At 36.7% G+C, this 72,089-nt stretch overlaps 1 protein-coding gene and 1 pseudogene across 2 annotated transcripts; both read left to right on the forward strand.

Moving 5' to 3' along the window:
* Window positions 1-9,662: 9,662 nt before the first annotated feature.
* Window positions 9,663-39,307, forward strand: LOC149217972 ((-)-beta-pinene synthase 1, chloroplastic-like; annotated as a pseudogene). The gene is made up of 9 exons (XR_016249122.1): window positions 9,663-9,747; window positions 36,375-36,658; window positions 36,760-36,963; window positions 37,160-37,277; window positions 37,488-37,677; window positions 37,764-37,869; window positions 38,552-38,648; window positions 38,727-38,942; window positions 39,034-39,307. The product of XR_016249122.1 is annotated as a (-)-beta-pinene synthase 1, chloroplastic-like (transcript).
* A 12,082-nt stretch (window positions 39,308-51,389) lies between these two features.
* LOC149217973 (12-oxophytodienoate reductase 7-like) lies at window positions 51,390-52,443 on the forward strand. Its single transcript, XM_089382326.1, has 4 exons — window positions 51,390-51,657; window positions 51,756-51,896; window positions 51,992-52,122; window positions 52,232-52,443. The coding sequence occupies exons 1-4, from the start codon at window positions 51,479-51,481 to the stop codon at window positions 52,426-52,428; spliced, it is 648 nt and encodes a 215-aa protein (XP_089238452.1). The 5' UTR covers window positions 51,390-51,478; the 3' UTR covers window positions 52,429-52,443.
* The last annotated feature ends 19,646 nt before the right edge of the window (window positions 52,444-72,089 follow it).

Here is a 72,089-nt window from a genome sequence, read left to right on the forward strand (position 1 = left end):
CGGGTCCCCTACGACTGCTCCTCCTACAGCTATCTTTGGCAGTTACTCATAGGCAGTTGGCGTTTCCTTGCCATCGAAATCTATGGACATTGATCTTGTAGATTACTCGGAGGACCGCTGACGGATGGATCTGTCTGGACGACCCCACACTCATCTAAGGCCGACTGTGCTCCATTTAGATGTGACCTGAACGAGACCATTGCCGACTTACCTCTGTTTCTAGGGCCTTCATCCTATCTGGTGGTCCTACCGGACGATCCCCCAACCTGGCCGTCCCTCTCCTTCCCCCCTCCATCACCATCCACATTAGGGTTTGTCTCCAGCGGCCTAAACTCTAACCCTATAGAGATCTACGCAGGTCTTTCTCACCTCCCTACTTCCTCCGGTCATATCCCCGTTTTGCCCTGCTCGTCAACCCAGGTAGCCTTGGTACCACCTTCCTTGCTTCGTCCCCCCATCCCTCCCTCGGGAAGCTTTACAATCATACCTCCCTTATCAGAACCCCTCCCATCTGCTACACCCTCTTCAACTGAGGACCCCCCTGTCTCTAAAAGTAACCTTGCTCAAAGGGACGACACATTTGAAGAAGAAAGACCCCACAAGAAAGCTAGGTGATTTAGATCCAAAGCAGATGACATCATACTGCGGCTTAAGGAAAATATCCAACTAGTGGATACCATGGACATTGCTGACAGGGTTTTGGTCAGAAGGATTCTTGGGTGGAACTGTTCTACAGCTCGTCTCAAAGCATGGGCATCAGCAGTCTGGGGGCATCACTTGGCAGAACTACCCATTGTTCAGACTTTTGTGAGGGGCTGGTTCACTTTCAGGTTCGCCAGGCCCGATCACACGAACTGGGTCTTATCATCTTATTGGCATTTTGAACATGCGCCTGTCCTCTTGAAGCGATAATCACCCCTTTTCGATCCAGAAATAAAGCATATAGGGGTAGGTCTGATATGGATCAAACTACCTGGGCTTCCACCACATTTCTGGTCAGAAGACATTTTTCGGTGCATTGGAAACTCTCTCGGCATGTACATGGAGTTTGACAAGTACTACCTCTCTAGTAGGAAGATGGATTATGCCAGAGTTCTGGTACATATGGACACTAGAGGGGGTCTGCAGGAGCATATAACCATTCAATGGTGGAATTACACCAGGAAGCAATTGCTGGATTACAAAGTTCTATCCTATAGATGTTGATGATGCCATAAGGTTGGACATGTGTTCAGGGATTGTCCGCTAAATAACAAAGGGGGGAAAGACTCACGAACATGGCACGAGCAGCGCAGCTCCTCGGGATCTACCCCAGCATGTAGTAGAGGCTGAAGAGCAAACAATGCACGCACTTGCAGCGGAAGGAAGGGAGCTCGAACAAGGCACTAAAAAGAAGCGGGGGAAAGCTCCACTATAACCACCCTCTCCTCCACTGACGAGAGCTCGGGCAGCTTCAGGGGACGCTTTCACTACGGGTATGGAAAACCCTCCTCTCTCTTTTGCTTTCTCTACATCAGATATACATTTACCTTCTTTTTCTCATTCACTTGATAGAGATTATTGCCCCCCGGAAGCTCCCCTATGTTCCTCCCACTCATCTCTGGCTCTTCCCCCCCTCTTGAACCCCTTCGGCAACTCCTCATCAATTAGGCCTGCTCCATTGTGCCTCCTCCCCCCATTTACACCCCTCCTAAGCCCTATATTCCTGAGGCCCCCCTGCTCCTGCCCTCGGCTCAATCCATCTGTCCCGATCATCGATACCCTACACGCTCAAAGTTTTGTTCATAGGGCCTCAATGTGGTAGGGTTTGTTGTCGACACATTCCAATCCTTACCCAAGACCTCTCAAGGTAGTCCCTCCTCTCTAACCAGAGCTAGAAACAAGGCAAGGGAGGAGATCGCCTCGAGGGAACAAAGCATACTAGACTGGGTTCTTAGAGCAGAGAAAACCCTAAATCCCCCCCCCCCCCCCCCCCCCCCCCCCTCCATGAAGGTGCTCTCCTTTAAGTATTATGGGATGGCTAGTCCCAGGAAAAACCTAGCCTTAAGACATTTGATCTCATCGGATGCTGTTGATATCATTTTTTTACAAGAAACCCTAAGACCTTCCTGCACTATCTGTCCTCTCCTTGAATCTTGGCTCCTGGGCTGGTCCTTTCACTCGCTTGATGCAACAGGCCAATCTGGATGGGTAGCCCTAGGCGTTTGTACCAGCTCCATCAAATTGATTAGTGTTTGGGGAGGCATTGGATATATGGGAGCTGACATATTCTCATCTTCCCTAGAATCCAGTTTCAGAATCATCAACATATACGGCCCCTGCCAAGACAAGGCCAAATACTGGTGGAAGCTACCAAATTCATCTACCTTTCAACAAGATAACATCATCCTGGGAGGGGACCTGAACTTCTCCATAGGCTATGCTGAATCATGGGGTCATCAATCTCAAGTGGACACCTTGTCATTATTTTTTGAGAATCTATTGGAGGAGCACAACTTGATCGATATCCCCTCTGCTAAAATTCAACCCACCTGGAGGAACAATCAAATAGGTGAGGCCAGCCTAGCCAGGAGGCTTGGCAGATTCCTCATGAAAGAAGCTCTAGCCAGAAGTGGACCACACATCAGACAATGGGTTGGCATGGGTGGCTTATCAGATCATAGACCCATCTCCCTAGAGATACAAGATGCCAGCCAAAAACCCAAGGCACCTTTTAAATTCAATGCCACATGGCTAAAAGATGCAGACTATACAAGGATGGTGGGTGATTTCTAGAAGTCCCATCCAGTTGGCACCGAGGGAAACATAGCAAAGGGGTTTACACATAACATGAAGGAATTGAAATCCCTCTTAATAGAATGGGCTCGAAGGAAACGAGAACAAGACAAGCAAGTGCTAAGGGCAGCAGAGGAGGCAATCCTTACTTTGGAAGAGGGCACTGGAGGAATCATTGACTCTCAGGAACAAAAAGACAAAATGGCCTCTCTCCTACAAAGAAGGACTCAAATCCTGAAGGACAGAGAGGAGAGCTGGAGACTTTGAAGCCGAGCTATATGGCTCAAGGAGGGGGATGACAACACAAAATTTTACCATAAATATGCAAATGGGAGGAAGGTGATCAACACTATATGGGAACTTAAAAATGGATAAGGACACTTAGTGCAATCCTTCCGTTAATTGGCAGCTTTGGTGACTTCTCATTTCAAAGACATTTTCAAGGAACCCCCCATAGCTACACTAATCGAAGTAATGTGTATAGCAGAGTCCTTCCCCAATTTTGTAGATCAGGAGGCTGCACAGGAACTTAATAAAGAAGTATCCCTAGACAAGCTCAAAGCTACTCTTAAGTGGCTTACGCAGGATAAGATCCCAGGACCAGATGGTTGGACATTAGAATTCTACATTGCCTTCTATGAAATCTTAGGATCGGATCTCCTAAGACTCATAGAAGAATGCCGCAAAAAGGGAAGGATGTGGGAAGGTCTCAACTCTACTTTCATTGCTCTCATTCCTAAAGTTGATAATCCTCGACCTATGATGACTTTAGACCTATCTCACTTTGCAACTGCATTTATAAAATCATTGCAAAAATCATTACGAACTACCTCAAGCCTATCCTGTCATCACACATCTCCCCTGAGTAGTTTTCTTTCTTGCAAAACAGACAGATACATGAGGCTGTCGGCACTGTATAGGAGCTCCTCCACTCTGTCCAAACTAGGAAACTTAAAGGAATGATCTTGAAAATCAACCTCTCCAAAGCTTTTGATAGAGTTAATTGTCTTTACATCTGAATCATGTTAACCCACCTAGGCTTTCCTTACCCCTTCATTAAATGGGTCATGGGTTGCATCACCAATGTATCTTATAGTGTACTAGTAAATGGTTTGGCTTCCCCATTTTTTCACGCAGAGTGAGGGTTGAGGCAGGGGAATCAAAATCACAGACAAGGAAGAGTCAGGGGAATCAAAATCACCGATGCATGCAAACTAACCCACTTACTGTTTGTTGACGACGTGCTTGTTTTCCTTAATGGAGGTATAGGTGACCTCACATCCTTCAATCATGCCCTGGGGACTTTTCTAACAGCCATAGGAATGACGCTAAATGAGGAAAAATCCACTCTCACTGCCACTAGATGCAACCAATTGGAATTTCAATTTGCACTCAGACGATTCCCCTTCATTGTGCTGCAACTTGAAGAAGGATTGAAGTATCTAGGCTACAGGTTAAAACCCCTCGGATACAAAATTGCAGACTGGTTATGGCTTATAATCAAGGTAGAAAAGTGACTAAACATCTAGTATCACAAATATCTGTCTAGAGCAGGGAAACTAGTTTTAATTAAGGCAGTTCTGGAAGCAACGCCGGTATATTGGATGTCGTTGGCATGGATACCTCAAGGCATTCTGGGTCGTCTGCAAAAAATATGCTGACGTTTCCTGTGGAAAGGAAAGTAGCCTAGGAGGACTTTTTCATGGACAAACTGGGAATCTCTTGCTCTACCAAAGCGATGGGGAGGATGGGGGATCAAGAGGCTAGAAATTTTCTCCAAAGCCTTGGCAGCTAAACTAGGATGGCAGTTACTCAACAAACACAGTTTATGGACGAGGGTGGTCATCTCCAAGTACATATCCCCCTTCAACATCATCAATTGGATAAGGCAAAACCATAGGAACACAAATAACATATCCATCATTTGGAAGGCGGTACTAAACACCAAGGAGCTCATACGAAATGGATTAACATGGAGAATCCGGTCTGGGGCACAGGTGCATTTAGGCATGGACCCCTGGGTTGGATGTGGCAACGCCCATAGAATAACCGAGGAGCTGAGAGCTTTCCTAGCCGACCAGGGCATTGCGCACATTTGTCATATAGCTGACAACGCTCAATCTACTCTTCTTCAACAGGCCTGGAAAATAGGAACCTGGCTTAACATACTGCTATGGTGGCAATAGGAATGGCAGGACTTCACAAAAGCTTTAATTGAAGCTCACATAATAATCATAGAGGGGGACAATGAACTTATTTGGGAATTTTCCAAACACGGCGTATACACCCTCAAAATAGGATATCAAGTGTTGACAGAACCCTACAAGCCTCCCACTATTGAGCCATGGTGGAATCTTATGTGGAAATTGAAGGCAGCCCCCAGAACGAGGCTTCTCATGTGGTCCATACAATGTAATAAGGTCCCGACCGGTGCTAATATGATGAAACGATCTTTCTTTGACCCTTTTTGGTGTTGCCTCTACAAGAATAGTTGTGAAGATATGGATCATCTCTTCCTAAGATGCCCTTGTGCACAAGAGCTTTGGAACAGTATACTTACTTCGCTCCCTATCACTCCATGATGGCAGGGAAATAGCATCATAGAAGCTTGGAAATAATGGTGGACAAAAGCTTCTACAAAAGAAAGGAACATTCCTCTTCTCACATGTTGGGCTATCTAGATAGCCAGAAACCGTATCATTTTTCAGCAGAAGACCCCATATTGGCCCTCCATTTTGACCAAAATCTTAGCCAATTACCACTACATTCCTGATGAAGGCTCTCAGCTGCCCCAAAGAAGCATACATATGGAATCCATCAACACTACCAAGCCATGGGCTTATTTTGATGGCTCAGCTCAGGAGACTAGATGTGGAGGGGGTGCTATACTACACTTATCTGAATCTCACTCTTACAAAATTCAAATGGGACTTGGCAGAGGGACAAATAACTTTGCTGAGCTTTTAACAGCCAAAAACCTCATACACTTTGCATTGAACAAATAGTGTTTAAATTTACAACATTTTGGTGATTCTAAAATAGTATGCAACTGGTTAAACAAAAAATCTCAATGTAATGCATTTTCACTAAGGCATATTTTGGATGAAGCTCTTAGACTCATCACAAATTTTGACTCCTTTTCCTATCAACACATTTACTGGGAGTGCAACACTGCTGCCAACCATCTATCCAAGGAAGCCATGCTCAGGGATGATGCTACTTGGTTGATACAGGAGGATCGAGAGGGAAACACATATCAGTACTACCATAGGCCATTCATAGATCCTGGTTTTTCAGACAACCACAATTTTGATCAGTTTTCATTTAAATGATCATATGTAAATATTTATTATAACCTCTTGTTTTTATCAGAACTAGTCTCTCTACGAAGAGAACATCGACATATAAATGCTTATTTTTGAATAGTTCCTGCACTGGATGAAGTATTCCAGCATTAGCTTCGTTTTTGTTAGGCACGGCCTCACCATATGTATATGCTCTGCATCTACGAAATGTAATTTCTTATTAATAAAGGCTATTACGAATTTTTCCACAGGAAAAGAAAAACCCATTAGAAGATGGCTCAATTTAAATATTATATATTTTGGGATTTTTTTTAAAAGTTGGTCATATAATTTTTTACCAAATCTTGATATTTTGTTGTTTAAAACCTATGAGGCACTAGAATTATACACATTCACAACTCAAACTTATGATTCCAACAAAATTTAGAAAAAATTAAATGTAATAGCTAATTACTTGTTGCATAAGAGGCAGTTACTAATCAGGTATGTTGCATATTACACTTGTTTCTAAAAAGTACCTTTTTTTTTAAATTAAGAAATTTTTAATATTAAAAAAAATAAAATATTTATATCAATATAGCATCAAGAATTAGCTCAATTGGTCGAGTTCTCATCATTAAAGCATGGGGGATTCACTTAATGAAGCTCTAACATATCACATGCATTCGTGGAGTATTAAACAATACCCTTAATTTGACTACATATTGGAAAATCTCTCTAAGAATCACATTATTTAACCCCCTACCAATATGAACCCAATACAACTTCCCAATTTAAAAAACTCCTACTTTCACTAGATATTGTAGGTATCCATTGTTTCATTAACATTTTTTATACCCCTTTATATTTTTTCATTAACTTTCACTATATATCCCCCATTATATTATTTCCATTTTTTCCTCAATATATACCCCCCCAATGTGAACCCACGTGTTATGATATTGCTCCCCTAGTGAAGCCCTCATGCATTAAAGCACCTCACTAATAGGAGGTCACGAGGTTAATTCTTACCAATGCCCTCAGGGTTAGACCCTACTAATAAGCTGGTGGGATGTGATCCCTTCTAGTGGATCTGCCTCAATATTTCATCAAAAAAAAAAAAACAACAACAAAACAAAAACAAAAACAACAAAAAAAAATCATCCCCTTTCATATAAATATAAATTCTTAATCTAAATTTAATTAAAATTTATATATTAAAATTTTTAAAAATATTTTTAAAATATGACTTTCTAAGAATTAATAATTATGTCATAAAATACATTAGTGATTATGCTGAGAGGTGCATTTTTTATTTTATTTTATTTATTTATTCATTTGCAATTAGACTAAGCCTACGTCGGGGCCAACCTGCTAATTAGAAGAAAGAAGAATGATTAACCCATTGTGGGATGTTTATCACCATGATTGTGCAAATCTTGGTCAAGTTGCGAAAGACACATTTTATAACCCAGTATGGTAAAGAAGTGTAATTCCTTTTGTGCTCAACCTAGTGTTTGGCATGTGTCCCTTTAAAAATAAAAATAAAATATTCACTAAATAAAAAAAAAAATATCGGACTAATTCTTACATTACTAGAATTGGTTTTTAGATTCGGATTGGGTTCTTGGAGATTGTTGAGATATTTTCTCAACCACAATCTCCTAATTTAGAATTAGTTGGATTTGGTTCCAACTTATGTATCATATTTTTAATTGAATGAGTAAATAGTTTTTGGTGTGAAATCATTTTTTGTGTCATGCCACCAAAGCTAGTTCAGTGTTCACTCTCTCAAGAGATTGCTTGTGATCATGCCAATTCTACAAGTTCAAATGATTGTACATAGATCAGCATAGCATGTAAGATCATATTAGTTTAGTGTGTGAGATTTAGGTGTGCCCATATATTTCTCTATAGTTGAAGAAGGAATTGTTGTCATATCGTGAGCTGCATGAAGATGAAGACAATGTCGTAAGGAGCTTAATAGTAATGGCAGGATCAATGCATTGTTCATGATGCAATTACAAAGTGTAAGGGGCAAGCCCATGGAATATGGGCACCATGAATAATGCATTACGTGATGATGATTTGAGACTATGAAGTGAAATTTAGGAGTTGTTATTACAACATAGCCAAATAGCTTTGTCAATTGGTTGACAATCATAATTGCAAGTTCTATTTTTTGTGATAGTCTACTTCTTATCTACTAATATAAACCAATTGATATACAAACATGCTAGAATTTGTGGACTTATACATATTTATTATCATGGAAGTTTTTGTCACTGGAATGATCTTCTTTGTTTTGTTTGTGGTCGATTTCCATTGGCACAAAGTTATATTTATGGCATGCATATGAATAACATACGGTGAGAAAATTGGGTTTTTCCATGGAAAGACCATCACTAGTGTTAGTGTGCAATTCGCAACCTCCCCTTGGTGCTTTTGGGTCTGGCCTTCGGGGCCCTGCCAGCCATAGCGGATCCGCAATAGCATCCTGTCACCCGCTCCTTCAAGGATATGGTCTCTGGTTGGTCGGTAGACCAGGCTTCATTTTTCACAAAGTTTGCCTCCAACTTTTCCTTCTGTACGCCACCAGGAGGAAGCTCTGATAAAGAAGAAACTACTCATCCACAGAAAAATGAGCTGCCAAAAAGGAACGAAGACACAGTGAAAAGGTTAACCAATGATACTTGGGCAGACAAGGGCAAGGCCACAGACTTGCCCTTCCCTGCTAACGTCAATCCTTCACAATCTCAGGAGCAGCCGTAGGATCATGGGAAAAGACTAAGAATAATTGTAACCCCAAAGCCAAGAAAATCCCAAAATTAGAAATCCAGGACCTCGGGGTAGTTGAATATAGAGAATACATGCACGAACACGAAGTTATATGCAATTTCATGGGAATATGGCCAACTGAAAAAGCCATGAATTGGTGGATTCAGAGAAAATGGACACCCAAAGGGGAGATCAAACTTCAGTTGGGCTCCAAAGGATTTTTCATAGTCATCTTTGACCTCCTAGAAGATAGAGACGGAATTTTTGAAGGAGGACCCTATTTCTACAATTTAGCAGGTTTATACATGAGATTCCGGAGGGAGAAATTCACATCGAAAAAAAGAGGATTTTACTAGGGTTTCAGTTTGGGTATGCCTCTACTCCTTACCAACTGATTATTGGGCTCCTTTAGTCTTAAAAGGAATAGGAGACCAGTTGGGGTAGTACATCAAAATGTATGAAGGCACCAGAATGGGTCATTATGTTTCCTATGCCTGAATCTGTGTATATATAGATGTCTCTAGTGCCTTGCTAGAAGTAATCAAATTTATCTTTAGGGATGAAGTCTGGCTGCAAAGTATAGACTATGAGCATATTCCCTTCCGATGCAGAAAGTTTCATGAGCATGGGCAGCTTTTCTGAGACTATCCCATGAATAAAACCCCTCGAACGCAAGAGCAAGCAAATAAACAAAATTATAGTGAAGGATTCACAAAATTCATCTCCAGGAACAAGAATAACAGGAAAAAAGCTATCCCCAAGAAGAACCTATATAAAGGAGCAAGCAAGAATTAGTTCAAGGTATTGAATAATACCCAAGAGAAAATGGATCCTAACGAATTGATAGCAGATGAAGCAGGAGGGGAAGAAATGAACCCAGTAGACAGCGAACATGATGAAAGGGATACAGGTAATACCAACAGAGGAAAGGAGCAAGTGCGAGAGGATACAGAAATGCAGCAAGTAGAAACAAAGGAAACACAAGAGGAAAACACAATAAAGGAAGCTCAGTAGGGGGTATACCTTGCAACAATTGCAGAGGAATGGAAACAAAAAGGAATAAATGCCATATCAGAACAATAGTTACAAAAAATCAAAGGAGATTATCTCCTCCAGGAAGAATTAAAACTCAAAGCTCACTATCCAATACAAAAAATAACGGTTTCAAAAGGAATATTAGCCAATATTTCAGTAGAAGGACTCAACCTCAAAGGCTCAAGTAGAAAGCGAGGACAAAAGACCACTAGTCAAATCCTTCAAGAACTGGGTGCCAAGCTAATCAATGAATGAAAGGTAAAGGATCTGGCTCTATACCCATCTCCATGTCAATGAATTGCATCTCTTGGAATATTAGGGGAATTAATAGTCCTAGGAAGAAACGCATCTTAAAAAGCAGAATCATACCTGATCATCCTGACATCCTGCTAATTCAAGAAACTAAACTTGATTCGACTCACCCTCCCTTCCTTCTCAACTCATGCTTCAAGAATTACAACTCCTTGGCTAATACAGCTAGAGGTACGGTGGGGGGCATAGTGACATTTTGGAAAAACTTTAAATTCGACCTTATTTCCTCTCTAGCCACTCACCATTCCATAACAATGATCCTGAGAATCATAGGCACCAACGAGACCATTTTCATAACTAATATTTATGCCCCGCACAAGGTGACAGACCGTATCAAAATGCTCCAAATCATATCCAATCTCCTTGACCCTTTGCACCACCCTCTCAAAATCATAGCTGGTGATTTTAATATGATAACTAACTTATCTGAAAAGAAAGGAGGAATCTAAAAGTTAGATAAGGACTCTGAGGCTTTCCTCACCACCATTGAAAACCTCAACCTCATTGACATTCCCACTAGCAATGGCTTATTCACCTGGAATAACAGAAGAGGAGGAGATCGTCAAATAGCCTCTCGTTTAGACCGCTTCCTTCTATCCGAGGCAACTTATCGTACCACTTGGGAAATGGAGGCGAGAATCCTTCTGCAAGTAGGCTCTCATCACTGGCCTATCTCTCTGAAGATTAAAATTTCCATTGGTCCGAAAAATAAGCCTTTTAGATTCGAGTCCTTCTGGTTGGATCACCAGGATTTCATGGAAAAAATGAAACAATGGTGGACTTACTCTCCCATCAGAACTAGAAACAAAATGTATACTTTCCAACGGAAGTTAAAACACATCAAAGAGGAAATAAAAAAATGGAACAAAGAAACATTTTCCAACATCATCACGGATAAAAAAACTTGGAACAATAATTGTAACTTCTCCAACAAAATATAATTGAAGAAGGGCTAACGGAGAACAGTAAGAAAGAGGAACAATGACTACAACAAAGCTCAGATGAAAGAGCCATTCAAGAAGAAAAGTTGTGGCAACAAAAATCTAGAATAAATTAGCTAAAATGTGGGGAAAGGAACACTACCTTTTCCATAAAAAAATGATACAGCACAAGAGGAACAATAGAATTCTGGCTCTAAAGAATCAAGAGGGTCATCTCATTCACTCTCAAGAGGAGTTGGAAACAGAGCTCAACCACTATTTCAGCTCTCTTCTCAAATATCCAAGGAATGATCAGGATTAGGACATTAAAAATATCCCCAAAAATACTCACAGAGGACCATAACAAAATTCTCCTATGGAAATTCTCTCTACACGAAGTGGAAGATGTGGTCATGGGAATGCCCAATGGCAAAGCTCTAAGTCCGGATGGGTTCACCATTGAATTCAAAAGTTTGTCCTTAAAGCCCTTAACTCTACTTTCTTGACTCTAATACCCAAGGGTATCTCTGCGGATTCCCTGAACAAATTTAGGCCCATAGCCCTCTGCAATGTCATATACAAAATACTCTCCAAAGTTCTTGCCAGTCGAATTAAAGTCATCCTCCCTCTCCTCATCTCCCACCAACAGTTTGGCTATGTGGAAGGAAGACAAATCATGGATAGTATCATCCTCTCCCATGAGCTTATTCATTCTCTTAGATCCCAAAAAAATCCTGGTATGATGATTCAACTAGACATGTCAAAAGCCTTTGACAAAATTAGTTGGAACTATATGAGATAGGTCTTGGATGCGTTTGGGTTCCACAAAGAAAGCATCAAGTGGATCATGGCTATGGTGTCGGGAGATGTCTTCTCCATCCTCTTGAATGGATCACCTTCGCAACCCTTCAACCTTTCAAGGGGTATCAGGAAAGGGGATCCATTCTCTCCCTTCCTCTTTGTTATAATAGCGGAAGGGCTAAGTCTCTCTATCTCTGCTACCCTGCATGAAAATAATCTCTCTGGTCTCTAGCCCCATGTCGCGGTCCCTCCTACAACTCACCAGCAACTTGTGGATGATACCCTTCTCATGGGCCTTCCATCTATCAAAGAGGCCACCTCTTTCATGTCCATCTTGATGGACTTCTTTGCCGCTCTTGGTTCCTCCATCAACCCCCTGAAATCCAAATTGTTCTTCTTTAACACTTCGCTGCCCATCTATAGGAACATCACCAGACTCCTGGTTATTCTCATTAGTACTCTCCCCTCCACTTACCTTGGTGTTCCCCTTACAGATAGGCCTCTCTCCCGAGCCACTTGGGAGAACCTAATTAATAAAATGGAGAAAATAATTTCCAACTAGACCTTCAGATCTCTCAATTTTGTTGGTCATCTTATCCTGGTTAAATATGTCCTACAGGCCATCCCGCTTTACTTGTACTCAGCTCTAGAAGCCCCAAAAGTGATTTCAAACAAAATTAAAAACCTTCAGAGGAACTTCTTATGGAGAGGTGCAAAGGTCAAATAGAAATGGGCTTTGGTAGAATGGGAAAAAATATGCAAGCCCAAAAAAGACGATGACCTCGGGCTTAGAGACATAGACCTCCTAGGAAAGGCCTTGGGAGCCAAAAAGTTATTGAGATGGATTGCAAACCCCAACTCCCCTTGGGGAACATTTGGAAAGAAAAGTACACCCTCTCCTTAACGCAAGAGAAAATCATCAGGCTCAATGGAAACATCAAAGGTTCAGTCATTTGGAATCAAGCTTGGGAGAACAGGGACATCATTCAAAGACATAGTTTCTAGGAAATAGGCAGTGGGAAAAAGGCTCTTTTTTGGGAGGATGTCTGGAAACAAAGGTCAGAACTTGATCAAGATCATTATCACGAAATCAGCTCTGAAATAAAAAACAGAGGGAAGATCAAAGTCAACCAGTACTGGGGAAAAATTGAAGAAAATGACAAACAGAGAAATTGGTTTAAACAAGAGGAATGGACTCACCATATGAACCCCCAGACCTGGTCGGAACTCTCTTCAGAATTACAAAAAATACAAATCCTCCTTGACTTTGTTGAGGATAAACTCAGATGGTGGAAATACTCAGTTGGACACTTCATATTAAGATAAGCCTACATATACATAGCAAATCACGATCAACTCCAACTAGATTCAAAGTGGAATGCGATTTGGGACAGGAAGCATTGCCTAAAAATTTCAATCTTTCTATGGTTATTCATGCACATAAAAGTTTTAACGTGGGACAATCTAAGAAGAAAAGGCTTTATTGGCCCTTCGAGATGCCCCCTCTACCAACAAGAAGAAGAAAACCCCAATCATTTGTTAAATGTATCCCCTTTCACATCCAATTTATGGAATTGGATTTGATCTTTAAAAGCTCTGATAAGGACCCCTCTTCTATTCAAAGTACAATCGTGAAATGGAGAACAGTCTTCTCCCCAAATCCTCTGGCTAACCACGCATGGAATTTAATTCCTGGTTTGATCTGATGGGCTTTATGGAAGGAACGCAACACAAGAATCTTCAGTGGCCTCTCCATCCAGGAGGAATTCATTATCTCAAAGATCAAAAGCGTGCTCTGAGAAATAGTGACCTCTCTACCCACTCAGACTATCAAAGGCCCTCCCACCGTCTTCAAAGTGAGAATTCTCTCAATGTTGGATCTCCTTCAAATCAAGGTCCGCGAAGTCACTCCTCTCCCCAGACATGAAAATAAAAATAACACTTAGCGGTCGCCAGAGCAGGGGACCTTCAAGCTCAACTACGATGGCGCAACTAAAGGGAATTCAGGCCCAGACGGTTTTGGAGGAGTCTTTAGAAACTCTAAAGGAGAGATAATCTAGATTTATGAGGCAATATAGGTTCAGCCAGAAACAATGTTGCAGAACTTCACGCCCTAGAACATGGCATCACCATAGTGCATGACCTAAACCTCAGTCCTCTGATAGTTGAAGGAGATTCCACACTGGCCACCCAAATCGGAAAAAAACTTCAGCAGAGTATCGAGGTGGACAATATCTCGAAAAAATGTTGCCTAAACAAAATAATACAATGGATCAAGTAGGGAATTGACAGCATGGCAGGCCTCCGCTTTCAAGCAATCATAAGGAAGGGAAATAAACTCGCGGATAGACTAGCAAGTGAGAGTACAGCTGGTACCCTATGCCTGAAGTCCTGAGCATGGCAATAATTGGAGGAAGGGGAACTCCGTCAGGAATGCGCATCAATCAATGATGAAGATAACTACTCTACCGAACAATAATTGTTTATGTACCTTTCATCATTTCAAGGTTGATCCTCTGCTTAGTTGGAAGGACAGGTAGATGACACTTGAGTATGGACTCATTCTTGGCTCGCCTGATTCTAGAGCTCGTGATGCCACCTCCCCTCTCCCTTGTGTGACTGCCACCTCTCAGTCACATACTCTCTGCTCTGTCATTCCTCCACTGCCCCTCATTAGATCTTCGCATGCTTCCCCTTCCCACATCCTCTCCCTCGTTCTGGCCTCCCTCCTTCTCCCGGCTTTTATAAATTGACCCCTCCCCCTTCTCCCCCTCATTCTTCTCTCTACCTTTTCCCCTCTCATTTGGTCCCTCACTCTCTGTTTCCCCCCACTCTCCTATCCTTCTTCTTCTCTCATGGCCTCGAGCAATTGCTCCACCCCTCATTCAATTCGAGGAGGTGCACGCAATCGTGCAGCCTCCCGTTGATAGTCCCTGGGCCCGGCCCCTACCACTCGCGCAGAGACATCTGCTAGGCACACAGGTCTATGCTACGCGGTGGAGGTTAATCCAGAACTCAGCAACGAATTTCAAATTTAGAAGCCCAAGCAAATGTTCTCCATAGAGAGGTCACCACTAAGGATGTTGACGTCAAATTTTCTTGGATTTCGAACCCTTCTTTCACCTGGTCACCTGAAAACCTCTACACGCATACTATCAAAACATGGTGGAAAATTAAGACGGTAATTGGGTTTTCAATTCAGGAACAAGAGTAGCGCACCAAGGCTCTGGAAACAAAGATTGATCGGCTCACTGATAATTTTGTAATGTATGTAGAAGTCATCCACCACTGCAGATTCATCACTCAGGATGCTCCGAATTATACTATCATCAAGAAGAAGTTTACATCGAAGGTCCATTCAACTACTGAAGGTTCCCCGAGCATCAGGAAAGAGGATGTTGGGGCCTCCACAAGTTGATAGATCACCACTGCGCGGCAAGAGGGAAGCTCTCAGGAGACTCCCATTCATCTGGATGAGGATCGAGTCACCACTAACCAGGAGTGATGTCGTCGGTTTCCTTTCCTGTTTTCTTCCTTTTTTTATGTTCTTCTTCCTTCGTGAAAGGCTTTCTGTCGTGGAGGAAAACAAAATTTGCGTGGTCGGTTGCGATAAGGCTTTCTTCTCATTTCTCGACTTCTATACTCTCAATTTTGAAAATGTTGTAAAGAGAGCACCTCTCGGTTTCCACATTTGTACTCAGATCCCTCTTTTTTCATGGTCGTACTATAAAAAAGACAATGCTATGACCATCACTAGTATTTCGTTTGGGTCTTGTGTCGGGTTCTCTTTCCCACACAACTTGAATTTTGTAATCTGTTAGTTCACCAAGTAATATATTTTATCTTATTTACAAAAAAAACATATAGTGAGCGAATTGCATTAGGTTTTTGGTCTAATTTGTGCATTTCCATCAGTTTGGATTGTCCTTTAGGGCTCTTGGGAAACAAGCTAGTTGAACTCAATTGGTGAGACTACATAATAGTTGGGTGTGGTCAATTGTATAAAGGAATGAACCCAATACCTTTTGTTTGTGGAAGGAATGAACACTACCATATCCCGTTTTAAGAGCTTTTTCATTTGGAAGGAGAGGCTCTTCGTGCTCTCCAATGTCTAGAAGGACGTTTTCGTTCTCAATGATGGAAATGATAAAGTGGATTTGTTGCAGTTGTTCATATTCGACAAGCTCCACTTCATCACCTCACTCAAATCTCAATGGTGAGTGATCAACAGAAGCCAAAGTGTTCCCATGCGCCCTTTCTTTGTATATAATCTTGATCTAATTTTGCCATTTGTACACCCAATCACAAGTTGTTCATAGTGGTGTGGAGATATTGGTGGTGCCAATTCTAGTGGATTCAAAATACAACATGTGTCCCAAAATGTGGGCTTTCAATCGAATTGTGGAGAAGCATATTTTCCATCCCATTGATCTGGATAAGCATTTGCAATGTTTTCTTTCATTAAATTCTCGTCAAGGCCTTTATAGATATTTGGGGAGCCATCTTCCATGGCACTGGAAATCCCTCGGGGCGTGATTTCTTACCCATGTGATTAGATTTAGCTCAAAAAAAATTGGAGATTCTCAAGTAGAACGCACAGAAAATCGAATCTAAGCCAACGAAAAGAGCTTATATTTGGAGGAGAGCAATTGATTGGTTTTACTGCCATGGGATTTGTTCCCTTCTTTGTTAAGAATTTTGTTTTCTCACTTTTTAGCTTGGTTATGAAATATGAAGAACCAATCATATAGACTAGATTAACTTAATTTGAATTAGTTTTTCTCGATATTATTATGTGCCAAGAGAACATATAGATAATTTGATTATGTCTACAGTTTGTTATATGTTGATGGACCTTGTTGTTCTTTAGTGCTTCAATATCAACAGTTAGAAGTTATCTTTGTGTGTATGTAAGTTTGTGTATATCAAAAAGTGTTGAGCTGTATCATTAAATTTTGAATACACTTAGTATCTAGATCACTTACCTATATAACCGGAAGTATTTATTTCGATGCATACAGTTGGGATGCAAGTATGTCCATAGAGTGATTCAGTATCAAGACTATTTCTTGGGGTAGTTAAGAATTGCTAGTCTTACAAATACATCAACGATGGTCAGAAGCAGTTGTGTCTTAAATGGATCAAGTGGTAGCTCAAATTTGGTGGTTAAAGAAAGAGCGAAGTTTATGAGATTCGAGAATGGATAGAAGTAATAATGAAGATTAGTCTAGACAAAAAGATCAATGTGAAATATGTTATTGTGACTTCAATATTGTTCTTTGTAATGAAAGCTTTGGAATGTAAGCATTAAGGTAGGGTGTTAGGCTTAATGCTTACATTATTAGAATTAGTGTTGGGTGGGATTGGGTTGTTAGAGATTGTTGAGATATTCTCTTAACCATAATATCCTAATTTATAATTAGTTGGATCTAGTTCCAAGTATATGTATGTATCATACTTGTTATTAAATGAGTGAAAAAAAAAATTATGGTGTGAAATTAATTTTTATGTCAATATCAAATATAATAAAAAAACAAATATATATCACTCTGAGGGTTAGCTCAATTGAATGAGCCCATGTAGTTAAAGAACCTTTGTTATTAAGAGGTTAAGGGTAAAATATTCATGTTAACTAATATATTTCATATCAACTTCATATATATAGAGATAAAATTAAAGAAAAAAACAAATCTAAATTTAATATAATCAAATATTTCAATGTGCAAAGAAAAAAAATTAATTGAAAATATTTCAATGTCAACTATGTATATATTATATAAAGTGATTGAAGAAAGGAAAAAAATCTTATCATTAAAACCTTTCACTTAGAACAATTATTCTAAGTTTGTATATATTATGTAGAGTGATTGAAGAAAGAAAAAATCTTATGATTAAAACCAAAATTCACTTATGATAATTATTCTATGTCTTGGTCCTTTTTTTTGCCGGGATATATTTTGATCAACTTTGTTCAACATCCAACAAAAAATTGTTAGAAATATAAATTTAAGTTATGCAGTTTACAATCATAGTGTTTAGGAGTCGATTCCTTTTGTGCATTATAAAATATAATTTAAAAATGAAAAATTACAATTTCACCATTCTGTATTCCTAATATTTTGTTATTGTGTTGCTTAGAATAAAGAAGATATGTAATTTTCCCATGTTCAACATAGAGTATATATATATATATATATATATATATATATATATATATATATATATATATATATATATATATATATATATATATATATATATATAGATATATATATATATCACTTAAAATTTTAGAGGATCAAATTTTTCGAAATGCAAACATTTCTTCAAATTTTACATTTACACTTCAAAGAATTTGATTTTTTGAATACTTTATAAATTTGAAATTAAAATAAATCTATGCTAATTCTTAAAAAAATATAAAAAAGAAATACACAATTTAAACAGATAGAAATAAACCCACACTCACCAAAGTGCTTGGTACTTGGACAACATGATATTTAGACGAAAATATTAGATATTCAAATCCAAACAAAATTAGTGAAAATTTTCTCTAGAAAGCCATGTTTGACCTAGTACATGCTTGAAAGGGAAATTGGCAATTATTTTTTCGTTGATTCAATGGATACAGAACATATTTTTAAAGTATATGTAGAATTGGTTTGTTCATTTGGATTAGGTTGTTGGAGATTGTCGATATATTCTCTCAATCATAATCTCCTAATTTATAATTAGTTGGATCTAGTTCCAATCATGTGTGTGTGTAATATTTGTAATTGAATGAGTGAAAAATAATAATAATAATTGTGTGGAATTTAAAAAACAAAAAGTGGTGTGGAATTACTTTTTCTATCATGGTACGGGAGTTAGTTCAGCATCGACTCTCTCAAGAGAGTGGTTGTGATCATTCCAATTCTGCAAGTTTAAATCGTTGTACATAGATTACCATAGCATGTAAGATCAGATTAGTTTAGTGCATGAGATTTATGTGTGTCTGTGTATTGTTTCGTAGTTGCAGAAGGAATCATTATCTTATTGTGACCTACATGAAGATGAAGACAATGTTGTAGGGAGCTTAATAGAAATGACAGGATCAATGCATTTCTCACGATGCAATTACAAAGTGCAAGGGGAAAGCTCATGGAAGATGGGCACCATGACTTGTGCCTTACGAGATGATGATTTGAGACTATGATGTGACTTTCAAGAGTTGTTGTTATAGCATAGCCATTTAGCTCTATCAATTGATCGACAATCATAATTACAGGTTCCATTTGTTGTGCTAGTCAACTTCTTTTTTGCTAATATAAATCAATTGGTCTACAAACATGTTAGAATTTGTCGAAAAATACATATGTATTGTTACTGAAGATGTAGTTAATAGAATGGCATTCTCTATTTTGTTTATGGTTGATTTCCATTAGACTAGAGCTATATTTGTCACGCATAAGAATAACATCTGGTGAGCTAATTGCAATAGTCTTCTGGTCTTATTTGTTCATTTCATGTTAGTTTCGATTGTCCTTTAGGGCTCTCGAGAAACAAGCTAGTTGAATTCAATTGTTGAGACTACGTAATAGTTGGGCGTGGTAAATTTTTTAAAGGAATGAACCCAATACCTCTTTTTCATGGAAGGAATGAACACTACCATCTCCCGTTTCAAGATCTTTTTCATGGGGGAGGAGAAGCTCTTCATGCTCTCCAACGTCTAGTAGGATGTTTTTGTTCTCAACGATGAGAATCGAAAAGTGGATTTGTTGTTGTTTCTCTAGTTCGACAAGCTTCAATTCGTCACCTCTCTGAAATCTTTGTGGTGAGTGATCAATAGAAGCCTTAACAAAAAAGTGTTCATGTGTGCCCTTACTTTGATGTTGTTTAGTTCATTTCTATTTCCAATCACAAGTTGTTCATAATTGTGTGGGGAGATTGACAGTGCCAAGTCCAGTGGATTCAACATACAGCATGTGTCCCAAAGTGTGGACTCTCGATCACATTATGGAGAAACAAATTTTCTAGCCCATTGATCTAGAGAAGCTTTTGTAGTGTTTTCTCTCAATAAATTATTATCAAGGCCTTTACAGATATTTGGGAAACCATCCTCCATGGTATGGAAAACACCTTGAGGCTTGATTTCCTACCCATGTGATCAGATTTAGCCAGAGAAAATTTGGAGATTCTCAAGTAAAATGCACAGAGAATCAAACCTGAGCCAACGGAAAGAGCTTCTATTTGGAGGAGAGAAGTTGATTGGTTTTATTGTCTTTGGATTTGTTGCCTTCTTTGTTAAGAAGTTTTTTTTATCACTTTTTAGTTAAGGTTTTTTTGAAATATGAAGAACCAATCATATAGAACAGAGTAACATAATTTGAATTAGTTGTTCTCGATGTTCTTTGGTGTCAAGAGAATGTATCAGTAATTTGATTATGTCTACAGTGTATTATATGTTGATGGGCCTTGTTGTTCTTTGGTGCTTAAAGATCAATAATTATAGGTTACCTTTGTGTGTATGTAAGTTTGTGTATGTCAAAAAGGGTCAAATTGTATGACTGGATTCGGAATACACTTAGGACCTAGATTACATACCTATATAATTAAAATTATGTATTTCGATGCATACTGCTAGGATGTAAGTATGTCCATAGAGTGATTCGGTATCGAGACTATTTATCATAGTAGTTAAGAATCGTCGATCTTACAAATAAATCAACGATGGTCAGAAGTAGTTGTGTCTTAAATGAATCGAGTGGTAGCTCAAATTTGGTGGTTAAAGAAAGAGAGAAAGCTATGAGATTCGTGAATGGATGGAAGTGCTAATGAAGACAAATATAGACAAAAATATCAATGTGAAATATGTTAATGTGACTTCAATATTGTTCTTTGTAATGTAAGCATTAAGGTAGGGTGTTAGGATTAATGTTTACATTATTAGAAATGGTTTGTTGGTTTGGATTAGGTTGTTAGAGATTGTTGAGACATTCTCTCAACCATAATCTCTTAGTTTACAATTAGTTAGATCTAGTTCCAAGGATATATATGTATCATACTTGTAACCAAATGAGTGAAAACAATAGCTTACGGTGTGAAATTAATTTTTATTTCAATATCAAATATAATAAAAATATATATACATCACCATGAGGGCTAGCTTAATTGGTTGAGTCACTATAGTAAAAGCACCTTTGTTGTTGAGGGGCAAGGGTTCATTTCTCTCAACATTCTTGGGGTCAGGCTCTATCGTTGAGTCCACTGCCTTGTACAAATCACGGATGAACTACATAGGATATATATATATATATATATATATATATATATATATATATATATATATATATATATATATATTATTTGAATATTCATGTTAACTAATACATAAACAAATATTTCATTGTGAAAAGAAAAAAGTGATTTAAAATATTTCAATGTCAACTATGTAGTGATTGAAGAAAGAAAAATACTTATGATTAGAACCTTACCTTTCACTTAGAACAATTATTCTAAGTTTTGGTCTCTTTTTTTAGGTATATATTTTGGATAATTTTATTCAAAATCTAACAACAACAACAACAAAAATTTGTTAGAAATATAAATTTAAGTTTTGATGTTTACACAATGTGATTTTTAAAATTGGATTCCATTTGTGCATTAAAAACTATAAATTATAAATGAAAAATTGCTATTTCTCCATTGTGTAGTCTTAATATTTTGTTATTGTGTTTCTTACAATAAAAAAGATAGTAATTCTTCCATATATATATATATATATATATATATATATATATATATGTATATATATATATATATATATATATATATATATATATATATGTATATATATATATATATACATATATATCTATATATACATATATATGTATATATACATATATATGTATATATATATATATATATGTATATATATATATATACACATATATATATATATATATATATATACATATATATATATATATATATATATATATATATATATATAATCCATTAAAATGTTAAAAAGTGATGTTTGAATTAATGAAAAACATCCATTGGTCAACTCTACAACAGAGAGTCTGAACCAGGAGAGTCTGGCTCTACAGAACGCTCTGCATTGTCCATGTACATCACACATTAAATAGCACACACGGTTTTAGGAAAGTTAAAACCATACCCTAAGAAATAGAAACTAATTCCTATTGTGAGGTATCGTGAACCAATTCACTATTCTAGGATATTCTCCATTATCTCTAACACTCCCCCTTAATGGAGAAGGGGTTCACAAATATTCCTAACATCTCCCTAAACATTTCAAACTTAATTTTGACAAGAGGCTTAGTGAAAATGTCTGCAACATTATCACATGTATTACAATATACAAGATGGATTTTTTTTATTGCACTTTCTCCCTGACAAACTGGAATTGTGTATCAATGTGTTTAGTGTTCTTGTGAAACACGAGATTATTAACAAGTTCGATTGAACTCTGATTATCGCATTTGATTTTGCTTGAATCTTTCTGTTCTTCCCCAACATCCTGGAGAAGTCTCCACAACCAAATTGCCTCACATGTCCTTGTGCACATGGCTTGATACTTTGCTTCCACTGAAGACAAGGAAACTATGCTATGTTTCTTGTTGCTCCATGTAATTGTTGAACCTCAGAATTACCTTCCCCTTGACATTTGTTCTCACCTTTTTCTCTTGATTTCTCACAAGACTACAGGTCCAATCAATGATAAATGCTAGATTTTGTCTTAAGAAAGCATTAAAATGATCACCATATTATATTTTCATGTTCTTGCTATTTTAATAGATTTTTGCAAATTAGCTACAGAACGTAGCCTATTCTGCAACTAACTGTGGGTTCTGTAGCTACTCTCATGGTTTGGTAGGTTACAGGTGTCAAATGAAGAATTGGGCCACTTGGGCATCTCTAGAATCATCTCTACATGGATTCTATCCTACTCACTTGGTCCAAATCGACAGAAAATCATGCCTAAAGTCATGGTCAAAGATGGAGTCAAATACGTTATCTAGTAGCAGTAGGACTCTTGATATTTCGTAGTTAATTAGGAGTCTAACAATTCTGTTGAAGAGTTAATGCGGATTAAGCCACTTGTAGCTGATCAGAAGTTGAGGAGTTAATGCAGATCAGGCCACCTGTAGCTGTTCAAAAGTTTAACAGTCTCATTACAATTTGAATTAAGCCATTTGTAGCATGTCTTTCTATAAACAGTCATGATAGATTCGGATCAAGCCACCTGTAACAAGATTTTCTCTTAGACAGTTATGTTGTTTTTCTATAAATATCGGTTAAATGAGACCGAGAAGTAGTTAGAAGCTAGAAGGGATTACAGGCTTTTTGTTAAAAACTCTGTTCAGACTTCGTTTTGTTGATAATACAAACTCTATTTTGTCAATGATGGTTTAAAAGTGCATCTTTAATTAGTTGTCCTCTAGCCACATCAGTTGCAGAGGCTCCCTGCACTGAAGGAGGTTTTTCACTTGTTGTTTTCATTTTAATTTCTACTACTCTGTTTTTCTGCAAGTCCATTTTCTCTAGTTTTGTTTCATTTCAGTTTGTAACTAATAGTGTAAGGATAAAAATCACAACTGTGCAAGTCTTATTCTTCTGGGATATTGTATGAGAAATGACTGAATGAAAAATGAAGGAATGAGAATACACAGTTGCTTAACTACTTACTATTTCGATTACTCATTTTCTTAGCATAGAACTGTCAATGATCTGTATTAATAGATGTTCTCAAAACCATTTCGAAATAATGACAATTCTAACTTAATTGGTTGAATATCTAATTCATGCAGTGATTGAGCTTACTCAACATATTGTCAGTTTTACAATTTGTCATCTTTTCTTTTCTATTTTCAGGTCATTACTTAGTTGCATCACTTGACATTCCAAAAAATAATTTCAAGGAGATTGATTCTATCATGTTCCAAAATTGAATGGTTGAATGGCTAAATGAATGCAATTATTGAATTACCTTTTGCATCAGTATTAATTTTGGTTGTAAGAATTAGATCCATTGATTAGGACTAAATGGTAGATAAGATAGATGTTATGTTTCTCTTATTAGGTCCTAACTAGTTAAAAATGATTCTTGCTCCATTTTTAGGAGATTAGACTAACTTAGGAACCTATCCTTCCTTTAAAAAATCATTAGATCCATGTAAATCTCTCATAGGTTGTATATTCTTAGACATCAAAGAACAGAAACCCCTAAAACAAACATAAAAATACAAAACAATGAAGTAAGAGAAAAGTTAACTAAGCACATATAGTGCATCACACTTCATCAGTCTACAAACCTCGATTGATAATTCATGCAAGCAATTTAGGAAACTAAATTGACTAAACAGTAATCACCCCAGATCCAATGCTGAATGAATAGCCTGTTATGGATCTGCGGTCATCTACATTTCCAGCCCACTAATTGCATAAGCCAAATTTGGTCTAGTAGTGGTTAGGTAGATTAAGCTCCCAACCAGCTATTTGTAAAGTGTCACATCTGCCTCTTTAGAGCCATCCTCACTCTGAAGTTTAATGTTCTTTTGTAATGGTACTGTTGCAGCCTTACATTGATCCATTCTGAATCTTTCAAGTAGACCTTTGACGTACTTACCTGGGACAGAAAATTTTGTCCTGAATCTCTCTAGATCTCAAGCCAAACAGTATCTTAATTTACCAAGGTCTTTCATTTCAAACACATGTGACATTTGTTGCTTGATTTCTTTGATTAGAGCAATAGCATCACCTATAATAATTAAATCATCTACAAACAAAGAAATCAACAGTATGCGCCCTTGTTCATCTTTCATGGTATACAGATTAGGGTCGTTTTTACTTCTGTTGTAGCCAAGTTGCAGAAAAAATGAATCAATCTTTTCATACCAGGACCAGGGTGCTTGCTTTAGTCCACAAAGAGCTTTCTTTAATCTACATACTAAATGTTCTTTCCCTTTCTGGACAAACCCCTCAGGTTTCTCTAAATAAACCTCCTCTTTCAATTCTCCATTTAAAAATGCATACTTTATAGCTAGTGGGTAAATCATCCAATGTTTCTTAGTAGCTAAAGTAATCAACATTCTGATGGTATTTAGTTTAGCTACAGGGGCAAAGGTTTCTTCATAGTCAATGCCTTCTTTTTGTGAATATCCCTTTGCTACCAATCTAGCTTTTAATTTATCTATGGTTCCATCTGCATTAATCTTTGGTTTATACAACCATTTGCAACCTATGGTTTGTTTCCCTTTAGGAAGTTCAATGAGCTCCCAAGTGTTGTTCCTGATTATAGATTCATATTCATGTTCCATAGTTTTTTTCCATTCATCTGCTTCCTTATAACTAGAAGGTTCAATTACATTCATCATACTAGTTATGAAAGCATTTTCCCTATATCTTGCTCCTACCTGATCTCCTGAGTGGTGGGGTAGCTTCAAACCTTGTATGATCATCATTTTCTGGACTTGGCTTGATAGCTACATCATCTTCTTTTCCTTCATGTTGCTGCTATTGTTGTTGCTGCATCTGTTGTTGTTGCTTCTGCATCTACTGCTACTCATTTCCATCACCTGATTCATCACTTCCTTCTTCCACCAAGAACAGAATATCCCATTCCTCATTGCGCTTATCAGATTCTTCATGATCCTTCTCATGGAATATGACATCTCTACTAACGAAAATCTTGTGAGTAGAGGGATTAAATAATCTATAAGCTTTATATTGTGAACAATACCCTATAAAGATACATCTGATGGCTTTTGAATCTAGTTTTCTTTTGTCTTCCTTTGGAATATGGGCAAATGCTTTAGACCCAAACACTCTTAATTGTTTTACTACAGGCTTAAATCCATATAATTCTTCATAAGGAGTTTTAAACTCAGGACTCTTTATAGGACTCCTATTTTTTAAATAAATTGCAGTATTCAATGCTTCAGCCCAAAAACCATTCGAAAGATCCTTACCTTTCAACATGCTCCTAGCACATTCGACCAATGTTCTATTCTTTCTTTCCGTTACTCCATTCTGCTGAGGAGTATGGGGTACTATGAATTGTTGTAATATCCCATGGTCTTTACAATACTTGATAAGCTCATCCTTCCTGTATTCTCCCCCTTGATCGGAGTGAAGAATTTTTATATGCTTCCCTATTTGCTTTTCAATCATGTTTCTGAACTGCTTAAAGTATTCAAATGTGTGACTTTTCTTACTCAAAAAATATTCCCAAGAAAACTTTGTGTGGTGATCAATAAACAGTAAAAAAATACAATGCACCTCCTAATGACTTTGTTTGCATGGGTCCACAAAGATCTGAGTGCACTAATTCAAGTATGTCTCTCTGTTTCTTTTCTACTCAAATAGGGAATTCTTCTCTATGCATCTTTCCTAATGTACAAGCATCACAATCATTATGCACTTGTTTTAACATAGGAAGATCTCTTACCATTTCCTTTTTCTTAAGTAACAACAAATCATTGTAGTTGATATGACCAAATCTTTGATGCCACAGCTCTTCTGTAGTCAAACTTGTTGCTATCAAGGCTTGAATTGGTGCTGGTCTTACATCCAATCTGTACAGACCTCCTGTTTGAATTCCTATAGCAATAGTCTTCATGCCATATAACAGATCTTTAATATAATAGTTATATTTAAAAAATTCAACTTTGAGATCTTGATCTATAATCATGGATACAGAAATCAAGTTCTTTGTTACACTGGGCACATACATGACATTATGAATTTGCCTTACAATACCATTAGGTAAAATGACAGAGATTTTTCCACACCCTTTGATCTGATGACTTCTATCGTCACCTAGGTTGGTTTGTGCTCTGTCGTTGATTTCTTTAAAATCTTCGAACCATTGCTTGTTCCCTGTCATATGTGTTGATGCTCCCGAATCTACATACCAGATGTCTGCATCAACATTCTCATCAAAGTCTGCCATGAACAATCTGAAGTTCTTCTCATGATTATCATTTGCGAGATGACCTGCATGTCTTTTCTACTTCTGTTGTTTTTCATGATATTTCTTCTTCCTGCACTCCTTAGCTATATGACCAAGTTTTCTGCAATAAAAACATCTAATTTCATAGTTGTTTCTATTCGGATGCATACTTTGAGTCCGATTTGGTCTTTTTTGTGAGTTTCCTCCTTTTTGTTGTTGTGGATTTACTTTTCCTTTGAAGAACTTCTTTTTCGCCATCAACGCAAGATCTGCACTCTAGGGCTTCAAATTCAATCTTCTTTCTTCTTCTTGCATTAATATTCCTGTTAGTTCTTCAAACTTTGGGATTTTCTCTCTCGCATTTATCCCAGTGATAAACATTTGGTAGTCATCGGTCACACCATTCATGGTAATGGTTACTAGATCTGTATCTGCAACTGTTTCACCAATGTTTGCTAATTTGTTCTTCAGATATTTGATCCTTGCTATGAAGGAAGCAACTGTTTCATTTTCCTCCATCTTCAGGGATAAGATCTTGCTCTTCAGGAACAGAAGACGATTTGTATTCTTGATCTCATACAAATCCTTCAAAATTCCCCAAATTTTGCTTGCTGATTTACATTCTCTGATATGTGGTATGATGCAGTCTTTCACTGACATCTTCAACAGCGTCCTTGCTTTACCTTCTTGCTTCTCCCAATCTGGGATTGATGCTGATCCAGTTGCTGGCTTCTGCTCATCCCCATTTGCAATCGTCCAAGCACTCTGCACTTCTAGCAGAGTCTGCATCTTGAATTTCCAATTCGCATAATTGGAGCCATCGAGTTTGTTATGCTCATTCAAGTATGCTTCAATCATTTGATTATTCATCTTAGCGATTAAAATAAAAATTGACAAGTAAAAAAAATATATGTTAGATCTACCCGAGATCTATGTCAAAGACAGAAATCGTTGATCTCGGTGAGTCCAATTTCTCATATTTTCAACAGCCTCTAGCACTAGCAGATCCCTTGCAGTCTGCGCGCCCTCTCCAAACGGCCTCCGAGCAAGTCTCCACCACACTGCGCGTCCTCCACGACAGTCCTGTGAGGGACCACGTATAGGGTCGTCATAGCCTTTTTTCGGCAGACCTCGACCTCCAAGCAGCCTTCTCTCGGCAGACCTTAGCCTCCAAGCAGCCTTCTCTCAACAGACCTCAACCTCCACGCAGCCTTCTCTCGGCAGCCACCACCAAGACGCAACCCCTTTTTTTGTTTGCACGGTCAGTGTGATTAGCCAACATAGATTCACGACGGTCGGCGCAATTATCCAACACGGATTCGCAACGGTCATCCAAAATAAAATGAGGGAAGTCTCATAGTGGGATCAGCGCAATTTTTCCCCCAAACCACGCGACGATTTTGCCTCAGGCATGCCAGGAAAATCCTTCACTCAGCATACAGGTTCCTCGACCCTGCAGCTCTGATACCATGTTAAAAAGCGATGTTTGAATTAATAAAAAACATCCATTGGTCAGCTCTACGACAGAGAGTCTGGCTCTGCAAAACACTCTGCGTTGTCCATGTACATCACACATTAAATAGCACATACAGTGTTAGGGAAGTTAGAACCATACCCTAAGAAACAGAAATTAATTCCTATCCTAAGATACCGTGAGCCAATTCACTATTCTAGGATATTCTCCATTATGTCTAACATAAAAGTATAAAAAGCCGAATTTTATATTACCATTTCAAAAAATTTAATCTTTTAAACACTTTATAAATTTGAAATTAAAATAAATTTATACTAATTCTTAAAAAAAAATATATAGAAAATAAAAACCCCACTAACAAAAGTAAAAATATAAAAAATAAAAAACACCACTAACCAAAGTGCTCCGTACTTCGACAATAAATCTATAATAATTCTTTAAAATAAGCTACGATTTAATCGTGTAGGAATAAAACTCACACTCACCAAAGTGCTCGTTACTCCATCATATCTAGACGAAAATAATAATATTCAAATCCGAACAAAATTAGTAAAATATTTGTCGAGAAACCGCATGTTTCACCTGCTACATGCTTGAAAGGGCAATTGGCAATTAATTTTTTCGTCCGGCTCCCGCGCTACATGATTAGGTGATGGGTGAGCAGATTAGGTAAGGCATCACAGTGAACATGTTGGAGAAACCAACAAAACCTCTATATACACTGAACGGTAGTGAAGGGTTCAACCGTATAGATTTTGATTCGTCAAATTTTATTTGTGCATTGAGGTACCAGCAATGGATTTAATATCCTGAGGTACCGTGAGCCAATTCTGTGATGGGTCAATTCTGTGATGGGTGAGGGAAGTTAGAATCATATCCTAAGAAATAAAAAGTACTTCCTATTCTGAAGTACTCTGAGACAATTCATTATTCTAAGATATTTTTCATTATCTCTAACATAAAAATATAGAGAATCAAATTTTATATTACCATTTCAAAAAATTTAATCTTTTAAACACTATAAATTTGAAATTAAAATAAATCTATAATAATTCTTAGAAAAAATATAAAAAATAAAAAACCCCACTAACAAAAGTGCTTCGTACTTGGACAACAAATCTATAATAATTCTTTAAAATAAGTTACATGATTTAATCGTGTATGAATAAAACTCACACTCACCAAAGTGCTCGGGTACTATCTAGACGAAAATAATAATATTCAAATCCGAACAAAATTAGTAAAATATTTGTCGAGAAAGCGCATGTTTCACCTGGTACATGGCTGAAAGGGCAATTGGCAAATTAATTTATTCAACAATTCAATGGATAATGGTAGTTGTTAGGTTAGCAGATTAGGTAAGGTATCACAGTGAACATGTTGGAGAAACCGACAAAAAAAGAGTATCCTGCGTGGGCGTAAAACCTGTATATAAACTGAACGGTAGTGAAGGGTTCAACAGTATAGATTTTGATTCAACAGTATAGGTTTAGCAATGGATTTAATATCTGTCGGGAATTTCTGGTTATTCCAAACAAAATACAGTGGAAAAAATCCTCTGTTTCCACTGTTGAGAATTTTTTGATAAATTCTGAAACAACAAAAATATGAACAGAGAGTAATACTCTGTTTTATGATAATTCAAAAACACAAGAACATAGCATAAAATATTACTCTACTTTGCCTCAGGATCAAAAACTGATCAAAATAATACTCTGTTTTTGACACAGAAAAATACTCTGTTTTTAACTCAGAAAAACAGAAAAATTCGTTCTCTGGAAACGGTGTTGCAGCAACACAGTTTTTTTTCAGTTGCTGTAACTTGTGTTGCAGCAACGCTGTTCGTGGTGTTGCAGCAACGTAAATTTTTGACGTCAAGTATTTTTTGAGTTACGGTGTAATAGCAACAGGGATTTTTGACGTAAAGTATTTTTCGACTTACGGTGTAACAGCAACAGGCAAAAAGAAATTTTTATTTATGAACAATAAACTAACTGATAAAATAAGTCTTCCTCACGTAGAGGGATCTTCACAAAATATTATGCTAAAGAGCATCTTCCTCTTGACAGAGGGATTACAACAGGAACGCTTCAGTTCCACAAAACAACTATCTCAGAAAATTTCAGCACTGCTGTGCAATACAAAAAAAAACTCTCTTGTTCTACACTACTGTGTGTTACAAAAGAACTTTCAATCTATTTCCTCTGTTTTCTACTTCTGTTTCTGTTTCTATTTATAGTGCGGGAAAGGGTCATCACCGCTTTAACTTGCTGATGAAGTTTCTGCTGCTCATAATTAACAGATCTGATCTTTTGTTGTATTTCTTGAGTCGGTGGTGATGAAATCTATGACTGATAAATGCTACGTCGGCTCGAGGCTGGTTCTTTTCTCTTTCAGCCATTCTGCTCATTAATACAGTTGTTGAAAAGTAATGGTGTAGCGCTGGATCTGATCTTCTTCCTTCTGGAAACACAAAAATAATTAAAGAGTGAAAAGATGGTAATGGCGGTGATTTAAAAGATCGGGAAAAAATGTGGGGCGCCGGATCACGACAAATGAATAAAGTAGCTGCTGCTGTTCTGTTCACTGCAGTTGAAATTATAATTTCAACACTCCCCTTTAATTTCAACTGCTGGGTTATCAGTCATACCCAGAAGTTTCCTTAAAAACTCAAAACTTTTCTGATCCAATGGCTTTGTCAGAATATCCGCAACCTGTTCCTGAGTCCTGCAATGTTGTAAAATGATTTCTCCATTGTTCACCAATTCTCTGATGTAGTGAAACTTTGTGTCTATGTGTTTCGTTCTCTTGTGGAATACAGAGTTCTTGGATAATGCAATAGCTGAGCTATTGTCACAAAAAATAACTGTTGCTGTTGCCTGCTCCTGGCATAGACTTCTCAACATTCTCCTCATCCAAACCGCTTGACATGCTGCTGCTGTAGCTGCCACATACTCTGCTTCTGTTGTAGACAATGCCACAATTGGCTGTTTCTTGGAAGCCCGTGAAATGGCTCCTGAACTTATGTGAAAAATGTAACCAGATGTGCTTTTCCGGTCATCTACACTTCCATCCCAATCAATATCTGTGTATCCAACTAAATCTGAACATTCTGAAATAGTATAAAATATGCCATACCTTTTTGTACCTTTAACATATCTCAGAATTCTCTTTGATGCCTGCCAATGTGTTTCTTTTGGCTTCTCCATGAATATGGAAATTAAATTAACAGCATACATTATGTCTGGCCTAGTTGCAGTCAAATACATGAGGCTGCCAACTATGCTCTTGTACACACTAGGGTCAAAATCTTTGCTGATGTCCTCTTTGCTGAGTTTTAATCCCATCACTGTGGCAGTGATTGCTACCTTGCTGTCCTGCATGTTAAATCTGCTCAACACTTCATTTACATATTTTGCCTGTGAAATAAAAATTCCATTTTCATTTTGATCTACTTCTATTCCTAAGAAGTATCTCAGCAAACCCATGTCAGTCATCTCAAATTCTTCTTTCATGACTGATTTGAAATTTTCAATGAGGTAGTCATCATTACCTGTAAAAATCACATCATCAACATATAACACAACAATTAAAATTTTACAGTCCTTTTCTTTGATGTAAACAATGGGTTCTCCCTCACACTTCTCAAATCCGTTTTCCAGTAGATAGGAATCTATCCTACTGTACCATGCTCTTGGCGCTTGCTTCAGCCCATAAAGAGCTTTCTTCAATCTGCAGACTTTGTGCTCTTGGCCTTTCTTCTCATAGCCTAGAGGTTGCTCGATGTAAACCTCTTCCATTAATACTCCATTCAAGAATGCTGACTTCACATCCATTTGGTAAACTTTCCATTTGTTTTGTGCTGCTATGGACAGCATTGTTCTTACTGTTTCCATTCTAGCAACCGGTGCGAAAGTCTCCTCATAATCTCTTCCATACTGTTGCTTGTATCCCTTGACAACAAGTCTTGCCTTATGCCTTTCTATCTTTCCTTCAGCATTACTCTTAGTCTTGTAGACCCATTTAACTCCAATGACTTCTTTACCTTTTGGTAGCTCAACTAAATCCCATGTCTTATTTCTTTCTATTGCATTCATCTCCTCATCCATAGCTTCTATCCATTTCTTATCTTTAATTGCTTCTTCGAAATGAACAGGGTCATCAACATGACAATACAAAGCAAACAGGGAATTCATTCCTTCATCATAAATATCACTTAAATTTCTGAATTTCTTACCTCTTTCATTTAGTGTGCAAGTGCTTGTAGATGCACTTGAATTTCTTCCTTGTGGTGTGCTTGGAGAAGCACTCTCATTTCTCCTCAAGGGTGTCTCTTGTTGTTCTATTGTTGGCATTGCTGTTTGGGGATGTGTTTCAGCCAACTCCTCATCATCATCATCATGAGACAAACAGTTTTTAACATTAACTGTTTTCTCTATGCTTCCATCCCAAGCTTCTTCCTCAATAAATTGAACATCTCTGCTCACAAAAAACTTCTTGGTGGATGGGATATACAACCTGTAAGCTTTGGATTCCTCACTGTATCCAATGAAAATACATTTCTCCCCTTTGCTGTCCAATTTCTTCCTTAGCTGATCTGGAATGTGTGCATAAGCCACACAACCAAAAACTTTCATGTGGGTGACTCCTTGCTTTCTCCTACTCCATGCTTCCTCTGGCACTTTGTTCATCACTGCTTTTGTAGGACATCTATTCAAAATATATACTGCACAATGTACAGCTTCAGCCCAATAATCATTTGGCAAATTCTTTGCCTTCAACATGATCCTCGCCATATCCATGATTGTTCTGTTTTTCCTTTCAGCAACTCCATTTTGCTGCGGCGTGTACCTTGCTGTAAATTGCTTATGAATTCCATTTTCTCTTCAAAAACGTAAAAATTCTTTGGAAATATACTCACCTCCTCTGTCAGTTCTCAAAATCTTGATGCGCAGCCCACTCTGATTTTCTACAAGTGCTTTGAAATTTTGAAATTTTTCAAACACTTCACTCTTATTCTTCAGAAAATAAACCCAAGTCTTTCTGGTAAAGTCATCAATAAATGTTAGAAAATATTGGCTGCCTGCAAGTGATGGAACTTGCATCGGTCCACATAAATCTGAGTGGATAATTTCTAAGGGTGCTTTTGCCCTTATGCTTTTTCCGGTTGGAAAACTTTCTCTGTGTTGTTTCCCCAATATACAACCTTCACAAAGGCTGTCTGGCTTTTCTATCAGTGGTAATCCTCTTACCATTCCTTTTCTACTCAACAAATTAAGAACTCCAAAGTTGAGATGTCCAAATCTCAAATGCCACAACCAATTTTCATCCTTTGGTACGCTTTGGAGAGCCTCTTGTGTCACTGCTGCAACTACTTCTTTATTTTTCAAATCTGCTCTTATTCTGAGAGGGAACATCCTGTTCCTTGTCATCTTCACTTCAGCAACACAACGTTTGCTGGGTAATCTGTCCATGATGGTGCATACATCATTCTTAAAGAAAACATTGTAACCCTTCTGAACAAGCTGTCCAATACTCAAGAGATTACACCTCATTCCAGGAACATAATAGACATCTGCTATGGTTTTCTTTTCACCTTTCATTGTAAATATTTTAACTTCTCCTTTTCCCATAACAGAAATTTTACTATCAGTCCCAAGTGTGACTTGTGATTGCACACTCTGATCTAAAGCAGAAAACAGGGCTATGTTTCCTGTCATATGGTTGCTGCAACCAGAATCTAGAAACCATATATCTTCACTGTTTGTTTCAGCCATATTACAAACTAACAACACATTACCTTGACTGATATTTTCTCTAGTGATATTTGCACTAGATCTATTACTCATATCATGCTGCTTCTTCCTACATTCATTTGCATAGTGCCCATATTTTTTACAATAATAACATTGGACATTGGATTTTTCATACCTTTGTCCTTGAGCATGATGTTGTCCACTTTGTTGACTACTGCCATGGCCTTGGTTCTGATTTGGATTGCTGCCTCTTCCTTGAACATTTGCTGGACTGTTTCTTCCGCCTCTGTATTGGGTTCTGCCTCTTCCTCTCTTGTTTCCTCTGCCTTGACCTCTTCCTCTTCCAAATGGCATCTGGGTCTTGAAGGCTTGCTCTAGAGATGAGTTTTCATTTCTACTCAACCTCTGCTCATGTGTTATCAGTGATGCATGAAGTTCATCAACTGAAAAATTTGAGAGATCCTTTGTCTCTTCTATGGTGGTGACAATCACATCAAACTTTGAGGGTAGGCACCTCAATAGTTTCTCCACAATCCTCCTTTCTTCAAGAGTTTCTCCATGAGACCTTATCTGTGTGACCAAACCAATTGCTTGTGTGAAGAATGAGTCAATATTGTCTGACTCCTTCATACGCAGGTTCTCAAAATATTTCCTCAGCAACTGTAGTTTTGTTGTCTTCACTTTCTCCATGCCTTGATAGGCTGTCTTGAGAGTTTTCCATGCTTCTCTGGATGTCTTGGCTGCTGCTATCCTCGGAAACACACTCTCATGCACTGCTTGATATAAAAGTACAAAGGCTTTTGAGTCCTTCTTCTTATTGCTCTTCAATAGCTCTTTCTCTGCCTGAGTTAATCTAATAAACTCTTCTTCATTTGTTGGTTCTTCAAATCCATATTCAACAAGTTCCCATAAATCTTGTGAGGCAAACACGACTCTCATGGTTATTGCCCAGTAGTCATAATTTTTCCCATTGAACTGTGGGAGCTGGGTATTAAACATACCCACGCTGGTGCTGGCCATTCTTACAATACTTAACTAAAAAAAATCACTTAATTGTCTTCAACAGCTACACAAAAAACTAATCTGAAAAATACTTTGACAGCGTTTTCGCTCTGCTGGATAATTTGCTGCAGCAACAAATCTTCTTTCAGCTTCTTTGATGTCTTCAAAGAGCCTGGACAAGCTCTGATACCATGTCGGGAATTTCTGGTTATTCCAAACAAAATACAGTGGAAAAAATCCTCTGTTTCCACTGTTGAGAATTTTCTGATAAATTCTGAAACAACAAAAATATGAACAGAGAGTAATACTCTGTTTTATGATAATTCAAAAACACAAGAACAGAGCATAAAATAATACTCTACTTTGCCTCAGGATCAACAACTGATCAAAATAATACTATGTTTTTGACACAGAAAAATACTCTGTTTGTAACTCAGAAAAACAGAAAAATTCGTTCTCTGGAAACGGTGTTGCAGCAACACAGTTTTTTTTCAGTTGCTGTAACTTGTGTTGCAGCAACGCTGTTCGTGGTGTTGCAGCAACGTAAATTTTTGACGTCAAGTATTTTTTGAGTTACGGTGTAACAGCAACAGGTATTTTTGACGTAAAGTATTTTTCGACTTACGGTGTAACAGCAACAGCCAAAAGGAAACTTCTATTTATGAACAATAAACTAACTGATAAAATAAGTCTTCCTCACGTAGAGGAATCTTCACAAAATATTATGCTAAAGAGCATCTTCCTCTTGACAGAGGGATTACAACATGAACGCTTCAGTTCCACAAAACAACTATCTCAGAAAATTTCAGCACTGCTGTGCAATACAAAAAAAAACTCTCTTGTTCTACACTACTGTGTGTTACAAAAGGACTTTCAATCTCTTTCCTCTGTTTTCTACTTCTGTTTCTGTTTCTATTTATAGTGCGGGAAAGGGTCATCACCGCTTTAACTTGCTAACGAAGTTTCTGCTGCTCATAATTAACAGATCTGATCTTTTGCTGTATTTCTTGAGTCGGTGGTGATGAAATCTATGACTGATAAATGCTACGTCGGCTCGAGGCTGGTTCTTTTCTCTTTCATCCGTTCTGCTCATTAATACAGTTGTTGAAAAGTAATGGTGTAGCGCTGGATCAGATCTTCTTCCTTCTCGAAACACAAAAATAATTAAAGAGTGAAAAGATGGTAATGGCGGTGATTTAAAAGATCGGGAAAAAATGTGGGGCGCCGGATCATGACAAATGAATAAAGTAGCTGCTGCTGTTCTGTTCACTGCAGTTGAAATTATAATTTCAACAATATCTGTCTTACCGTCGGCTTCCAAATCGTGTGTGTGCCTGCACAAACCCTTGAGTAGTTCTACTCATAAGCTTAAGCCTTTCTGCAGAACAATCCGGATTCTTGGATTGCCGAGGCGACAGAAATCGGTACTTATGGCGTCGTCTATGAGCATGAGTGTGAATACCGTTGTATCTGATGATGCTGTACAAAGACGCACCGGTGGTTATCATTCCAACCTCTGGAACAATGATGTCATACAGTTTCTGTCAACGCCTTATGGGGTAATTCGCTTTATATCTCTGCTACTTGTGCATAATATTTTGATCCTTAATTAGAATACATACAATAATATTATTATCTCCTCCGATTTACATATGCTTAGGAACTCGCTTACCGTGAACGTGCTGAGAGACTGATTGATGAAGTAAGGAACATATTCAGTTCGATGTCATTGGAAGATGGAGAATTCAATGATTTGATCATTCAACGCCTTTGGATGGTCGATAACGTTGAACGTTTGGGGATCGATAGGCATTTCAAAAATGAGATCAAATCAGCGCTTGATTATGTTTACAGGTCATTCACTGTAAACTTTATTTATTTATTTATTTATTTTTGTTTATGTTTTGCATATGGTAAATCATATTCGTTTGGTTAGATTTTTTTTTTTTTAAATCTAGTAAATTATATTAATGGTGTTAGAGATTTTCAAAATAACACTGTATTGTCCGTTACTAAACTGAACATACTGTACTAAACTGAACTGAACATGATGTTTGGAGTGCAATTACTGGAGCCAAAAAGGCATTGGATGTGGGACAAAAGGTATTATTACTAATCTCAATTCAACTGCCTTGGGCTTTCGAACTCTTCGATTACACGGATACCCTGTTTCTGCAGGTATTTACTCACGTCGCAGTGGAAATATTGTGATCTTGTAACATTAATTTTAATGTTTTTGGAAAATAGTTTCGATAAATCATTGTTTTTACTGATTAATTTCAAGTAATTGTTTATCTTTCATTAAACTACTTAAATCTTAGTGAACATTAATAATCATTCACTTTTTATTGAACGTCCATAACTAATTTTATTTTATTTTTATTGCAGACGTTTTGAAACATTTCAGAAACCAAATTGGGCAGTTTGTATCATGTCCCAGGGAGACAGAGGAAGAGATAAGAAGCATTGTCAATTTATATCGGGCTTCCCTCATTGCCTTTCCCGGTGAGAAACCTTCTCAGAGAAATATTTAAAGGAAACTTTGCAAAAGATTCCGGACTGCAGTCTTTCACGAGAGGTGATCACTATTATACCTGCTCATTCATTCACACATGAGACCACTTTTGTTTGTTTCGTTATATCTTTTACTGTTTCAATTTGCAGATAGGGTACGTTTTGGAACATGGTTGGCACACAAATTTGTCGCGATTCGAAGCAAGGAATTACATCGACGTCTTCGGACAGGACACTAAATCTTGGCTGGTTGATTGTTTGATAATGTTTTGCTAAATCTTTTATTATTTTATTTTGTTCAAAGTATGGTTTCATTAGGATCAAGTTTTAAAAAATTATAAAAGAATTTTTTTGCTTTTTCTATTTATTACTATATTATAAAAATAAAAAAATTATTGGTTTTGTATCACTTTTATATTATTATTTTAGATTTATTTTAATTTTAATTTTCAATTTACCAAGAGTCTAGAGGATCAAAATTGGGATTGAAATGGATTAAATCTCTTTTCACTTTAAAATAGGTTTACTGCAAAATATTTGACTTTCAAAATTAAAATAGATCAAAGTTAGTTTAAAATTTTTAATAATTAATATTATTTTTATTTTTTAATTGTATTTTATTATTATTTTTATTGTTATCAAATTTAAGCCAGCAAAAATATTTACATAACATAACCTTATAACATCTTTTTGATACATCTTGTTCTAAAATATGATAAAGACAATTTTTATTCCTATTTTTTTAATGAAAATAAAATAAATAAATATTTTAATATTGATGTTCAATATATCTATTTGAATATGTAATTGAGAAGATATATAAATAAAAAGGAGATTAAAAATTAAAAGACTAGAGATAGGATTCCTGTGATCCTTAATATGTAAAACAAACTTGTAAAACATTTTCTTCTTTTGGCTTTGGGTTTTTAACAATTCAGTGTCAAATAGGAAGACGGAGAAACTCTTGGAACTTGCGAAACTGGAGTTCAACATTTTTCAATCTTTACAGAAGACAGAGTTAGAGTCCCTCTTGAGGTGATGCGAAATGTGTGGATGAATATCTTCCTTACAATAGAAAAGAAAAAATGGATTTAGTGAAATTTGCATGTGCAGATGGTGGAATGATTCAGGTTCACCTCAGATTACCTTCACTCGACATCGCCACGTGGAGTACTACACTTTGGCTTCCTGCATCGCGTTTGAGCCTCAACATTCTGGATTCAGACTCGGCTTTGCGAAAGCTTGTCATATTATCACTGTTCTCGACGATATGTACGACCTCTTCGGAACAGTTGACGAGCTCAAACTTTTCACAGCCGCAATTAAGAGGTGGTGATGATGAATCCAAAGAATTTTAGAAGAATATTTGCTTGCTTCTGCATTCACCCACTTGACCAATATTTGTGTGTATAATGAGTAGATGGGATCCGTCGGCCACAGATTGCCTTCCACAATATATGAAAGGAATTTACATGATGGTTTACAACACCGTAAATGAAATGTCTGCGGAGGCACAGAAGGCTCAAGGCCGAGACACTCTCAACTATGCTCGACAGGCTGTATGGCCGCATACATTTATTTCCGGACCGGAAACAAACATTTCTTTCTGAATCGCCCACGTATTTCACTCGGTAGTTATTACTGAAGTTGCCTCTGTTTGCGTGTGTGCAGTGGGAGGATTTTCTTGATTCGTATATGCACTCTCTAGCACTCTTCTAATTTTGAGCACTGAACTTCCTAATAATTTGCTGCACAAAGAAAACAAAATCTTCTGACCAAATTGTTAGCCATTTACATAACAAATTAAGCATTATTCCCAACGCTTCTCATGAGGATTTACTATCTTCTCTCGTAGTGCCAAAAATTGAGCTTTTGCAATTGCTTTGGTGAAGTTATCTGCTAGGTGATGCTGAGTATTTATGAAGTGATATTTCATGTCAAAATGCTTTGTCTTGCTGTGATTCTTTGATAACTTGATGGCACTTACATTATCACAATAAAACACTGTAGGCTGAATTTGTTTTTGTCTAATTTCTTCCAAAATTTTTCTGAGCCAAAGAGCTTGTGTACCTGCTGAGGTAACTGCAGCATACTTTGCTTTTGTGGATGAGAGGGAAACAATGCTTTGTTTTTTTGAGCTCCATGTAATCGAACAAGAACCAAAAGAGAAACAATTTCCAGATGTGGACTTACAGTCATCAAGACTACCTCCCCAATTTGAATCACTAAATCCAACAAGATTGAACTTTTTAGAAGAGTAGTAATAAATACCAAACTTTAGAGTGTCTTTCACATACCTTAAAATCCTCTTGGCTACCTTCATATGTATTTGAGATGGATTTGTCATATACCATGAAACAAGTGAAACTGAATATGTAATATCAGGCCTTATGTGGGTTAGAAATATCAAGCTCCCCACAATACTTCAGTAAGTTTTCTCATCAACTAAATCAGCACCATCATCTCTACATAACACCTCTCCATGAGCACTTGGAGTAGGGTATGGATTATAATCAAGCATATCAAATTTATTTAGCATATCATGTGCATACTTTGTCTGACAAATGAAAATCTCATCCTTACTTTGATAAACCTCCATTCCTAGAAAATATTTCATGATGCCTAGATCTTTCATCTCAAATTCATTCATTATAGCAACTTTGAATTTATCATTCATCATAGAACTACTACCCATATACAATAGATCATCAACATACAAACTTATGATTAGAATATCAATACCATCTTTTTTGTAGTAAAGGGTAGGATCACTCTTACTTCTCTGGAAGCCATTTTCCTAAAAGTATCCATCAATCCTACCATAACATGCTCTTGGTGCTTGCTTGAGACCATACAAAGTCTTCTTCAACTTGTAAACATTATTCTCCTTTCCTTCCACTTCAAAACCTTGTGGATGCTCCACATATACTTCCTCTTCTAAGTCCCCATTTAAGAAGGCACTTTTCACGTCCATATGATGTATGCTCCACTTTTTCTGAGCTGCTAATGAAATCAACATTCTAATGGTCTCTTGTCTTGCTACTGGTGCAAAGGTCTCTTCATAATCAATTCCATACTTTTGTGTGAATCCTTTAGCAACTAATCTTGCTTTGTGTCTTTCAACACTCCCATCACTGTTAAATTTAATCTTATAGACCCATTTGGTGCCAATCTTTTTCTTATCATGTGGAAGCTCTGTCAACTTCCAAGTGTCATTCCTTTGAATGGAATCCATCTCTTCTTGCATGGCTTGCATCCAAATCTCCATTAGTACATGCATCTTCAAAACATGATGGTTCAAAATCAGCCTTGGCTAATAAAGCGAATTTGACTATCTCACCTATTGGGCTTTCTTCATGTGCTTGATTTGCACTCCTCTAATAAATATCACTCAATCTTCTTACCTTTCCTTGTAGAGCTTAGAGAAGAAGTTGGACTTGAACTTGATGTTGAAGAAATTAATGAAGGCTTGCTTGGTGGAGTTAACCCACTAGTTATAGAAACATTAGTTGGCTACTCGTGATCATTATCAACAATTATATCATCATTCAAAATAGATTTTGTCTTCTCAACATGGCCTTTTTGATGACCATAAACTCCCCCTTCATACAAAATTACATCTCTGGAGACAAGAAGCGTGTTATTTAGAGGATTATACAATTTATAAGCCTTGCTTGTTTCACTATACCCAATAAAAATACATAACTCACTCTTTGGATCTAACTTTTTTCTATTCTGATCAGGTACATGCACATAAGCCAAACTACCAAAAACTTTGAAATGATTAACATTAAGCATTTTTCCATACCAAGCTTCATAAGGAGTCATCTTTTCCAGTGCACTGGTGGGGCTACTATTGAGGATGTACACTGTTGTAGCAACTACATCTCCCCAATAAGAATTTCTCAACCCCTTAGTTTGTAACATGCATCTTGCCATTTCAACCACAATATGATTCATATCATAATAACTCTGGAAAGCTTTTTAGCATAATTATCCTCCACGGTCAGTCCACAAACATTTGATCTTGCACCCTTTCTCATTTTCTACAAGGGCTTTGAACTTCTTGAATGTATCCAGGGCTTCACTTTTGACCTTCAAAAAATATACCCAACAATTTCGTGAGTAATCATCAATAAAGGTGATGAAATATGACGACTTACCCAAAAATTTTGTAAGGGCCTAATTCCTATTATTAGAGCCTCAATCTATTATACACTAACAGATCTATTTTCCTGATGATTTAAAAGTAATAAAATGAGCTTACTGACCTTCTTACATAGCTTTAAACATTTAACATCTTATCATTTTATCATAAGCAACATAAATTAAGGTGAGCATTCCATTGATATCAACTTAGCAAGAGTATTCCATGGAAAAATACCTGTTCCGGTGGTTGATGATGATACCTTTGTCTTATAGCTCCAGCTGAACGCTCTTTATCACCGACCCAACCGGATTTACCTCCGAGCCAACTATGAAATAAATTCCTAGCCCAGGAAACCTCCACAGGTTCCCTAGCCCTCCGTGCCCAAGTCCAACCAGATATAGTGTGTCCTCAAGAAGAATGTGCAAAACTAGATAATGATACTTTCCTCCTCTCAAACCCAAGAAACCTCCACAGGTTTCCAAGGTCTCCCAAAATCATGACAAGGTGAAACAATCACAACCAACCCCCACAATCCTCAGCAAGACTCCAAAAGCCCCCCCCCTTTTCCTCCTTCCCCCTTCCCTTTTTATACCCTCTTTCTTCAACCACCTCTCATTAATGTCATTAACTTCTCATCCATCCTTAGTTGACTTCTCTTCTCCCAAGTAAGCTAGAAGTACATTTGGAATTGTGACATGAATATAAAATTGAGAATTTAATGGGAAAGGATCATGTCTTCTCCCAAGTAAATCTGAAAAGTACATTTGGGAATGTGAAGTGTAATTACATGGAGAGGACCATGTCTTCTCCTTAGTAAATGTGAGGGTACATTGGGGAATGTGAAATGAATACATATATTTTGAAATAATGGAAGGAGACCATATCCTACATAATATTCAATTTGAGAAGGTAAGTGGGGAATTTGAATAATGGAAATCATAAATTTATATTAGACCAATATTTCTCAATATTTTCAGATAATGTAAATATTAACAAAATTTGTAGGATAAGATTTAAGTGGGGCATTACATACACCCCTCCTTTAGAAAACTTCGTTCCGAAGTTAGAATGAAATGATACAAGGAGTTTGAAAGCATAGCAAACCAGAGAGAGTTATAGCATTAAAATTCGATAAGTCAGACAATGACATTACTTCCCATCAAGAGTCTCCAACTGATCTATATCTTCCTATCCACCCTGGCCTACTTTCGTTCCCACCCTATCCATCCTCTGCTGCTCTATTAGTGGCAACGGCCATACTAACCACTGATAAAACCGACATGGTGGAAGCGTCGAATGCCTCGACCGAACTTTCCCCAGCAGGCATCTGGCAATCGTCATCACACGTCTAGGGGGGAGCGTTCAGCTGTCCTCCCCACGATTCCAGGTTTCGGAGGATACACGGTGGGAAACACCTCCACCCCTCCTTCAGAGCATGGACCACACTACAGAGCTATTTGGACTTGTCATCGAATAATCCAGTCAGGTCATCTTGCCACCTGTCATTTGCAGTTTACTCATGTCATAAGAGTGCATATCAAGTAGATACCAAATGTAATAGAACAATGTACATCGTACCTTTCCTCATTGGTCGTCTCAACCTTTCCCAATGGAATAGTAGATCTTGGTTATCATACGGTTCTTTCCAACCTGTAGTTTAGTTCTCATCCATGCATATATACAACCACAAAATAGATATAGATACATGATCTTAAACATCATGTTTATTAAGCCCAGTGTCCATGTGTCAATTTTTGTTGTTCATACTGGAAATAAATCTTACATCAGATAAATCATAATTTCACTAAGTCATTGATTAGATAAATCATATCTATATAAGCCTATATGATGCAACAATAACTCTGACAAGTCATGCACTAGATAAATTGTAACCAAGTAAGTCATACATTTGGTCATACATCCAACATTTCCATCATTAATACCAAATCCATCAATTGATTTTCACGTGTCCAACCAAATGTATATAATGTTCATAAATAACAACATGGAACTGCAAAATAGAACCTTAACATAGGTGGCTATCTACGTTAAAATGGGCATCCTTGTGCAACCCCTCAATAACAATTAGAGTTGAAATAGATTCAACTGTCTTTCATGGAAACTAGCATTTGAACCCGGATATGCTATAAGGTGGTACCAAAACCAAAATAATGGCAAGCAACGGATTAGTGCACTATCAGTTCCATTAGAAGGTGCTAGTATAAGTTTTATGCATATAATTTCTTTAAAACCTTAGTGAATATAAAAGTCCCACTCTTCCAATTTGATGGTTTTTCATCTTCCAAACCCATTTAGTTAATCTTGAAAATAAAAGACTCAAAACATCAGAAACTATTTCCAACATGATTTTCATACTTTATATTTTTTTTTGTAAATTGAGAGAAATGTCCTCTAAATGTCAAAAGGTTCAAATTTATTATATATTTAATCATTGTTTACTAGTACTAAAACAATTTCATGATATATATTGCAGCTCTCAATATGACCAGACAAATGAGAAATAATTAAACGAATGGAATAATTTCCTACTATCCGAATGGAAAATCTACGTTATTTTTAATAAGAATAATGATAATCTACTATCAACAGAATTAAAAGCCACCCTCGTATGTAAAATAGAATTGACTAAATTCTTTAGATTGGGACACATTTTGGGCATGAATTATTGGCTCCATTGTAAAGCTATACATGGATGCTAATGGTCCTTGCTGTGCACGTTGAGGAAAAGCGGTCAGATCAGGTGAAAGTTTGGGAAATTTTTTGAAAGATAACTCTACAACCTATTAACTAAGCTAAAGGAAGTCTATGTTATGCATTGCAACATTGACCTTAGGGCATGCTTCTCGAAAAAAATTTCGAAAGAAAAAAAAATAAAAAAATAAAAAATAAATAAAAAATAAATAAATAAAAAATCCTGTGAAGAATGTGGTCACATTTTGCACGTGACATGTGGAATGTAAGGCATGATTGTACAATCCATCATATAGGAATCACACCACTAGGGCTAGGTATGAAACCTACATAAGGAATTTCTTACACACAACTATATTCTTCATTGTATCTTCATCATGTTGTATCCCCTAGATGAGGCTTGAGATTACCTAATGGAACTCTTACTTGACTTCACATTTTGTTTCTTTGCTTGATTCAAAAGATCCTATAGCCATATAAGTGGGAAAAGTGCTACGGAAAACATTGATTCAGGAAGATTTATTGAATCAAATGGCATACTCAAATACCATTACTGTTGTAAAGAGGCAGGCACTCTTTTGCAACAGGTCTGTGAAATAGTGCTAAGGATTAAATCTAAACCTTTTCTTTGAAACTAAGCTGCATGAAATGTGGAAACATGTACAAGTTTCCAAAATAGGAATGCCTGGAAACATGCCGCCCCCACACCCAAGAAAAAAAAAAGAAAGAAAGAAAAATGGTACGCAGGGGAAACATGATACACACATTATCTTGCAAGAAATAAGCAAGAAAATAAAAATGATACACATATTTGACATTTTAGAGGGAAAGCCATGTCTATATTAACTTTTGTAGATAATTACATGTGCAAAATCCCATAGCTTGGTGGTCTTGACTAATCTCTATCCCAAACCCCCATGGATGATATAATCCAGTGGAAATGCTACAATCTTGCCAACCCTAAAGTCCTTAAATCTTTTAAATCTGCTGAATTCTGAATGGAATATGAAATTATACTTCTCCATATAAAGTCCAATGAGGTTGGAACCACTCTCAAATATGCTAAATCAATTAATGGCAATGTTAAATATTTCAGCAAAAGGATAGAGAAAGTAAGAAAGGAGAATTTCAAAATTTAATATTACTAGTAATTACCAAAAGGACAAACACTTCATAGCTCAATCCATATCTCTATTTTGTCTTGAAAGGGTCATTGGCACAAATATGGCGATGTCTTTCTGTGGATACCGTGCCCCTGATTGCTTATGAGCTGGGTTCAGAAACTTCCATAAAAACACCAAAATGTCATTGGAAATCTGGTGAAATGCCTTGGAAAATGCCACCAGCTGTACTATACAACGAGCAGTGTTTCTAAGGCATTTTAGGTAGGGCGATGTGGCCAAAGTTCAAACTAAGCATTTCCTGCAATTAATCTTTGAAATTATGTTAAAATTAGAACAAATCATGAAAATATTTCTAAAAAGAGTAGTATCTTTATATGAAATGAAAAAATGTTCTTTTACCAATATTTTCCAAAGCAAAAATCTAGGGGTGAACAAGTTCCCAACGCTTATAAACTTGTCTACAATGCTTTTCCAAAAACGAAACAACTAAAAGCAATTGACCAACATGATTGAAGCATGTGTCCACTTAACAAGTCAACGAGCAAAGAGAACTTTGGGGCATGGTTATGAATGGGGCATTTAGCACATGGCAGCACAATATCTCTACCACTATATAAGCAAAAGGGCAAGGGCAAAAGAGAAAAGACATGGACCTAACAAATTTTGCCTTATTGTGCTATGCTTGCCAAGTATTCATTTCTTCTAACTAGTACTTTTTATGAGAAAGCTTCCTCTTATCATGATTGAGCCTAACACACCCATATTTAGCTTTACGCGGATCCCTTGGCCCAATTCAAATTGGTTTCTCTTTAGCGAGGCAGCTGGTGGTAGCGTGTATCTATTCTAACAAAGTCTCTCAGGACTTGTACTTAGCCCCAACCACTATTGTGTGCTTTAGCGCACATCCAAAGCATGAGCACAAGCACTGGCTTGTCATTGGCAGGACTTGAGCCATGGTAGGGGCTATATTAGTTATCCATTTTAACTGTCTAGGCAAGCTGTTGTTAAATAGCTTTTTACATTCTCTTTCTTTTGAGATTTTGCTTTTTTTGTTCCTTAGATCCAAAAGGTCCCTTCTTCATTTTCTAGAAGATGCTTTTGTGCTTATTTGTGAGCACCTACAGATTTTGAGTTCTAGTTCTAATTGTAACAATTTCTTTGCTGGTATGGCATAGGAATTATTTCTCTTATGCGGGAAAATGATCAATTGTATTTTTAGCATTCTCATATTAAAATTGTCACATTAGGAAAATCAATCAGTTTGATTAAGAAATTAATCATAGCACCTTCTCCCTTATGAAAGTAAGTCAGAGTACTAACATAAAAGCATCATAAAGGTGACTTTAAAACCCAGAATCTAAAGCAAAAATACCATAAGAGCACTCGAAAAATTATGAAGACATTGCAGGTTCCATTTCAGTCTTGTTCTTGATTTTATAGGGTGAATTTTCCCTGATATTGTTATGGATAAAATATTTAATTGATAGTGTAAAGCTATGGTAATTAGATTTCAGATTTTTTTTTAAACTAAGTTGGTGTCATGAAAACTACAAGGGTTTATACCATGACATTTTCAAGAGGTTTAAAGTTTAAACCTTGACAGCCACATATGTTTAAACTTTTTACTTTGATTCTAAATTAGAGAGGGAACCTTTGGCATGCTATATGGCTGTCACGAAATTGAATTCCTGTCAGAGTCAAACCTTCAATTGTGATGAAATCATTTTGAAAGCTTGAGTAGTCTGGAAATTGAGAATAGCTATACCTTCATTCCTGGTTGAGTTCAGAACACTGTCACTTAAACAGGCATAAATTCCTGTGAAGTCATCTAGACCTCTAGTCACTTAACTCTATTCCACATTCTCAATTATTGGTTTCTAAATTCCCTTCTACTTTCAATATAGCTTCTCATAGGATGAAGTTTAGGTAAAATATATTGTACTCTGCCCACGTGTATGTTAGAAGTTTGTGCAATCACACAAAGTGATTTGTATTTATGGCCCCTTATTACTGTTGAGTAGCTGCTAAATATGCTTGACCATGCTAAGAGATTTTTTTTTTTTTGAGCTGCAATCAAAGTCGAGGTTACCTTATATTCTAGTTTTGTTTGATTTGGTATAGCTGTGATAGAGAAGTGTTACGAATTACTAGTCATGATATGTTGTGGGCTATGCAATTGTTCGTGTGCATAAACTTTTTGTGGGAGGGACACCTTGGCTCAACTTTCTCACAGGGCCATTGGGTTTTGGATGTCTTACCAGAGATTTGGTGTCGAATGAGGGTGACTATTTTTGGTGAGGCTTTGAGAGACCCTCATATCAAGATGAATATTTCGAGAAATAAGGCCTTGAAATTTCCTATTAGGCAGGACATTGAGGGTGTTACAATAAGGATTTGAAAGATAATAGAAGGTTGTGCAATCACATGAAGTCCTTTGTATTCATGATCCCCTTCTTTGATGTATGGAAGAGTGTAAATAAATAGTGGACATGGTAGGTTTTGAGAACATTATTAGACTTTAGAAGGAGCTCTCAGGCTTGTTGATATCGTGATTATCATCAGTTTTAATGAATGAATAATTGGTAAGATAAAATCGATCCTATAAACACCCAAAGGAATAAGTTTGGAAGTTGAGCAAAGCTGATATTCATGACATAGGCTGATAGAAGCTACCGAGCTAATGTGACTAGCTACCACGCAATTCTCATTATTGTCTTGTAGGATCCAAGTCCTTACTTAGAAGAGACCATGTAAGATGTTAATTAAGAACTCTTTAAGGATGGACAACAATGCAGGTAAAATTTGAAAGTCCGGAATAAAATTAAAGAACTGACAAGTCAAAGTGGGATAGCAGATGGCACAATAACTAAAATAATTATAAATTTAATTTAGATTTATCATCAACCAACACTAAAATAGATTGCTGCTTCTTTCTGGGAAGAATATAGTTGAACTAGAATACAAACAACAATCTTAACCACATGGTTGTTGACGGTCAAATACTATGGTTATGCGTAACAAAACTAAAACATGAAACTCTCGCATAAACATACTAGACCTCTTCAAATCAGATAGATTTCACTAAAGCAATATATGTAGCAATCTATGCTACCTCTAATCTATACATCTAAATATTAATCAACTTTAGGGCCATCAATCCTTCTTTATATTGAGCGAAAACTACTCTTTTCCAGGAACACTCTCTGTTGACAAATTTCAGAGATATTAAAAACAGTAACTAACCTCAGGCTCACTGCGATCAGAATTGAATATTTGCATGGAGTAGCCGGTGTCATTAACTCCAGGCATAGCAAAAATGACCCCATCAGGGCTCTCCAGGGTCATTGAAACAGTATTTTTGCACAATATATGTTGGTATCACCTCCACGTTTGACCTAAATATCAACTAGTTGGATAGATCCTGGACCACAAAAATGTATGCTGAAAGTAAAACTTCTGTGCCACGATATGCCAAAAGAGCCATATATACCAAAGAGGCAACGATCAAGGCCTCAGCATTAGCATGTACAATTTTATGGGAGGAGTAACAGCAATAGAAATTTGTGTGATGGAACTGAGAAGAGACACCTCTTCTTTAACCTCTTCAAGAAGTACTATTAGACTCGACCCAAGATTGCACTGTAGTACTTCATGTCAGCAAATTCTTCTGCAGATGACAGGTTTATGTCGGTTCCAAACTTAGAATAGTCGATAAGGAAGGATAGGTTTTCTAACCACTGACAACTGTATAGCAAATAGTTCTTTTCTATTGGTAAAGCTATTTTATTGATTGATGACAATTTGCAAGTATTACACTTTGCCAAATGCCTTTTGTTTATTAATTAGATTGAAGATACCCGAGGAAATTACATGATGCTATGGTTGTGATATCTAGTGTCTTTGACTACCTTTAGGGTAGGAATAGACCCCATATCACACAAGTATGAGACCAGTCCAGTTGCTGATTCATCTAATATTGCTGGCCAAGAATGGAAGTCAAATTGAAATTTCCATCTTTTTATTTGACAATGTTATGATCGTCACTACCCACAAAAGAAATATAGCAAGACACAGGTAAAGATATTAGCGTGTCCTTGGTGATATGATAACCATAGCAAGATAGGAAACAGTTTGAAACAACTTATGTTTCTTGCCAGATGTAAATATTGGATATACAACTATACTATATAGACATACCGGCAATTAAGCTAGTGTTCTGTTTTTTTTTGAAAAGTCAATTTATTCAGAGTGGCATGTTTCAAAATGATGCAATGACTGGAGTCAACGAGGATGCTAAGAAGAACTGTGATTTATATTCATATATTCTTAGAAAATACTCCATCAAAGCTTGCAACATACCTGGTAGCCACACCCACACACAATACTTTCTCACAGTTTAGTTACATGTTCACTGTAAAGTTTGGAAGCAATTCAGTTACCTGTATCTTTAGTTAACACTCTAATATCACAAAACAGTAGAACATGGGTCAAAGCAAAACAGGACTGACATAAGTACAAAATTGGGATCGATCTCTTTCAAAAGTTACTTTTCCAACATATATGCATTTCATGAATCTGCCCTCTCTTTAGGCTATGCAGAGATATAATAATGGGCTCTTACCATTCACACTTTCTTTCAGGAAGCTTTGTTGGATCCCTTTGGGAGGGATTTGGAGAGCCCCCGGATCACGGAGACAGTTATGAGCAAAATATAAATGGATAGACTATGATAACTGATTCTTTGTAAGCAGCAAATGCACACCCTCAACAAAATGATAATTTAGATGCCTAATAAGCATGCAGTTGCAATCAAGGCATGAGCTGAAAGCTCTGGCACGGTTGCATGGGCGTACCCAGTTCTTAGGATTTTTGGCTTAAAAATGGCCACAAATCATATGAATTTGCATCGATTTTTCTTATGCATTTTAACTTCAATGTACATTTATATCGTAGCTCCTAGACAGAAACAAAAACCCAAAACACTGGATTCGAGATAGCCTGGTTTCAGCTCTCCTGGGCCATCATATTCAGGAGCTCTCGAGTTCGAATCCAAGGAAACAAAGAATGAAAAGGCAAAAGCCAAGAAAACCCTGAACCATAACAGGTTTCACTGAAACAAGGCTGGATCTACTCACTCACTCGGTGAGAAATTCGGAAATGCACCCAGGCAGACCAAAGTTTTCCTGCCTTCTGGGAAATGTGGCCTATATAGTGCATACCCCAATTTATAGTGCGTATGTGGCTACAATCCCGCAGGTTGATGGCACCCTTGAAGCAAAAGTAGTTTTCCCTGAAGGATTACAGCAAGGTGAAAACCGACTCCAGCTACTAACTTAACTGCTATAAGTGAATGAACATGTAACGTTGTCTTTGCCAACATGCTCTATTTAGCTATTTTGTCAAAAGAAACCCTTTTGGGAGATTTCAAGAACCACCAGTGAGTTTGATGTAGTATTTCAATACCTAGATTTTAAGAGGAATTCCAAGAGTTCCTATTTTCTTATGCCTATGCACCTGTGGCTGTGCAATTTCTTTAGATAATGTATTTATGTAACCAGTTAACAGAATCTCAATGGCATCAATCAGTTTTGCTTGTCAAGTGAACGAAGAGGAAAATTACAGGTAAGTTCACAAAATCTATGCAGATACATGCATCTTATGATTTCACAAGTGTAAACGTGGAGACTTGGACACAATATACAGAACAGAGGGGTATCATAGACCCATGTGCATGTATTCTGATTTCACTGTTCTAAAAGAGGAGACGACAAAGATATACGTAAGAGGAATGCCCTCACTGCTTCTCATGACGCATATTGGCTCATTTATTCAACTCTATCTCTCTATCTACTGACGCTGCCACAAAATTTCTGTCAACAATGGCAACGAGTAATGTAGATTTGGGCGAAGAGTTGCAGAAAACACAAGGATCCGCTGACCCTCTTCCAAATACAGAGAAAACAGCAGAGGAATCAACTGATACGACCTCCTCGGCGGAGTTTACAGTGCCTGATATTTTGTCGCCCTTTAAGTTTTCCATTTTCGAGCTTGCTCACAGGTACCCACTTTCTCCCCATACCCATCTCGCCAATTTTTTTGTCTTCGGTTTTGTCTGCCATGGATGTGACTGGTAGACTAATCAGTGGACAAATACAGGGTCGTTTTGGCGCCTGTGACTCGATGCAGAGCGCTCAACAACGTTCCCCAGCCAGCCCATGTCACGTTTTATTCTCAGAGAACAACCAAGGGCGGATTCTTGATTTCTGAAGCCGCGGCAGTGTGCAGAGAAGGCATCGGGTAATTGTATTTTAGTTATTTACTCTTCACTGCAGACTTTTCAAGATCAAGAAGAATGAATATGGTGATTTATGAGAGATCCTGTGCATGACTAGATTTCCGAACTCGCCCGGGATATTCTTAGAGGAGCAGGTGGAAGGCTGGAGAAAAGTGGTGGACGCCGTGCACGAGAAGGGCGGGATCATTTTCTGTCAGCTCTGGCACGTTGGCCGAGCGTCCCATTCTGGTAAAATCTCCTCTCTGTTTTCTGTTTTTCTCATTGTCAGTTGCTGTTGGAGATTTTCCGAACAATTCGCAGTGTTAATGGCACATGGTCATGTGCTTTTTTTTTGCAGTTTATCAGCCCGATGGAGGAGCCCCTGTATCTTCTACAGACAAACCCATCGTAGATGGCTGGACCATCCTGATGCCGGACGGTAACCGGGGAGACTATTCCAAACCTCGAGCCCTTGAGACCTCAGAAATCCCTGGGATCGTCAATCAGTTTCGCCTGGCAGCCAGAAATGCCATGGCAGCAGGTATACATCTTTGAATTTCTCCTGTTAGGCTTCAGGCCCTAATTAACTTTTGATGTTCGGCAGTGTGTTTTGTCCTCCGTTGTGCCCAGAGAAGCGAACTCTTTTAGTGGGAAAATTCTGGTTATTGGGACATCAAGCTTCTTCATCTAGGAGCTCGGTCCAGATTTTTTTTTTTTATTTCTATAATATTATTTATTCTGTCAGGAATTTTACAGGCGCATTTAAGTTGAAGCAAAACACTAGCTCTGTCATATCCCTAGGCACTAAGCCATTGGACTGCTGTTGAAACATTTTGACATTCTAATTTTTTGGATTTCAACTATTTAATAAGAAATTTGATTATGGAACAGCTATTTAGTGGGCTTTGGGTCCAGATTTTGAACCAAAGCTCTGATACCATGTGTAAGGGCCTGATTCCTATTATTAGAGCCTCAATCTATTATACACTAACAGATCTATTTTCCTGCTGATTTAAAAGTAATAAAATGAGCTTACTGACCTTCTTACATAGCTTTAAACATTTAACATCTTATCATTTTATCATAAGCAACATAAATTAAGGTGAGCATTCCATTGATATCAACTTACCAAGAGTAGTCCATGGAAAAATACCTGTTCCGGTGGTTGATGATGATACCTTTGTCTTATAGCTCCAGCTGAACGCTCTTTATCACCTACCCAACCGGATTTACCTCCCAGCCAACTAGGAAATAAATTCCTAGCCCAGGAAACCTCCACAGGTTCCCTAGCCCTCCGTGCCCAAGTCCAACCAGATATAGTGTGTCCTCAAGACGAATGTGCAAAACTAGATAATGATACTTTCCTCCTCTCAAACCCAAGAAACCTCCACAGGTTTCCAAGGTCTCCCAAAATCATGACAAGGCGAAACAATCACAACCAACCCCCACAATCCTCAACAAGACTCCAAAAGCCCCCCCCCCCCCCTTTTCCTCCTTCCCCCTTCCCTTTTTATACCCTCTTTCTTCAACCACCTCTCATTAATGTCATTAACTTCTCATCCATCCTTAGTTGACTTTTCTTCTCCCAAGTAAGCTAGGAGTACATTTGGAATTGTGACATGAATATAAAATTGAGAATTTAATGGGAAAGGATCATGTCTTCTCTCAAGTAAATCTGAAAAGTACATTTGGGAACGTGAAGTGTAATTACATGGAGAGGACCATGTCTTCTCCTTAGTAAATGTGAGGGTACATTGGGGAATGTGAAATGAATAAATATATATTGATGATAAGATGGAGAGGACTATGTATTCTCCCAAGTAAATGTGAAGGTACATTGGGGAATGTGAAATGTACTTACATGGAGAGGACCATGTCTTCTCCTTAGTAAATGTGAGGGTACATTGGGGAATGTAAAATGAATAAAGATATATTGATGATAAGATGGAGAGGACTATGTCTTCTCCTTAGTAAATGTGAGGGTACATTGGGGAATGTGAAATGAATACATATATTTTGAAATAATGGAAGGAGACCATATCCTACATAATATTCAATTTGAGAAGGTAAGTGGGGAATTTGAATAATGGAAATCATATATTAGACCAACATTTCTCAATATTTTCAGATAATGTAAATATTAACAAAATTTGTAGGATAAGATTTAAGTGGGGCATTACAATTTTAGTCTGCATAGGACCACATATGTCTGAATGAACAAGCTAAAGTGGGTGATGAGCCCTCCATGTAGTGCCCTTTGGAAACCTTTCCCTTGCATGCTTTCCTTCAGCACATCCTTCACAAACCTCCTTATGCTCTTCTACCTTGGGCAAACCAGAAACTAATGCATGTGAGGTTAGAAACTTCAAACTGTGAAAATTTAAATGTCCATACCTGAGATGCCATAACCAACTTGAATCTTCATAAGCCATATTTGCAAGATTGTTGTAATGTTCATCAAACCTCAAGGGAAACATCCTATTTCTTGTCATAGGCACAACAATGTTCACTCTATTTCCCTTATTCTTATCAAAGATACTACATGTCTTATTTTCAAAGACTACTTTATAATTTTTCTCGCATAGCTGCCCAACGCTCAACATATTATGCTTCAATTGTGGAGTATAATAAATGTCATGAATACTCTTTATACCTTCTTTTGTTTGGACCTCCATAGCTCCTTTAGTAGCAACCTCCAATGATTTATCATCACCAAGCTAAATCTTGGATTTGAAACTTTCATCCTTTGCTAAAAACAACTTCTCATTCCCTGTCATATGGTTAGAGCATCCAGAATCTAGGTACCAAACATCTTTACTAGTATTTTCACCTTTGGCATAAGATAAAAATAAATGATCTTGAGGATACTCACCACTTTCTTGAGCATAGTTAGCATTTTCACCTTCTTTCAATCTGCATTCTCTTTCAAAGTGGCCATACCTGTTACAATAGTAACATTGAACATTTCTCTTATCAAATCTACCTCTACCTCTACCTATGTAACTACCTCTTCCACTTGAGCCACCTCTTCCTCTATCTGTTGAATAATTTTCGCTTTACCATTTACCTTGACCTTGATTTCTTTTGGTACTGCTGTTTCTTGCATCTTCATTATTTGTAATTTGTAATTTAGAGGAAAAAGCTTTCTCTACATCTTCAAAAGTGTCATTCAATCTTTCTTCATGAGACATCAAAGATCCAACCAATTGATCAAACTATAGTTTTGTCAAATCCTTGCTTTCTTCCATGATTATGGCAACATGATTCCATCTATGTGTTAAAGATCTCAATACATTTTTAATTAAAACTTCATTACTTATAGTTTCTCCAAGTGTAGCCATTTTATTGACCACATCTTTGACTCTCACACAATAGTCACTCACACTTTCAGCTTCGTGCATCTTCAAATTCTCAAACTCTTGCTTCAATGTATAAAGCTTGACCACCTTAACTTGATCACTACCTTGGTAAGCTTCTTGTAGAGTCTCCCAGGCATTTTTGGCAGTTTTTTCTCCTGATATTCTTGGAAATAAGCTCTTATCATGAGCTATATGAATGTGAAACAAAGCTTGAGAATTCTTTTTCCTTCCTTCCTTTCTGGTTGTTCTTGCATTGGCTGTAAGGGCATTCCAATCAGCTGGCTCCTCATAACCTAATTCAACAATCTCCCACAAATCTTTTCCAATAAAAAAGGTTAGCATCTTAATGCACCAATAATCATAATCGTTTCCATCAAATTTTGGAACTGGCATCTGGTTAGAATTCGACATGATTAACTTTGGCGAAATTCTAACAATAAAAATTTAACCCAAAACAATTTTACCTGCTCTCATACCACTTGTAGAATATGAAATGGCCCTCTTTAAGCCAGCTGATAAACCAGCATAAATATGAAGAAAATTACATATAACAAAAATGAAACAAATAAAACACAGTTACTGTGTCACACAAACCTGCTATAAATCTCATATATTATTAAACCATTAACTACATTCTTATATAGTAAAATTATTACTAATATGATTATCAATCAACTCTAAAACAAATCTACTGACACTACCAATATTATAACGCTCTTCTAATTTTGAGCACTGACCTCCCTAATAATTTGTTGCACAGAGAACACAAAATTTGCTGACTAAATTGTCAGCAATTTACATAACAAATTAAGCATTATTCCCAACATATATGCAGGTCATCATATAAAACTGTATCATTATGTCGTTAAATTTGAAGTTGTAATTCTTGAGTTTTTCATTGAAAGTCGTGGAGTCAGATGGGATCACAACAGGTTACAAGTAGTAATAAACTTAAATAATTACATATTTAATAAGAGTGAATATTACAATGTTGAAATTATTTTTTTAATATAAGAGAAATGATTTTTGTTTGAATTTTATAGTTACTTTTTAACATGAAGATTGAAATTTGGATATTATGTTAAAAGCTTCGATATAACCTATTATATATTTTTTATTTTTAATTATAATAAAAAATTAAATTATTGTAATTTTAATAAATTAAATATAATAATTTTTTTGAATATAGCTCACAACTTATTTTATAATTGGTATTAAATAGAGTTACTTTCTAATTTCGTATTAAATAGTGTTGAACAAAGAGTTTCAGAGAAAATATTTAATTTTTTATTATAGAAGATAGTGTATAATCATTAACTATTGAAGAAAAAAATTCCATCATAGAGGTGCCAAAGCCACTAGAAATAACATTAGCAAAGAAGAACATCTTGTCCCCTATCTTGAAAGCGGATAAAGGTGGGGTTATTGTGGTAATGAATCTGAAGGTTATGACATGAAAATGATTGAGCCTCTAAATGAAAGTGTAAGTTACAAGAAGTTACCTAGTAATCTTATCTCTAAAGTGATAAATTAGGTTTATAAAGCCTTAATATATTCTAACCTTAATGACAGTATCAAAAAGAGATTGATGCCTTCAAGAGAAATTACATGTAGAATTTATGGTGCCCCAAAAATTCACAAGAATGGTGTTCTGTTAAGAACAATAGTGAACACTATTGGATCTCCAACCTACCAATCAGCAAAATTTGAGGCAAAATCACTTATTACATTAGTTGGCCATACATATTCATACATCAACGGCTTGAAATATTTTTTCAACTGATCAAGGAGGAGAGAATCAGCCTGGATGACATTATTATTAGCTTCGATGTGGTATCCATCTTTACTAAGATCGCCCTAGAAGAGGCAATTCTTGTAGTCAAAGAAATAGTTAACCTACTAATAGCTAGACTTGTTGAAGTTTGTCTTAGATCCACATTTTTTAGCTTTAGAGAAGAATTTTATGAACAAACGAGTGGGGTGGAAATGGGATCTCGTCTTTCTCTAGTAATGGCCAACCTTTACATGGAAAATTTTGAAAGCAACACTCTAATACTTATCATCTAAAACATAAGGTTTGGAAAATATTTGTTGATGATACCAATGTCATCTGGCCACATGGAAAAGAGGAACTAACTAAATTTCTACACCACCTCGATAACATCTCAAAAGACATTCAATTCACCATGGAGGAAGAAGAAATTGGATGCATTCCCTTCCTTGATATTCTTATCATAAGGAAACCTTATGGAAAATTAGATTACAATGTCTATCAGAAGAAAACACACACAAGAAATTACCTTCACATAGACTCTCATCATCATCCCTCACAAAATATCAGGGTCACTGAAACCTTGTCTTGTAGAGCCTTCAAAATCTTTGGAGTTGATCATAAAGTTGATGAAAAAGAGCATTTAATAAAATTCTTTAGCAACCTTGGATATAGCATGAAAGATATTAAGAATGCATTCCAAAATGCTCTAAGGCATGACAGTGATCATCCTAAATCTAACATCCATAACCGTGGGAACACTGCATATATACCTTACCGTAAGGGAATCATAGACAAGATTTCCAAAATATTGAAGAAGAAAGAGATTAAAAGATGTTTTAAACCCCAAACCACGACCAGAAAAATGATGAGATCTGTAAAGGATGACATTGACCCCTTCCAATTTAAAGGTGTTTACAAGATATAATGTTCATGTGGTAAATGTTATATTAGAGAAACGGGGTGTACCTTTAAAGAAAGAATCGAGGAGCACAATGCGGACATAAGACACGAAAGGACAAAAAACATGATTGTTTACAACACCGTAAATGAAATGTCTGCGGAGGCACAGAAGGCTCAAGGCCGTAAATTTTAACACAACTGCATCTATCTCAGTGCTTATTGTTTCGCATAGCCTACTCCCAAATTTACAGTATTGATAGGTCATTACATCAAACTGTCATTATGTCGTTAAATTTGAAGCTGTAATTCTTGGCATTGAAAGCATGGGATCACAAAAGATTACAAGTAGTAATAAACTTAAATAATTACATATTTAGTAAGAGTGAATATTACAACGTTGAATTTATAATATTTAATAATAGTGAATATTTTTGAATTCAGGTAGTCTAGATAGGTCATTACATAAAACTGCCATTATGTCGTTAAATTTGAAGCTGTAATTCTTGAGTTTTTCATTGGAAGCATGGGATCACAACAGATTAGAAATAGTAATAAACTTAAATAATTATACATTTCATAAGAGTGAATATTACAATGTTGAATTTACAATATTAAATAATAGCGAATATTTTTGAATTCAGGTTTATGTGATTCATATAGGTTTATACCGCCTCAATAGCATCTCAAAATACATTCAATTCACCATGGAGGAAGAAGAAAATGGTTGCATTCCCTTCCTTGATATTCTTATCATAAGGAAACCTTACGAAAAATTAGATTACAAGGTCTATCGAAAGAAAACACACACAAAAAATTACCTTCACACATACTCTCATCATCATCCCTCACAAAATATCAAGGTCATTAAAACCTTGGCTTCTAGAGCCTTCAAAATCTTTGGAGTTGATCATAAAGTTGATGAAAAAGAACATTTAATAAAATTCTTTAGCAACCTTGGATACAACATGAAAGATATTAAGAATGCCTTCCAAAAAACTCTAAGTCATGAAGATAATCCTCCTAAATCTAACATCCATAACCCTGGGAACATTGCATACCTACCTTACCTTAAGTGAACCACTCACAATATTTCCAAAATCTTGAAGAAGAAAGAGATTAAAACATGTTTTAAACCTCAAACCATCATCAGACAAATGATGAGATCTATAAAGGATGACATTGAACACTTCCAATTTGAAGGTGTTTACAAGATAGAACGTTCATGTGGTAAATGTTATATTAGAGAAACTGGGTGTACCTTTAAAGAAAAAATCAAGGAGCACAAAGCAGACATAAGACACGAAAGGACAAAAAACTCAGCTATCGAAGAACATACTAAGAACGTCAAACATCATCTCTCCATAGAGAATACAAAAATCCTTGTTAAAGAAAACCTCTATTACAAACTTAAGAATATAAAATCTCTTAACATTAAAAAGATCTGTAATAATATTAATAGAGATAATGACATTCAGATCAATAAAAATTGATAACCCCTCCTAAACAAAAATAATAATAATAATTAATGTTTTCTAGTATATTATAAACATAATTAATATAAAGCTAATTTTATATTATATAATACATTATTAATTCATATAAACATTCTCATATATAATATATAGAGCTTAATATTATGATTTAATATATAGTTAAATTATAGAATTATTAACATAATAAAAATGGTTATTAATATTAATATAAATAATACTCGTATTAATATAGTTAGTTATCCTAGAAATATTAATATTAATAACTACTATAGCTTAACTAAAGTTTACACTTTTTAGTTGGTTATTTATTAAATTCTATGAATCTACTTTGCATTTAATATATATTATTTATATATTAAATTATTAATTTAGTTTGTTTGGTCATTTAAGGTTTGAACGACATATTCTTCGTATATTTATTATTGTTTATACTATTCAAGCTTCGACTAAACAAGAGGTTCTAAAACATTAACTATAATACCTAAATTTGTGCATCTTCCTCTATTCAACCATTTAAATTACAAAAATCTTAAAATAATAAATTAAATATAATTTTAAAATAATATTTAAATTGAGTTATCTCATATATAATCATAATATATTATTTTTTAATTTAAAAAAATTATAAACTTTAGTTTTATGTTGTTTTTTGGGTTAGTTAAAGGTCCAATTTTTTTTATTTATTTTTTAACTGAAACGGTTAATTTTTATTGATAGAAAGTTGATCGGGCATAGCCTGAATGACCATTACAATTTTCATTGATGATTACAACACTTTTTCACTTAAGGAATGTTTGCCTTAGTTGGAGTTCCTGCATTTATGCTGATCATTCCTTCCTGAAGAGAGCATCCTATATTTGCCAATCTGTCTGCGTCTTTGTTTAATCCTCTAAGAATGTGATATATTTGAACCGAATGGAGGTCTTTCAATATTCTGTTTACTCTTGCTAGCTGCTTGTTCAGTGTCGGATCCTTGAGCTTTTCCTTTTTTACCATTGTTTTTATCAACAATTCTGAGTCTCCTATTATTAAGATTTCCTTTGGATTTTCTTTACTTGCAATTTGGCAAGCTTTCCAGAGACTAAGTATTTCAGCTTGGTTGTTTGTTTTCACTCCCAGGCCCCAACTGAATTCATCTTTTTTCCCATTCCGGTAGAAGATCACACCTCCTGCTCCTGACCTCCCTGGATTGCCTTTTGAGGCTCCATCAAAGAAAATGGTGCATATGTCCTGGGATTTCCACCACTTTTGGAAGTTGTCTTCAGTTTCACGGATCTGCCATCTTTCCTTGTGGATTGGTCGTTTAATTGCTTGATGTCTGTCTTTTCCTGTGTAGTCTTCCAACCACGCGCTTTCTTCTCTTCTTAGTGAATTGTCTTCCTTTGCAGTGTGATGATTGAGAGTTTCTAGGAGAAGCTTCTTTGCCTGTTCCGCCACTTTCACAGCTGGTAGCTCAATGTTATTAAAGATGGTCTCGTTCCGGGCTAACCAGATTTTCCAGCAAACATATTTAGGCGCAGCTGTCCATACTTTGTGCCAAATTGATTTGTTGACAATTCGGTGAGGGTAGTTGTCATTCCAGGATGTAAACATGGAGACTATCGTACTTTGAGAAGGGGCACTCACATTTAGTCCGGAAAAGAAGATGGACCATACCTCCTTCGCGAAATCACACATTATGAACATATGGTTTGCTGTTTCTAGATCTCTTTTGCAAAGGATGCATCTGTGTGGCCCTGCTATACCCCTTTTGCACAGATTTTCTCCTGTGAGGATTTTGTTATGAAATAAAGTCCAAAAAAAGAAGTTGATTTTTGGGATGCTGAAGCTGTCCCAAATCTGCTTCCAAACAATTCCCTGATGTGATGAATCTTGCTTGCTTTGCAATTGATGATATCCCTGGTTTGCTGTATATACTCCATTCTTGCCCCAGCCCCAAATGTCTTCCTCATCGATGTGGACTGGAGCAAAATCAGCGATTTCTTCAATGAGGACAGCGAGCTGATTTTTTAATTGTTCTGGAATTCTGGGCCATTTCCATCTCAACCAATTGCCTTTACTGTCCCATTCTGATAAATCCTCTATTTTTTTGATACCTCTTGCTCGGAGCCAATCTCTGATCTCGGCGATCTCAATTTTTTGGTTTAGCGGCTGATGTCCCATTATGCAGTCTTTCCATAAATTAGTTTTCTTCCCATTACCCGGAATACGGTATAATTGACTTCTGAAAAACTCTATTCCTTTGGCGCACAGTTTCCAGGCCTGCGTGCCTTTTGGGTGCTTCTCCGGTTTATAATTCATGATGGATCGTTTCTTAAGGTATTTCTTATTAAGGATCTGGCTTACAGGATGGTTGGGCTCCACGCATAATTGCCATAGAAATTTGCATCCCAGGGCCACGTTTGCATACCCAGGGTCGCGCACCTGAAGGCCTCCTTCCGCCATCGGCCTTTTTACTGTATCCCATTTGATTAGATGGAATCGGTTGCTATTCCCTCGCCCACCATTCCACAAAAAATTGCGTATATACCTGGAGATTTGATCGGAAATGTGTTTGGGTGCCATCATCAGAGCCGCTTGAAATGTTGGCAGTGCTGAGAGGACAGATTTGATTAAGATGAGTTTGCCTCCTGTGGATAACCAGAAGCCTCCCCACGCTGCTATCCTCTTCTTGTATTTTGATATTACTTCCTCCCACAGGTGGTTTCTATTTGAGCCCAGCGTTATAGGAAGACCCAAATATTTGATTCTTTCCCATTCTGCGTGCCCTTTGTATCCCAAGTCTTCTGCAATTTTCCCAATTGAGTGTTGGTCTATGTTCCAGCCATAGACTGCACTTTTCTTTTCACTTACTAGTGCGCCCGTGATGCTGCAAAACTTCTGTAAAATGGTTTTGAAGGCTGATGCTATTCTTGAGGAGGCCCCCCCAGCAAGAGCGAGTCATCAGCGAATAATGCATGGTTCATTGGTTCTATGCCTTTCTCTATTCTGATCCCTGGTATACTGCCTTTTTGTTTTTCCATAGTTAACTTTCTACTTAAAGAGTCAGCCATCAGAATGTAGAGGAAGGGTGAGAGGGGACAGCCCTGTCTCAGGCCCCTTGTGGCTGGGAAGAAGTTTGCAGGTCTGCCATTTATCATTGGTGCTATCCATATCTTCTCCAGGCAGGCTTTAATTAAATTAATGAAGTTCTGGTTGAAGCCAAAAGCTGATAGAACCCTGTATAAAAAAGATCTATTTACTCTATCAAAAGCATTGCACATGTCCAGTTTGATTAACATACCTTGTTCTTTACGCAGCTGACTTGAATGCAGAGCTTCCTGCACTTGGATGATGTTGTCCAGGATGTGACGTCCTTTCACAAAACCTCCTTGAGCTGAAGTAATTAATTTTTGAAGTAATGGTTTGATTCTATTTGCCATCAACTTGGCCAGTATCTTGTAGGATGAGTTGCATAATGAGATAGGTCTGTATCTATCGAATGTGCCTGGATTGGCTTCCTTTGGAATTAGAGCGAGGAAAGTTGAGTTTATGCCGCCTCCGACTTTTGCCTTCCTCATGAAACCTTGAACCATTCTCATGAGATCAGTTTTGATTATCTCCCAGCATATTCTGTAAAAGTGGATTGAAAATCCATCGGGCCCGGGGGCTTTATCTGGCTCCATGGACCAGACTATGTTTGATATTTCTTCTTCTGAGGCTGGCCTTAAAAGTGTTTCATTGTCATCTGAACTTACTAGCTGGGGAATATTTGTGAGGAATTCTTCTATGTCCTCCTCGCTCCCATCTTTTCCAGCGCTGAGAAGATTTTGGAAATGTTTAACTGCTGCCTCCTTGATTTGTTCAAATCCTCTACATACCTGTCCACTGGAAGTAGTAATTTCTGCAATGTGATTTCGTGAGATCCGGGCCCTGTATTGTCTATGGAAATATGTAGTGTTCCTGTCCCCTGCTTTGAGCCACAGGCTGCGAGATTTTAATCGCCAGAATTCCTCCTCATTTCTAAAGGAGCTGTATGCTTTCCTTTGGGCATATTTTTCTTTGTCTAGATCTGTGGCTGAAATGGCTTTCTCTTCCAGCCCCAATTGAAGTTCTTCCAGCTGTTTTGTTGCTTCTTTCCTCTGGCTGGTGGGGGAGTTGGCGTCTTTCTTTATCCATTCTTTGAGTGCCTTTTTGGTGTTCTTAATTTTTTGCTCCCACACATAGCTTGGGGAGCCTAAGATATCTTTTTCCCAAGCTGTTTGTACAGTTTCAAGAAACCCCTCTCTTTTGACCCAGAGAGGACTGAATCTGAATGGGAGAGGACCGAGGTCTTCTTCCTCCTTTATGCGTAGGAGAATTGGCTTGTGGTCCGATGTTAGTTTTGGCAGGATCTTAGAGAAGACTATTCTATTGTCCATCATAATTGCGCTGCTGGCGAGGAATCTATCTAACCTTGCTGAAATGTGGTGTTCCCCTGTTCTATTATTTGTCCAAGTGTATGCTCCTTTCACCGGCTTAAAGTCAACCAAGTCCCATGACTGGATGAGATTTTCCACAGTGGGGAGGAAGGGGTCTCTTGTAGAGGATCCACCTCGTTTTTCTTTTGGATCTAGGATTATATTCAGGTCTCCTCCTATGATTATATTCGTAGGGCTGCATTGCTCTATGTAATCTGATAGGGTCTTCCAGCACTCTTTTTTCTCCTCATAATGCACCGGGACATACATATTAAACAAATCTAGTTTAACTTTGCCTGCTGTGTGCCATAGTTCTGTATATATCCAATGTTGGGTCTCGTGTAGTCTGCCAAGAGTGAATAGGTTCTTTGACCAGAATGTGCCTATTCCTCCAGCCGAGCCTCTTGCACTGATTACCTTCCCTGAATCAAATTTCCATTTAGTGTTGCTGGTATTTAGAAGGGTCTCCCCTTCTATTTTGGTCTCTTGGAGCATGAGTACGTCTATGGGTTCCATTTTCATTAAATCTTTGATGGCCTCTGCCTTAGTGGGGTTTCCCAGACCCCTGCAGTTCCAAGATACCAGGTTCAGGTTCATCATTTACAGCTTGTTGGTGTGGGGCCTCCTCCCTTGGACGCCCTTGGCCTGATATTCCTTCCCAGAGTCATTTCTATAGTAGCTTGACTTCCTAGGGTTTTTTGCTTTTCTGATTCTTCTTCCCTAACTTCCTTGTTTGATCTCCTTTCGGCTCGCTTGGATGGCCTTTTAATGGCTTCATCATCCGAGGAGCCAGCATTTTCTATCTTTTTCTTCTTCTGCTTAATTATGTCTGCGTATGAAGGAGAAGAGTTATTGCTTGGATTCAGATTTGATGTGTTACCTGGATCTTGGAAATCGCTGTCGTTGAGCTGGGGTGGATCTTCTTGCTCTTTCTCCAGAGGCTCTGAGGGTGGTGTGAGAGATTCGAAAGGGTTTTTGTCCTCCGCTGCGCTGGTGACTTCCTTGCTCCCGACATTTTGTTGACTTTCAGTTTCTTGTCCTGATTTGTTCCCTGTCTCCTTGCCTTTGTTTTTGTTGTTCTGCCTATTATTTGCTGCTTTCTTTACTTGCTTCCATTGCTCTCCTTTTTCTCTCTCTGTGGTTTCCTCGTTTTTCTTCTTACAATATCTTGCGAAGTGTCCGTATTCGTGGCAGTATCGACATTTGAATGGAAGCTGCTCGTAGTCTAGTTCTTGGATATGCGTCCAGTCTGCCACCGAGAGCTTGATGGCTTCAGGCAGCCCGATTTCTAGGTCGACCTCTACGCAGATTCTCACACAGGAGTATTGATCCTTCCTTGGCGCCTGATCTATATATCTGCCAAGTGCATTTCCAATAGATTGCAGCGATTTCTGGCTCCAGCAGTGGAGGGGAAGGTGAGGAAGGCGCACCCAGACTGGCACTGCCGTGGGCACATCTTGGGATGGGTCGAAGTCGGGGGACCATTTATTCAAGTACAGTCCTTGAGGGCCCATAAAATATGGCCCGTTTCTGAAGATCAGGCTTCTATCTTCTGCATTTTCGAACACGAACACAAAAAAACCCTTGCCCACGAAATGACTTTTTATTCCTTCTTTGACCAGGGGGATCCAGTTGCGCTTTACCCACTCTTCAACTCCTTTCGGGGAGGGCCATAACCCTGTAAACTGACCAATTAGTCCTCTTTCGGCGAGATTCAGTGCTGATCTGCATGTGTCTTCCACCGGCAAAGACACCGTTGGAATACTTCCCAGTTTTTTAACAAACTTGAGCTGAGGTCCGGAAGGCTGACGTTTTCCTGAGGCTGCTACCAGAGACCTGAATGCTTCCAGTTCTGATGGGGTTTCGGAGCCATCGCCCTGTTCCATGTCTGAGATCGTCCTCAAGGATGAAACCAGCCCGAGTTAGGTCGTAGACAGGGCCCCCATGCGAGGGCGTTGCCGATTTCAGCAGATCCGCAGGTCGCTGCCAACCAACGCCGCGCTGAATAGGTCTTCCGCTTGCCTGATGCGCACCCAGGAAGAGTTGCAGAGCGAAAAAAATTGTGGATTCTTTAAAAATTAGTTAAAGGTCCAATTTTATTATATAAGAATATTATTAATTTAAAAAAAAGATATTTTATATTAAAATTTTTAAAAACAATTAAAAAAATTATTATCCAAATTAGTATTTATAAAAAATGATAACATTTCATTTTTTCATTAATAATATTACTATTAATTAAATTGTTATATATATATATATATATATATATATATATATATATATATATATATATATATATATATATATATATATATATTTCACATTCTTGCCAGTAACATGACGAGTTATAATACCTTGATAAATAAACTAAAATATTATTATATCAATTTATATATCTGTAAATTGGATTATTTGACATGGTTCAAATTCCTGCTAGTGATATAATGAGCTATAATGCCTTGATAAATATTATTGTAATGGTTTGTGCCTATGAATATTGTTGTATTGGCTTAATAAACTTAAATATTATTATATAAAAGTCAATTGGGTTATTTGGCATGGTTCCAATACTTTCTAGTGACATAATGAGCTATAATGCCTCAATAAATATTGTTGTAATGATTTGTGCCTATGAATATTGTTATGTTGGCTTCGAGCCTTGTGAATTCTTAAGTGAGTAAACAAGTGGGGTAGCCTAGTGTGTGTGTGTGTATATATATATATATTGCTCTAATGATTTGTGCTTATGAATATTGTTGTATAGGCTTCAAGTCTTGTGAATTCTTAAATAAGTATACATGTGGGATAGCTTAGTACCAACAACTTCATTCTAATCCTCAAATTGAAAGAAAGACTAGTTTTTTCCATATATCTCTCTATATATATATATATATATTCTAATTTATATTTTAAATACTTAATTAAATTTAATCAAGTTTTTCCAATAGTATCAAAATATGTTTAAATTAAATAAATAAAATGAAGTAAAGAGTACAATGGAATATGTTTTTAATTATTTCTTTTTCTTGTGTCACTCAATTTAATAATCATGAACATTTTAATTTGGAGAACTAGTTTGTCTTTTATAATTTTAGTATCTTTGTATATTCATTTATGAATTCAAGTTAATAATGAATGGATTTATATATTTGTATTATTAATAATCTAAAATTATTTTGTTAATATTTTTTATAATAAATTATAATAATAATTTAATTAGGATAGATTATTATATATATGTATACCATTTATTAAAATATAGTATGAATAACAAAATGTAAAAATATGAATGAGTTTTTAAAATATTTAATTTTCATTTATGAAAATTTTATATGTATTTTTAAACAAATAGTAATATGCTATTTTTTCTTTAAGATATAATGTATATGTTCATGTTATATGTTGCTTTAATATCTAACTGTAAGTGTTTCTTTAAACAAATTGGTAGAGTTGTAGAGAGTAGTTAATTCTAGAATCATTATTTTTGTTGTTTTGTTTTGACTATTAAATTTTATATATATTTTTGTTTTGTTATTACTATTAAATTTTATATATTTTTATGTTAATAGATGTGTTTATTTTGAAATTAGATTTTTAGAATTTTAGGCATTAATTTATTATAAGCATCAAAACATTTATTTCATGGTACAATTTACATTTCTAAAATTTAAATTAAAAAATAATAATAAGAAAATTTTAAAAAATTATAACATTATTATTATTATTGATAAAAAGAATTAATATATAAGCTATATAAATATATATAAATGACAAGATTCTTAAACATGTCGGTTCACTTTGGGATTCTTAATTTGTAAAGAGGCTTTGTTACAATACCATGGACCAATATCATGTATTATCAATACCACATGCCCAAAACACCATATCTTATTTCATATGACACTTGTTCATATGATATTTTTTTGAATTAATCAATTTAATTAAAAGAGAAAAAATGGCATAATTACTTTGGAGATAAATATCAACCTTTGACTTTTGGATACTACTAAGAATATTCTATGGAGATTAAATCCCTACCATCCACCTAATAATTATTGATAATTAAATTAAAAATTTTGGAATGCCACTCATGAGTCAAACCTCCATAGAGAGGACATGTGTCATGGTTGGAGGCATTGTTCATAGCACTAGAGGTATAGAAGGTTCCTTTTAACATATAAGGCACTTGTTTTCCTTTTAGACCATGGTCTAGGCCCATAAACACATCATTACTACCCAAAACCAATTAATAGTAGTCATAATCTACTTAGATATTTCAATGCATGTTTCACCATGCTTGAGCTTGAGAAGCTTTATTAAATACTTGAGGCCTTTGTAATACTTCCCTAATCATTTTCGTAATGCAAATATCAATTGATGTTATGGAAAATGACATAATGTCCCTTAGTAAACCAATCATAGTCAAAATATGCCAAAAGCATGTAATGTTTAGGCGAATGTTGGTGTTTTTAACTTTAATTAAGACTATGAAGAGTCATTTAGAGACAAAGTCATTGTTATTATCCCATGACCTTGGTTAGACATCTAGACCACTTCTTGATGCATAGTTATCCAAGTCATGGCACCAACAACAACTTTGGAAGTAATTTATAACTATCAAAGGTTTAATGTGGCAGTTCCAGGCCTCACTCACGGTGCTTAAGCATGAGAAGCATGATTTAGGAGTAGAGTCTCTTGTTTCACTCATTCAACTATGGTCATGGACCTAAGACCTACCCACAATGTCTAAGACTCCATAATTTTGTCCATATTCAACCAAGATGTTAAAGACTTTCTAGAGAGGACTCATGTCATTATTTCTAGGTTCTTAGGCTAAATAAATTTTAGTGAGGGATTAATATCATTATTTATTACTTAACCATGTTTATGCATTGACACGCATCTCCAAAATTGTATTCATGGTGCCTATATCTCATCTTAAGGCTAAACACCCCTTATAAAGTTCTTACATATTGGTTCAAGTAATTGTTGAAGGACCACAAGCTTAAGAAGATTCACTAAGATCCTAAGGGTATTGTCTCCATTCTTTGATGATGGTCAAGGGCCTATGAACCATTCATGGTCTCATGTGGTGGTTTGAGGAAGTTTTCATAGAAATTAAGGGTGCTCACATGGGATGTTACCAAGTTTTGGTGAAATGGGAGCGCGTGAGCATAGAATTTTTATGGACATGCATGCATTCTCATAAACATGAGAGTGTTCCTCTTTTTTAGCTTCAGCCTTTGCCAAACCTTCGCGTTGGGTTTCGAACATGGCATATGAACATGCACACATTATTTAAAAAATAAAGTGCACATATTTTTTTTTAAATTAATGTATGCACATTCCTCTGTGCGTTAAGAAAGGTTGCATGGTTTCATTATTTGCCTAACCGGCATGGTTTCCCATTTGTTAACCATTTTCCAACACAATTAGAACATGAACACACCCCTACTTAGGGTTCCCAACTTGAAATGCTTTGAAGGTTCCTTAGTCATTTTGATGCAAAGATAATTCATCTTTCCTTTCTTCTTTTTTTATGTACGAAAAAAAAAATTAAAGAATTTTTTTTAATTGTAAATTGAGTATATAACATTATGATGGCTAAAAACTAGACCCAAATAAAGAAACCAATCCCATAATAGAACTACAAGAAAAAATCAACTTGAAGGCATATACCAACCCACAAACACAAATTACAGAATATTTATATCAATTTAAAATATTGATTGAAGAGCTGAGAAACATAAAGGAACCACCACAAGAGCCATAAGAAAACATTAACCTCAAGGAAAATACCAACCCATAGACACAAATTACAAAAGATTATATCAATTAAAAAATATTGATTGAAGAGATTAGGAACATAAGGGAACCACCCAAGTGAGGATCCTCTTGTGCTCGATTAGCCATAGAAAATGCGCAACTTTTGGCCAGAATCCCCCCCCCAAATTTTGCTTCAAATTTTGCTTGTTGGCTTGTTGTGAGCATCAACCTTAATAAGGTAGGCTTCTTTAAGAGAGAAGATCCATAATGTTGAATCCCCCCACCTTATCTTATCTTTCTCCAAAGAGTGAGGTACGTGTCACTAGTGTAGTTGTTGTTTGAGATTATGCCATGCTTCCAGAGGGGCCTCCAGTTGCCAGTCTCTACCGTCCTTCCAGTATCTCCACCCTTGGTGAGTTGGATGCTCAATCCAATAGTCTGCTACTCACCCTTCACTTTGGTCCTGAAGAAGGATATTAATTTCCTAGAGTGATGAGTCTCGGTCAAGTAGAGGAAGATGTTGCCATGAATCTTCCCAAAATAAGGCAGATTGACCATCCTTTATTGTGTACTATATCAATTTTCACAAAAAAGAGCTTAAAGTTTTTTATGATGACAACTATAACATATATGATTCAAACATGACAAAAACATATCATGATCTATGAAAATTTTCATGAACAGATGACAAATAAATGAGATGAAGGAAAAATTTTCAAGGGCATCCCTTTATAAGTTAAAAATCCCTAAGTTGCAAAAGGATTCCTTTGTCAAAAACTAAGTAGAAAATCCTCCTTGGCACATGTACAGTTGCATCCCTTCTTTGATAGGAGATTTGCCACTTGATTCTACTTTCTATAGACATTATTAGAGGCTAGTCTTTGAAAGGTATTCATCAAAGATCTTATGCATTACATCTAGAAAGTAAGGGAAGGTGTTCCAAATTTTTTTCTCAATTGTACCCAATCTAGGATCATCTTGGAATCTCCAAACACAGGTAAATCTTCAATTGCAATCTAGTTAGCACATATAAGAGCCCCCAAGAGTATCATTAGATAAACTCTATTATTTGACCCTATGCCACTATACCAACTAAAATGGAAGGTGTTGTCTGGCTTCAAAACCAAATGTGTCCCACTTCCACAAACCCTGTTGGTGGATGCACCATAAAAAATAAAAATAAAAGAATAAAGTATGACCATAGCTCCATGAGTCAAAATGTCTTATAGGTTGTTCCTCCTTCATTAGCCATATCTCCATAAAATATGAAAAGATCTTTAAATAGGCATTTCTAGTATCTGTTTCTATTTGTTCAAAAATATTCTCATTCCTGCGTCTCCATATGCCCCACAAAATATAGAAAGGCATGGAATGATATGTCTTGAAACCTTCAAACCATTGAGTGAGACATCTCTAAATGGAAACCATGTTCTAGATTACATGTATTTTAAGTGTTTGAAGAACCCCACTCCATACCGAGATCGCAAAAGGACATGTTAGAAATAGATTTTCCACGTCTTCTAAATCTTCTTTGCATAAAGAGCATCTTCCAAGATCCTCAAAGCCCCTTTTATGGATATTATCCCAAGTTAAAATATTATTGTGGACCACTAGCCACATAAAACATTTTAATTTGAGAGGTATATCCCATATCCACGTGTTATGAAACCAAAAAGCATTATCATTCAAGCCATGTCCATGAGAAATATGTTTATAAATCTCTTTAACCGAGATCTGCTCATTATACATAACACCTTCCCATTTTAGCTTTTTTTCTTCTTAGTGAGTTTTAAACCTGTTAGAATTAATTGTGTTGTGAAACATGCCCATTCCACTAATAGATCCTTTGGAAATCCAAGTTCAAATGCATTAATCCAATAACTTGTAACAGAAGAAGATCCTCAATCATAAGAGATATAGTTCATAAAGTAAATCCTTTTCTTATGTAAATGCTCAAGGATGTGAATAGAAAGAGTATGTATTCCCTCCACCCCTTTGATATCATCTAGTCCTATTTCTATCCTATTTCCCCTTCCAACCTCCCATCTCAGATTTTGTGGTAGCCAATATTTGTTTCTCATCATGCTTCTCCATATATAAGATGCCACCTTCTTCTTTCGAGCCGCCTCTTTAATACATTCCTTAAGCTGTCTATTTTTTAGATATTTCTCTTTAATAACCTATTACCAAATACCTTTGTCTTGGAAAGTTTTCCATAATTTCTTGACAATTAAAGCCTTACTAAAACATTATGTGTCCTTTATACGCCACCCTCAATCCTTCTCATGTCTCGCAAGCACCTCTAAATAGACCAAAAGTATCTTATTTGTGGATTTAGGCCTAGCCGAAAGGCACCTAGCTATAATAACATCAATTCTTTTGTCTAAAGATACTGACAGGGGAAATATACCAAGGTTTGAGGCCTCTAATTGAAATGAAATCACCTCCTCCCCATTTTTCATGAAATTCTTTGAAGATGTTA

This window comes from Pinus tabuliformis, chromosome Q (genome assembly GCF_031772625.1).
Source record: "Pinus tabuliformis cultivar Carrire ecotype Pingquan chromosome Q, CPIR1, whole genome shotgun sequence".
NCBI classification, from domain to species: domain Eukaryota; kingdom Viridiplantae; phylum Streptophyta; class Pinopsida; order Pinales; family Pinaceae; genus Pinus; species Pinus tabuliformis.

What these genes read in the sequence shown, in the direction of transcription:
- LOC149217973 (XM_089382326.1), top strand. Translation starts at nt 51,479, where the DNA reads ATGGCAACGAGTAATGTAGATTTGGGCGAAGAGTTGCAGAAAACACAA. An exon ending in GTGTGCAGAGAAGGCATCGG is followed by an intron (nt 51,897 to 51,991) that starts GTAATTGTATTT and finishes GTGCATGACTAG; the next exon opens with ATTTCCGAACTCGCCCGGGA. An exon ending in TGGCCGAGCGTCCCATTCTG is followed by an intron (nt 52,123 to 52,231) that starts GTAAAATCTCCT and finishes TTTTTTTTGCAG; the next exon opens with TTTATCAGCCCGATGGAGGA.